We start from the raw sequence: 72089 nt of genomic DNA, 5'->3' as shown, positions 1-72089 counted from the left end.
CCGCCAGGATTTGCGACTGACCCGATAGCGCCTTCCTGAGCCGAGGAGTGTATTAGGTATATTCAATTTATTTGCGTTCTTATAAGCTTATTTTAAACCAATGTTTTATATTTCTGTTGGGGATACAAAGAATTATTCAGAGTCTTGACGATACAGCCCGGAGGGTGTTTTCGGGTCAACCAGATACCCTGGCTACGATGCTTTACGGCAACGCCGTTCTATTGAGGGCCCTGCTAGCGGTTGTGGTTAACTTACCCGTGGGACCCCCCACCACCGAAAAATAGACGCCCCCTCCCCCCACCAAATATCGATTATATAATAAAACCAAAAAAACTCTTGCAGACCTTTATCGTTTCTTTTCATAGTATAAGCTTATTATTTCTACTTTAGCCGCGGCCATGGACAGTCATGAATTCTTATGCATCTTTTATTTTGCTTTTAATACGGAAAATACATTTCCAGTATGAAAATAAAATACATTTCAGATATGTAAATAGGTAGAATAATACTATAAAATTTCCTTTTTCTACTTCAAAACACAACTCCGATACGCAAATATAGACATAAAATACTAAAAAACCTCTATACTCTACGTTCAGTACGTTAAAATACATTTCCAATACACAAATATAGATAAAGAAATACTACAAAATTTTAAAAGGTAGAAAAATACTACACATTAACCATTATTAATTTAAGCTAACAACATCCTTCCCGTAGAGTACAACATATAAGTTCAGAGTTAACTTGTTTCCTCGTTATCTTTATAGCGTATGGAATAAGTTAAGAATGTATTGAAATGGTGAATGTTAAAACGTCGTAGAATAAAGAGTAAAACATATGATCAGAGTCAGCTTGATTAATAAAGAGAATAACACAGACGTTTCCGGTGTAGTCACGTAGGAAGAAAAATACTACAACAATCTATATACTCTACATTCAATACGTTAAAATATATTTCCGAAATGCTAATATAGGTAGAAAAATACTACTAAATCTCAATATTATACCTTTAGTACGTTAAATGACGTTCCAATATGTAAATATAGGAGGAACAATATCACAAAAACCTCTTTTCTTGGCGTTCAATATGTTAAAATAGATTTCTGAAATGCAAATATAGGTAGTAAATACTACAAAACCCTCTTACTCTACGTTCAATACGTTAAAATAGATTTTCAATATGCAAATGTACCTAGAAAAATTTTAATTATTTAAATATTGAAGGAGTAGCTTATACGGTTACTAATATCGTCATACGTTACTGTAGAATGTAAATATTTTTTAACTCCATTTAAGTATCATTAAGTGTATAATTTCTAAAGTCGCTGTAAAAGCAGTTGACGTAGAATGGAAATATTTTTATCATTAAGTGCGTAAGTAGTACTTGAAGGAGCACCCATAACTGGACCGCAAGTTTAATTTTTATTTTTAGGGGAAATATCTATGGGAGTTTAACATTACAATAAAGATAATAGGTCCAGTTTATGTTTTTTGTCGTATTTTTATACCTATATTTACATATTGGAATTTTATTTGACCATATTAAAAGTAGAAAAAGAGATTTTTTGCAATATGTTTCCACCTATTTACATATCGGAAGTAGATTTGATTGGATTTAAAGCAGAGTAAAGATGTTTCTTGTGTGTTGGCTTAGGTTATTCTTGTTTGCACTTCAAAAAATATTTATGAATAAATTATATTAAAATAAACTTTGTTGCCCGGGTTAGAAAATATTAATCGTGAAAACTTCTACTTATACGTACTATGCGTAACGTGAATGACAGAAAGTAGTAGTTTAAATGAGAGAACGCTCTATGAGGCACCTAATGAGGCACCGGGTAACCGGGCACCGTGCCTCATAGAATTAACATGGGGTACTATTTGACGGTGTCTAGACAAAAAGTACCGGCTCAACATCGATGCGTTCGCCGACCGTAAATTGACCCCGAGAAAGTTCTATGGGGCCCCAGACACCGTGCCTCCTAGCGTTATTGTACTGCGAGAGAGCTGTGAGCTCACCGGTCGTATTTGTACTGCGAGAGAGTTGTGAGCACCGTTTTATATTGACGGTATTTGATACATCCACCAGTCGTTATTGTACTGCGAGAGAGCTATGAGCACCGTATCTCAGAAAATACATGGAGACAGGGATTTGAATATTGACCGTTAATTGTTTAAACGCGTATTGCGCCGATATACCCTTAAATTCAAAAGCGTGCGTATTATTTCGACGGCATCTAGGAAAAAGTACCGGCTCAACATCGAAGCGTTCGCCGACCGTAAATGTACCGCACCCCACAGAATTTACATTGGGTATTATTTTGACGGTATCTCACGGGCACCATTCCGCATAGAATTAACATGGGGAGTTATATGGACGGTATTTGATGCGTTCACCGGTCGTATTATAATTGTACTGCGAGAGATCAGTGAGTACCGTATCTCATAGAAAATACATGGAGACGAGGATTTGAATATTGACCGTGAATTGTTTTACGCCGATATACCCTTAATTTCCAAAGCCTGCTTAATCTGCTGTTTCGAACGTAGTGGCATAATCCTAATTGTTTAGGGCATGATACAAAGTACAATAAAGTTTACCATAAAATACGGAATTTTTCCTTTAAAATATCATTCTGAATAAGGATGCCCAGAGTCCCATGCAACTTGGAATTTGAATTCTTATACGATGTATGTATGGATGTAGCTACTTATATAAACGGTTTCTAAAATTTTAAAATGTTTGAGGGAATCGTTTCTTATATTTGATAAATTAAAGGTCGGAAGGAAACTCATGCATTATTGAAGTCAACTTTATGAGGTCCAACGATGAGTACGTCGTTAAAGAACTAGCGGTTTTGGTTGTGGAAACTGGGGATAATGGGGTTTACTCATTTAAACCACCTTTTCCTTAGTACGAGTTAAACGTGAAAGACAGAAGACTGTGCGGTTGGAGCGAGGGGTTGGTCACTCCGCGAACTCGGTGTACACTGTCGTACCTCTGACTGTGCTAATAAGAGTCCGTGAACTCTTTAAAATCAGTACCTTTAACAGTACTAAGTACGCGAACTCGGTGTACAGGTCATAAGAGAGTGACTTACCCCTCGGGTTGGAGAGGATCGGAGCAGTATCGCAGGATAAGAATTTGAGGGGTTACAGCATCATAAACGCGCTTTCTTTGTTTTATGAATATAATGGGACGTTAAGTTTTGTAAAACTGAAGCATGATATGATAAAATAACATGTAAGATAATAAAATGTACAAGGTACAGATACCCCATGGTAATTCACGGAAAACCTACGTGGTATCGGGTTTTAATATATGAACGGGCTTACGTAGCTTGTGAAATTAGGAGGGTTTTGTATGAAATCTTGAGAGTGATAATAAATGACACGTGCAAAGTTCGATATATACGTAAAAAAAAGAACGTGTTCCAAGCAACTAAGCCATCAGTGGATTTTAGCCATCAACTTGTTACTTTCAATTCATTACGGCTTCGAGATAATCTAAGTATGACTTGTTTTTGCGTATTCTTTAGCTTTCATCGATGTAGAGGCATTAAAATGTTTAATAAAGTTTCAAGATTTTCAAAAAAATCTAATGTTAATGATAAAATGATTAGGGAATTTATGTACTCAAAGTATTCAATAAACAGTGATAATTCAACGATATTTTTTATTTGTTTATCCATCATAACTCTTGGAAATTATTTCAACTGTTATCAAATTTCATTGAACTACAGACCTCGAAAACAACCCTATCAAGGGATCTCGTTTAACAGAAATCTGTTAAAACTGTTATTTTAAATTATATACAGTTATGTTATGCATCACAAATTTATTATTTAATATATTTTTATTCACCTCGATCCACTTTTGGAATCTGAAATATGAACTGACGCTCTCTGCTCCAAGTCAATTAAATGGTCGAGGTCCGCTTCATAAATAAGTCCTCTATTTTTTGGTTTTAGTTGCTACGGTCTCCGTAACCGCTTCGAGCGAACGTTTTTTTAAATGTTTTCCTTTTTTTGAACGGGTAGCACTTGGGGTCGGTTCGGACGGCACGGTAGTTGATACAAATTTCGGAAGCCCAGAAGAGGCTTGAGACGTTCCCGACGATGTGGATGGCGGCCATATCCCCATTAATGAATTGGCCAGGTCATCGTCATTCTGGGATACAAATACAACTTTCAAATAAATTTTATCTATATGTAAAAGATAAAATTATATATTATTTTATTAAAATAGTCAATCATTAACCAAAACCAAATACGCAATGCAAATATGGATCCGAAATTAAAAACCGAAGACTTGAAAATACCTGTATATATGAAGACGCCAGATCCAATTTGCCATTACAGCGTTAGATGGGACATGGACATCGATCAGGTGTGCCGCCTCGTTCGTTACGTATTCCTTGTAAAATTTGTTGGCGTGGACTCTTTTGACGACGGCATTTAAAACCTCGAAGCTCACCCTTTTTCCAGAATTTCCAACCATTAAATTGGGCTTCACGGTATATCGTAGAATGCATACCGCGATATTTTTGTCTACGTTTTGGTAGTTCATATTTTTTAATAACAGGACTGTCTGAATGGCGTAGAAAACTGGTATGATTTCCTTCTGTTGAGGGATAACCTTTATATAGCTTAGTAAAGTTAAGTGCAAATGATATGTAAAGATAAAATGAAATAAGCAAAAATCTTGAATACTTTTAATTTTAAGAATGTGGAGTATTTTGACAAAGTGTTACAATATGATAATTGACAAATTTGATATGATTATTAGTAGGTGGTTTCGCGTATACCCCATCAATACCTTATGATAATTTTTTTTAAACTAAATAACTTTAATACTTTAAATTATACGGTACAATAATAATAATAATAAAAAAACACCCACACGAACACTTAGGGCAGGGAGTACAAACAATCACCTAGGGAGGCGCCCGGAGGGAAAGTGTTTAGTACTGAGGCCACATTGCCTCTCTGCACCGCGATGGCGATCCGTTGCAAGAGGAAAGTCAACGACCGATGCTCGCCTGTGACCTCCTTGATCCGACGGCCTATCGAATGGATCAAGGCCAGACCATCCCGCCCGAAGGAGCCCAGGGTTTCAACCACGGCCCAGGGTTTATGAGAAATCGTATCTGAATATAAACGAAAAAAGTTTCAAATGTAGCATTTTATTTATCAAAAATTTATTATAAAACATAAACGACCAGCTCATATACCAAATAAACTCCCCGTTCCAGGGACGGGTCCATAATACGGAGGAAGATTTAGTTGCCAGAATTCACGCCGCCGCGGAACACATCCGTGCCACACCTGGAATTTTTCACGACGAACGTGCATCCCTTCTACGCCACTGTCGTCTCTGTTTAAGAGTTGGAGATCGTCATTTTGAACAGCTAATGTTTCGCACACGATTATTTTTCATATTTTGGTAAGGTAAAATTGTATTGTTTTTTGGCGAAGACATCCCCTCTCTTTACAATTCGCGCTCCTTTGAACGAAAATACGCAAGACAATTTTGTCTCCTCTTGAACGTATTTTTGAACGATGCGTGTCCACACTTTCGGTTAAATTCTAAGTATTGACGATGTTTTCGCAATTTGGATTTCTCTCGGCATCTCTAGGTAGCCTCCTTCGGTGACATTTTCCAATAGTCTTCTGGGCTGATATCCAAATTGAGACGAAGTGTATTGGGATCGTCACCCGAAGAGTTTGTAGATGTTCCTTCTGAAGTCTCGCTTTCTTCAGTATTACTGCTCGTTGTCGAACTAACGCCATCGTCATCACTTTTTAAAGAAATTCCAAGAGTTTTACAAAACTCCTCGTCGTTTTCTTTCAGCTTCTTCATAACGAAGGTGTACAATGCCCCTTCCGTCGTGAACCCACCTAATTCCGCACTGAGGTCTTTCCATACTTCCAAGTTTTTGCCCGTAACACTGTTGTGATGGTCTATTTCTTCCTTTGACTTCGCTTTGGGACCCATAACTATATTTACGTATTGCTATTAAGTTTAAAAATTTAAAATCTAACGTCGAACTAGCTAAAGACCTTCTCAGAAATATTATCCTCGAAATAACTTTTTTGTTGTGTTGAGATTTCTCCACACCATGTATGCGTCACGCTGTTGAGAAGACACTATACGCTTTTAATTTCAGTTACAACTGTTAAAATACCCGCTTGTTTTTGACACTAATTTAGCTTTTTATTTATAGTTAATCTAAAGCCTAATGTATCAAATGTCTTAGAATTCAAAGATCTATTATATAAAAACTAATCTGTTCTTAAATATAATTACAATTAATGTTAAACAAAAAACTTCGTAACTTTTGAATTCCACCTACAAATTTAATAGTTTATACATATCATGGAATTCGATTTATTCTATCCATAAAATATAAAATTAAATTAATTAATTAAAACGTTATCAATTAAATCCCTGGCTAAGTGTTAATCAAAGTGTTTTCTCTCTGACACAAGACCATAGTGCAATACATCCTCCAAACCTTCCCAACATAGGTTTTTCCGAAGTATCAGTTAGACAGAAGACTAGACCAGCAATATTCCCCATGGAACCATTTTCATAAGCACGGGCCTCAGGCCTAACACCAGATGCGCGATTTTGCCAAGGCTGCAGCCACAAGGTCGAAGGGGCGCCCGGATTCTTCCGCTTGGAGACGAAATTAAAAATAGCCCCAAGATTCTCTAGCATCCCGCAACCACGAGCGACGCAATACTGACTACTACTTTTACAATAACTTCTCGTCGCGATCGGGCCGACGATATTTTACGTTCGTTGTCCACAATATATTTTCATAAATCGAAAATTTGTAACGGTGTAAAACCCACTAGTCAAAGTGTGGTCGGCCCAACGTCGGCGATAGGGCATAGCGCTCAGACGGATTCACGACATTATTCTTTAAAACCAGTTTAGTCGGAAAAATCATTGTTTGGCTAGAATATAAATAATTTTCCACTTTTTCTCAATTCCAAGTGTTCGTTTACAAAATTGAAACGACCTTCAATGTTTGCAGGCGATAGCTTATCTTTCTTAACAGCTTTTCTACCGTGCAAGTTATCTTGCACTAAAGAACGGCGAACCGATCGTACTAAAACATCGAGATCAAGCTTCAATTGACTAGCAGTCAGAAATGGGTTGTCTCTCGACGTTCTTGCCAGGCATTGCCGATCATTTGGTGAAAGCTCTGATAGTCTTATATCTCTCGGGTTATCGACGCCATTATTGAATTCGCCATTTCGTTGCCGATTCACCCACAAAGCCACGGTGGTTGGAGATATATTTAAACGTCGACCAATATACCCATTTAAAAACCTTCATTTTGCAACTGCCCTATTTGATGTCGAACAATAGAAAACAAGGTAGAATAAATAGATTGAAATCCGCCTTCCAGGCCCGACCGTTTCGCGGGACAGTATTTGTTGAGTTGGAGAGTTAGGCCTAGTAAATGAACTTATTAGAAAAATAACCTTAATATTTTTTGCAAAAATGTCTGCTTATTGTATTATTTTGAGGGTAAAACATAAAAACGTTTGAAAAACTTGGAATATTATATTTAGTTAAATTTTAAATAAACTTCTAGTAAATATACAAATATTATAATTATATATTTTTACGATATAAATAAAAAATACTACCATTTTGAAGTCATAATTGGCCTTGGAACAAAATCAGTTTGGTGAGTTTCTCTCTAATATTTTCTCTTTTCATCATTCGTATATCTGCATAGACTTGAATAATCCTTGAAACCAAGATGTTAAGATGAAATATATCTTCTAACCAAAGATTTTATTTTTAGAGTAATATTTCTTCATGAAGTGCCTTGCTTTTCCAGATTTTGGCTTCTGATACATTTCTTATGGATTTGGATAATTTTACCTCCATGATCATGAAGAATAATAAAAACTCTGGGAACTACAATCATGAAAACTATTATTACTATCAATTTTTTTCTTCTAGAACAGCCTTGCATTGATTATCACAACAAATCCCTCTACATAGTGTATGATATTATCTCTTAAGTGATAAGATCCATCAAAATAAAAGTCAAGCTCTGACTCATAATCCAAATCTTCTTTAGAAAATGTTGGTATGTCAGAATTTATAACATTGGCAAAATTATTTGACATCTTGCTAAGGTTTGGAACTGCTGTTTCATCACAAGCAAGAACATTAGCAGATCCTGAAGCTTCGAGCTTTGCCATGAATGTACTCTTATAAGCAGATTTAAACTGTTGAACAGTTGGATTATTGTTCATTCCACCTTTTAAGCGTATCGTACAAAAAAAGAGTTCCAGGTAATCCTGTGAAAGCTTATACATAAAATTTAAAAAATATTACTTTAGTGGTTCAGCCAGATAAAAAAACACTAGTAATAGCGACTGCAAAACCTAGAGGGCATGTTTTTGTATTTAATTCACAAATAAAATTACCATCATTGTCAGTTAAGTTTAACATTAGCGCTTTGACTTGCCGTAAACTTGCAAGTTTTGTTTAATTATTGTTGTTCATAGGTTAATTTAAGCCTTTACCGTGCGGATTTCTAGAATTGAGAATATCAAATGCCCTAAAAAGGAATATACAAGTAAGCAACTGTTGCTAATGCCATTCGATTTTTCTTTATATACATATCAGTGGTCTTAATTAAATTAACGGTTCCATCGCACTTTAGAAACTCTTTAACCTTCAAGCTTTTAAGAAGCATCAATGCAGAGGCCACCTATGCACTTATGGTTTGCACGGCAGGTTTTACTTTCATTTTCTGAGTGTGGAATCTGATATGAAATCGGCTTTAGCTTATTGGCTAGAGTTAGACCTTTTTCTTGGACAAGCCCCAGTAAAACCGCCAAAAACCGAAATATATCCTAAATATTTATTTGGTTTTTACAATTTTTAGGTCATTTTCCTTAAAAAAGTCATTAATCCTTACTTCAACATTTAGCTGATTTATGAGCAAATTAAAATTCTCCCAAAAGTTTCGAATAAGTTTTATCATGTATAAAACATCCAACACAAATGCTACACTTTCAACTGGGTTTGCAATACATAATGTAATATTCATTACTATTTACATTTTGCGAACGATTTACTAAAAAGTAATTTGTTTTTAAAAAGATTTTGGAAAATATATTTTATTTCATTGGCTACACATTTGACACCCGTGAACTGCAGGTTTTCCATGTACAAAAAATACCCTATTGGTAACTTCCAGCATCCATTAATAGCATAAAAACTAAAGAAGAGGTAGCTATTTGGCTGTTATCACTGTTGTTCTCCATGCTGGTTCCGCAATCAACATATCCATTCCATCGAACCTTTTTACGTATGTTCATTTCATCAAACATTAATGAACAAGAGATTAGATAATTTCAATTTTCCACTTCTTTTTTCAGAAATTCGAAGCTCTGGCTCCTGAAATAAGGTTATCCATTTATTTTAGACGCCCAGTATTTGGGTGTGGTAAGCAAAAGAAGCGACGTAAATATCTGTATGCTTTTGGACTATAAAAATGCAGTCACCGCGAATTCTTTTAAAGTGCTGCTATAAATTTTGTTTGCTTTGTTTGGCAAACCAGCCACTTTCATTTGTTTGAAAATTTCTTGCGCTGTTGGTGTAAAAATGTTTGTCCTTAAATACTTCTGTGAATTAGTATTTCTAAATCCCCAAAGTTTCAAATAATTTAACACCTTTTTCATAGGACAAACTGTAATTCTGAAACTAATACTAAATGAAATGCATTCTTAAAAAATTGCCTGTTCATATTCGGTTAAAGGAATTTGCTTTCTGGGATATTTTTCTTCATTAATTTATATCTCTTCAGTCACCTCATTTTGTCTTTCCTAATTTTAAAATATTTTAATACTATGCTAATAATGTTTTGCATATTATATAATTTACATTTTCAAGTCCTAAACATATATCTGTACCTTCAATTTCCATAAATTCGATCTGTTGTTGGTTTTCTTTGTAAGTCTGAATTGTTTACTTATGTTTTTCGTACCCAAGGAAAGAGGTAGATTGTTCATTTTCCTGTTGTTTTAAGTCAACGCGACTGTAGGTTTTCTTAAATTAAAATTTAAACAGCTTATTTTAATTTTATTAAGTCAATTTGTTAAATAAAATTCCTCTTTTAATGTGTTGCTCTGGTAAAAGCAGGGTTGGAACCGCGGTTGTAGATAGTAGTCTTAATTTCACGTTATTACGATAAAACGATTCCAAAAAATGGGCACCACAAATCACATCATTTGGATCAAGCGTCCAGTTGAAATTACCAATAGCTTCAAGCCATTCATTTAACAAATCCGATTGATTAATAAGAAATCTTTAAAACATAACATTTAATAACAGAAACCTCTATGATCTTATCAATTTTTGAGTTTCTTGCTTATGCCAAGAAACCTTTTTATTTTTCCCATTATTTACACAACTTTGGACAGAGCATTTTCTACCCATTGCAAAAGTTATTTTATTTTTAAAACCACAAATATTAAACGTCTACCAGTTTTTTAAAAATTTCCGCCAAGATCAATAAAGCAGACGACAGTTATCTTTCCTACGACTAGAAACAGATAGCGCCAACCAATGAGGTAGAATAAATAAATAGAGATTCAAACAAATCTGGGATTTTCGGGACAAGTTTTATTTGAGTTTGAGAATTAGGCTTAAGTTTAAACTTTATCCAAAAGTGTTGGCGCCTTCTGTTTCTATAAGCAGACACTCTTGCTAAATATGTTAAGGTTTAGTTTTCCAATAACACGATAGATGGCGCTAACACGATTTGATTAAGTTTAATTCCTAGGCCTTACTCTCCAACTCAACAAATGCTGTCCCGCGAAACGGTAGGTCCTGGAAGGGATATTTGGATCTCAATTTATTCTACATCATTGAAGCCAACACGATTGCATACAGTAGAAACTTAAGCCTAATTCACCTACTCAAATAAAACGTGCCCCGCGAATTACAGATTGGTTTGTATCTCTAGTTAATATTCTACTTCATTGACAATAACTCAATTTTGATAGGAAGCGGCAAATTAGGATTATTAATTGATGTTTGATAAAATATGAAATAACGTTCTAGTGCAAGCTCTTCTTTTAAAACACGATTACAGCACGCGCTAATTTCAGCGAAAAGACTAAGACTAGACTTAAGAAAACGCGTTCCAGAGAGAATTTAACCAGACTACATAAACTCCCGCTCTCGTATTTTTGGTCTTTTTTTTTAATAAACTCCGCCCCCGATGGAGCCAATAGAAACGCCGGAAAATACCGGCGGGAAGCGGGTCACTTCAATCGCTCAGTTAAGCCTTAGCGTTATGTAAACAGTGGCAATGTTACACTTTGGACTGGGTAATATATTTACATTTAAAATTAATAAACGCGAAATTGTTTTAAAAATGGGGAAAGCGGAGAAGTAGAGCAAAGGGCAAAGAAGTTTAACTAAGGTTGAACGAAAGGGAAAATGAAGCCCTTGTTGCTGGGCTTCAAGCTAGAACTGGTTTGTTCAACAGAGTCATGGGAAAAGTGAAAGCCTATGAAAACGTAGAAAAAGCGTGGAATGAGATTGCAAAAGGAAGTGTCAGCCGTCGGTATAGGGACAAATCGAACTGGCCCATAAATTAGAACAAAATAGTCTGACTACAAAAGCATAGAAAATTGACCCAAGCCAGAAAAAGTGGTGTTTTTATTGGTACGCCAAGTGCGGGATGTTTTCACATTACTCCTATGACAACTCCACCGAGCGTGGGTGTTAGTGCTCCCTTTAATTTGGCTTCAAAGAGACGTAAAATATCAATGGCAAAAGATAGTATTCCCAAAACGGCTTTCATCACCTCGGGACGAAAATATGAGATCCTAGTGGATGCCCTTCGGCCCCCGCTTCATTTTCTTATTTAATGGACCAAGTCTTCCCCCCTGAACAACTTAAACAGTACAAAACAAGTTTATATCGCGCCGATATTAACAAGGCGCCCCCAATTGGCCTCGCCACGTTCTCTCGCACCTACAGGTCAATGGTCTAACCTTCCACCTAGATAAATGTACCGAAGTTAAATTGTTGGGTCATGTCATCGGAAGCTGCGGTATTATACTCTATCTGGAAAAGATAGCAGTTTGGCTTTCCTACCCTCCCCCGCGAAATACGGACGAGCTCAGTCGATTCCTAGGCTTAGCCGGTTGGTTTCGCCCTTTTATCCCCGGGTTTCCGCAGATCGCGGCTCCTCTAAATTCCCTCAGAAAAAAATTATAGAAAATGGGATTTTGGAATCGCGCAAACGACTGCTTTCGAGGAATTAAGAAACATATTAATGAACCCTCCCATTAAAGCAGTTTCCACGCGAGATGGCGCTTTCATAATCCATTGCGATGCCAGCGGTACCGACGTCGGTTGCGTTCTTCTTTAAGAACAAAACGGGATACCCCACGTGATATTTTACGAGGGTCGAGGCCTTAGAAAGAAATTATTCCATTACAGAGTTAGGGTGTTGAAGGCACCCCATTTACCGTCGTCAAAGACCCTCACGGTCGATTTGCTAGATATATTCTACCGTGCCGGAAGAGTAGATAAGCTAGCCGACCCTCTTTCTCGTCTACCATACGCCAGTATTCTGTCGCCTCTCCCCGTGGCGCCCCCTCTCGAGGAAATTAACCTCCCGCGGAAGAATTCGGGGTTTTGAAATCGCGGAATTTCCTTTTTTGCGATTCAGGTTTATCACCTCCCCCTCGAGGCCCAAATTATTGTCTTGGATCATTGGGAGTGGGATAAATCGCAATAAGACGATAATGAATTAGGCGACTTACATAAGGACCCTATTCTAACCGTTATAGCGTTCTGGGAACGTATAAAGGAGTTGATCATAAGAATTGGGATCGATATCTACCCCTTTTTCGAATAGCAATTAACAGCGCCCCAATGATGGAACCGGGTATTCCCCGTTTTGCCTAAATTTCGATCGAGAAATCAGACACCCAGGTGACCCGATCCTAAGCCTATTGGTGATTTCCCACCCGCTCAAGACCAGTTCATCGAAGAACTGAAATGTGCGTATGATAAAGTTAAAATTAACTTACAAAATGCCCACGTCCATAATAAAAATTATTACGATGCGAAAGGCCGCAAGTTGGATTTATCGATAGGCTCCTTTATATGGGTTCGTACTCACGCTCAATCGCGGGCAAGCTCTCAGACCTCTCAAAAATTGTTTCCCAAATATGAAGGACCCTTCCGCGTAAAAACTAAATTGAATTACTTAACCGGATCCAGGGTCTTCTAGTATGTAAGTTGAGTGATTGGAACCTATCATATCGAACAATTAAAAGTGTATCACGAACGAAGTTAGCCCCAGAGTCAAACGACGACACCCGCCATTAATGATTCCAAAGGTGAATCCCCGCTCAAGAGCAGTGGTCTTTCGACACCGATCGTGACGCTCCCCACGCCAAATCCAACAGCCGTAACCTCTCACGCTAGAGTACGCCGTCTCCGAACCCGCCGAAAGAGATTATTAATTCCTAAAGAACAGGATGAACCGTGTTAAGCCCCGAAGTGCTGTATACAGCAGAGCACCGCCAAGAACCTTCCCTGGGTCCCTTCAATGTGACAATTGCGAAGATTGGTTCCATAACTATTGTCTCGGATTGACCCTTAAGGCCATCAAAACACTAACCGCTTATTACTGCTCGAAGTGTGAACTCCAACTAACTATAAATCTTATAATTCTAGCCGATTTCCCCCCGCTAATCAATAGCAACATACAAACACAAGACTAAACGAACAACGATGTTCCTCACCACCCTCAACGACTTATTAAAAATGTTTTTTTTTGTTTTATAGCAAGAACAGATAGAAGAACCATTAACTATGAACGAATGAATGAAAGCATAGTCCCCTGCTACTATACTTATCTACAGAATGGAAGTCTTTAAAATTAATATATCACAAAAAATTGCAATGTGTAACTTCATGTTGCCAGCATTAAATATTTTCATAGTACTTCTATCTGTTCTTGGTTATAGTAGTTTAATATAAGATCAGAGTCTATCTAGAGAGATTCTGATAAGATTCTAAAACAGCTTTAGAAGGCAAGCTCTCTCATCCAAAATCCATATATATATCTTTAACTTTTAAGGGTCGATCAAACAAATATTCGGGGAAGTTTGTAAAACTTCCGTTTCTTACAGACTTAGCTATGTATAGTCTTAATTCATTTTTTTAAATCTAATGGAACTTGGGTTTAATCCAGAAGCTTTTACAAAAGCCATTCATAGTGAAAAAGGTCAACAGTTAAAACCGTCAACCTGGTTCTAAACATTTATAAATTATATTTTCAACTTTTTACCACTCTACTTCAAAATGTTACACACTTGATAGTATATTTCTGGTGAAAAACAGCTTAGCAGTTGTAGTGTATTATAAATATGTTAAAAGACGGTTAATTAAATCAAAACATAATATTTAATATTTACTCTAGTTACAAGCATTCGCCATGCGGTTACGGGCGTACCATACTTTGGTCATTAAACAATTAATCGTCTGCTCTCCTCTGGGAACAGATTATCATATCGAAGGATAGATCATTCAAAGAACAGGATATAAAGTAAAGGACATAACATTACATCCCTCTTTTCTTTAAGAAAAAATAGAAAAACTTGGTTAATTAAATCTCCTCTATCAGTCTCTTTGGTTTAATATGTTGAGATCGCAGATTGTAACGAACTGGCGTTTGAACCACTTGAGGCGTTTCCGCTGGTGGAACATCTTGGGTCACGTCTTGAAGTTCTCGTTCTTTAGCAATTGAATTCTGAGCTTGTGCGGTGATCTGAGACTTCGAGGAATCTGGTATTTGAGGAATGCGTTTATAAAATGACGAGTTGCGAGTAACTTCATGTCCATTCCGTTCAGCTGTGACAGCTGATCCATTGATTGAAGTGATACTGTACGGTTGTGGGATAAATGAGGAGATAGTTTGTGGGTACGTGACATCTTTACCAGTACTTTATCTCCGACATGAAGATCACAATGTTTGACATTTTTATTTTTATCGTGGTACTCTCGCATCTTGGCTTTAGCGGCAATGTCTCTCTCTTTCAATGAGGCGGCTGAAGGCGCAGTCAATGGTTCCTTGTTGTTGAACGAAGGCAGTTTCCCTCTGATTGGTCGACCAAACAGGAGTTCGGATGGCGGTACACCTGTGGTACTATGAGGTGTGAGGCGATAAGTCGAGAGAAAGATTTTAAGTTGATTTTGCCAACGCGTTCCATTGACTTCGGATAGTTGATAAATATTCCGCAAACCCATGCGAATTGAATGGCGGACCATTATCAGATTTCAAAACTTTCGGTAGACCAAATAGCGAAAAAATATGGTCAAAAGCTTTGACATTAACGTCGAGCGAGGTTGAGGATACCACTTCGGCTACCGGAAATCTGGAGAACTCATCCATTATGACCAACAGGTAATGACCATTTTTGAATGGGCCCAAATGATCTACTGCCAGGTTAGTCCAAGGACCTTCAGGTAGAGGCGTCATTTGGAGTGGTTCCTTAGTGAATTGTGGTGTGACCGCTAAACAAGGAAGACAAGATTGCACAACTTGAGCAACCATGGAGTCCATTTTAGGGAACCAAACTTTGGTGCGGAGCAGTTGTTTGGTTTTAACCAAACCTAAACGACCTTCGTGGGCGATGGAGATAACCCGTTGTTGAAGCGTCTTGGGTACATAAATACTGTGACCTTTTAGGATTACATTGTCTAAACGGTTAATTCATTTCGAACGTGCTTGAAAAGTTTAATAGTTTCCCAGTCAATTTCTTCGTGTGAAGGGTTTGTGTTCCAGCGGTTTTCGATCAAGCATTTGATTGCGTATTGAGTTGTGGGGTCTTCTTTTGACTCTTTCACTACTTCGTCATAGGTGATAGCTCGAGGAATAGCATGGTGAAGAATCATGTTGACTTGGTTTTCAGTCGCTCTTGACAAACATTCACTTCGTTTCGATTTTATCGGATGTCGCGACAGGTAGTCAGCAGGATTCTGTTTTCCCGGCTGGTACTCGAGAGTAATGGCATAAGGCGCTAGTCTTAGGTTCCAACGTTCAATTCTAGCCGATGTTTTGGCTTCTGGATTACCAAGAAGGGTTAACAGGGGTTGATGATCAGTGATAACCTTGAACGGCGCTCCATATAAGTATAAGTGATAATGTTCGCACGACCATACAACTGCCAAGGCTTCTCGCTCAGTTTGAGAATACCTAGATTCCACATTGGTCAGGGCTTTAGTAGAAGGGAAGTGAGGGCGAGGCTCCGATCCTAGGATCGAGGATTTTAGGGCTGAAATGGGGGTAAAATCGTCGAAAAGTCAATGTATTTATGATATTTCTCGCGACGATTTGTTTTCCCGTATATCAACATATTGTGTCCAGGCCAACTTGTTCATTTATCTACGCTTATCTCGAAAGATACTTGAACGTATATCTTATCGCGTTTTATGGTACGGAATAAGTTAAAATGATGTAATGATAACCTAGGCGGCGCGCGTGCGCGGATTACCCGGGGGACGCGGTTAATTTGAATTTAAGAGTGTTTTGACGTCATGGAATATTCGTTGTTAAAGTGACGTAGAATGGAAATATTTTTAAACTTCATTTTAATAGCATTGTAGTACTTAAATATGCTTAACACTTGAACCTATATCACGAGTATTACTTAAAACGAATATCTAAAGTTTAAGTATGAGAAACTTTCGTTCTCAAATGATACTTGAACATGCTACAAAAGGGGTTGTATAGGGTTGTGGGATGTCATTCCACGGTTAACTGCGGTAGCTATATTCAATATGCCTAAAGCTCAGTATACATGTCCTACGTGCGCGAAACGTTTTTCCATCAAATCAAATTTAAATCGGCATGTTAGAGAAGTATACGGCGATAGACATAAGTTTGTCTGTGAAGTATGTGGTAAGACTGTTGCTAGATTGGAATATTTTAAGAAACATCAGCGAACTCATGACTTGAACGCACCCGGCCCTTCTGAACCCATGGACCTGTCTCGCACACCGTCACCAGCATCTTCCCGTACACCATCACCTAGTCTGCTTCAAGACATTCAACTGCAATCTATCCAACCATCTGCATCAGCTTTTCCCAACAGCCCAACACCATCACCTGTTCCTGCCTCACCAATACTTGATGAAACGCCGCCAGCATCCCCAAGTATGGTCCAGGCCCTAAATGATACGCTAGCGTCTATCCGTTACAATGCCGAGGACTATGATATTGATGCGGCTATGTTTATTGGACGTTATCGAGCTGCTTTTAGTAAATTTCTAAACGTGGAATTAAGTGGTTCTTACTCGTAAGATCGATTTATATGAGACCTTTGGGAGGTGAAGAGCAAAGTGCGGAAGTGAGAATCTATTTCCGGAGCACTATACAAACAACATTAACGCTCGATGTAATTGAAGACCAGCTGAATGACTGTATTGAAACAATACAGTCAGCAGCGGAAAACTTTGAAGCGACAGGTATGTACTAAAATTTATATTTAAGTTATATTTTGAACTAAAACATTATATTTTTGATAGGATCGGGTTGGGTAATTGACCGTGTTCTGTATGTAGAATTAAATGTAGCATCTTACCAACCGTTGCGGGGGTCATCGTATATGGAACTACCTGAAAAACTATCTCGACGTCACGCGATTCTTAATATTAGAAACGAAAATTATGAGAAATGTTTTCTCTGGTCAATTCTAGCTAAACTTCACCCAGTTTCTAAGTTTCATCACCCTAACAGTGTTTCCAAATATACACCTTATGAAAACGAACTTGATACCAGTGATATATCTTTTCCTTTCAAATTAAACGCTACGGAACTTAAAAAATTTGAATTAATGAATAATTTATCAATATCTGTGTTCGGCTTTTCGGGAGACATATTCCCCCTTTACGTAAGCGCCAACAAGTGTTGTAATGAAAGGGAGGTTGATTTGCTATACATCACCGACGAAACTAAAGATATTGACGATGGGAATAGACATTACTGTCTTATACGAGACCTAGGAAAACTGCTACAGCATCTAACAAAACACAGAAATACAAGTTATTATTGCAGGTAATTTAGTTTCCAATATATTAGTTTGCAATCTACTAATTATTTTCTGCATTAGAATGTGTCTTCACCGATTCAGCGGAAACAACGCTGAACAGGGACGTGATGCGCATATCGAAGAATGCGTCACCCACGGCGTCCAAAAAACAGTTTTCCCTACCAAGAAGAAGACGCTTTATTTTGATAAATATGAGTGGACGGAAAAAGTAAAAATAAAAATTATTTAATCTAACTCTTAATGAAATGAAATTATTAGGTGCAGTATGTATTTTACGCCGATTTTGAAGCAATCCTACCGAGAGTTCAAGGATGTGATCTAGATCCCGATTTAAATACCAGCAAAGTAAACATGCACATCAGCTGCGCGTATTCGTGGGTGCTTGTTGGACCTAACGGTAAGTTATTTGGCAAAATTCCCTTTTAGATATATTATAAGAGAAGACTTATAGGTGTACCTGTTCGAACCGATTGCTATCGAGGCCAAGATGCAACTCGAAGATTTCTGGAGTCTATTCTAGAATTAGAGAAGGAGTTGATGGAACTCATTGAGACCAATGTACCAATGATTATTACCCTGGAGGAGGAGGAACAGTTTCAAGCTGCTACGCATTGCTACATTTGTCAGAAACAGCTAAATCAGGGAAATATGCCCGCTGTTCGAGATCATTGTCATTTCAGCGGTAAATATAGGGGGCCAGCGCATAACCTCTGTAATCTTCAAAAGAAAGTTCCAGAATTTATCCCTATTTTCCTTCATAACCTTAGCAGGTGAATTTATTAAGTTAATTATCCAGGAAATAAACCTAATAATAATAATAATAAATCTTCATAGATACGATTTACATCTTATATGTCAGGAGATTGGTCATTTTAAGGAACAGACACTTGACTGTATTCCTTCCACTAGCGAAAATTATATTTCACTCAAACTAGGTAAATATATTTTATTGTGAATTTAACCTTAACATTAAAAACCGAAATCTCCCTAAAAACAATAAAATTAGACTCTTATCGATTTCTAAGCGATAGCCTCGATGCTCTAGTATCTAATCTCGTTTTGGAAGGAGCCAGTAAATTTCAGATTGTTAAGAAATATTTTGAAAGTGAGAAAGTTCAACTGCTTTTGCGGAAGGGAGTCTACCCGTACGAGTATATGGACGATGAAAAGAAATTTGACGAGACGATGCTGCCACCTAGAGAAGCGTTTTTCAGTTCATTGAAAAATCAAAATATTTTAGAATCGGATTATTTACACGCCCAAAATGTTTGGACAGCGTTTAATATTCAAACATTAGGTAAAATTACTAAAGTATAAATATTTCAAATCTCTTAAACTCGGTTTTCGTAGGAGAATACACCGACCTCTATGTGAAAAGCGATGCGTTGCTCTTAGCCGACGTTTTTGAAAATTTTAGAACATTATCTATAACTCATTATAAACTAGATCCCGCTCACGCTTACACCGCACCAGGTTTAGCCTGGCAAGCAGCTTTGAAGATGACCGATGTTCGCCTCGATCTCATACTTGATATAGATCAACACTTATTTATTGAAAAGGGTAACGCTTTTGTGATATTTTAAATATTATTGTAATTACATTGAATTTTTAGGGATTCGAGGCGGTGTTTCAATGATCTCAACTCGTTGTTCTGAAGCGAATAACAAATATATGGCCGACACATATTCGTCTAAAGAGAGCAGTTATATATGCTATTTAGGTAATTTACATTTTTAAAAAAATAAATAATTTTTTTTTTAATTATTTTAATTTTAACTTAATTTAACTTAATTGAAGATGCTAATAATTTGTACGGTGCTGTTATGTGTGAACCACTACCGCTAGGCGACTTCCAGTGGGTTCAGGAGGATGATTTGCAAACACTCTGTGAAAATATTCTGAGTATTCCCAATAACGTTGAAAACGGATACATTTTAGAGGTAAATAACAAGTGTTATAATTATTGAATTATATTTTTAAAGAATTGTTTCCTTTGCAGGTGGATCTTGAATATCCTCCAGAGTTGCATGACTTACATAACGATCTCCCAGTAGCGGCGGAATCTAAAGTTATTACACATGATATGCTATCTCCATACTCCAAAGATCTCTTAGGAAAATTAAATATTAAGGAGAATCAAAGTCTACCAAAACTTCTTCCTAATTTAAATAATAAAGAGAAATACATAGTACATTACCGCAATTTTAAATATTATGTAGAATTAAGTTTGAAAATAACCAAGGTTCATCGAGCTCTAACCTTCACTCAAGGAAAATGGTTAGAAAAATATGTTAGATTCAACACTGAACAGAGGAAATTATCCAAGAGTTCATTTGAAAAGAATTTCTGGAAACTAATGGTTAACTCTGTTTTCGGGTAAATCAATTTAAATAATTTATTGCTGTTTTTTTCCCTTACTTCATTTAATTCTTTAGAAAAACAATGGAAAATTTACGGAAGCATATAAATTTCGAGTTGATTCATAAACCAGAAAGAATGTTAAAAGTTACAAGTTCCCCGCAGTTTGAACACTTTACCATCTTTAATGAAGAGTTAGCCGGCGCTCATAAGAAGAGAGCTAAAATTGTTCTTAACCGGCCTATATTTACCGGATTCACCATTCTAGATTTATCCAAGGAGCTCATGTATCGGTTCCATTATGGATTCATAAAAAATACGTACGGGGACAAAGCATCACTATTATTTACAGACACTGGTAATTTAATTTAATATGCATTTTTTATTTAAATAGTACTAATATATAAAATATTTACAGACAGTTTAACGTACAACATTAAGACGGATGATGTTTATAAAGACTTTGAAGTTCATAAAAACCGCTTTGACTTCTCTGATTATCCACCTTCGCATTTCCTTCATTCTAATCAGAATAAAAAAGCTCTCGGTTATTTTAAAGACGAGACAAATTCGCAGTTAATTCAAAGCTTTGTAGGACTTCGTCCAAAGCTTTATTCTATTAAATTGTACGGGGAGTCTAAGACCGCTGAAGAGATAGAAAAGGAGTTGCGATTGGGGAAATCTTTAGAGTCAATTTTAAACCATAAAAAGGTTTGTAAGGGCGTTGCCATGATTGTTATTAGAAACGTCATCCGCCACGAAGACTATGAACGTTGTCTTTTTAATCAAGAAACCATGTCAGCCGAGATGATGCGTATAGCTAGTTTCAAGCATGAACTATTTACTTTAAATACTAGAAAACTTTGTTTATCACCAAATGATGATAAGAGATACATTCTACCCTGCGGGGTTCGTACATTAGCGCACGGTCATAAAGATATTGAAAAATTATAATGAATGCTTGTATTTATGTATATATAAAAAAAAACTGCTATTGCTATAAATTGTAAAAAATTATTTTATTGGATACATTTTACACATAAACTCTTTAATCATTTTATCGTTTACATATTTATCTTTCTTAAACCTAGACACAATGTTATACATTTCTATTCCTTTACACCTGTTTATAGCAAAATAGATACAGAATGCTCCACACGTATTACTAGAATTACTCTGTAATTGATTAGAATTAAAAGTTACAGTTTTACTGTTTCGTTCAATAAAGTCATTAAATTTAAAATAATCTGGTGGGTTTCCAAAGGAATCCATGAATTCACAATTTTTATGTTTAGAAAAATATATTAGAACCCAGTGTTCTCCAGGTTCAGCACTCGTATCGGTATTTACAATAAATAGAGAAGGGAATATTTTTACGTATTTAGGTAGCTTGTCAGCCGCGAACACGCCTTGAAATATACTTTTAGTACTCAAATCTTTTTCAAGAATTTTAGTTATCTGTAGCGAATCCATTAATTACTGTAATTGAAAATCACGGTTCGATTTTTATCAATTTCAATCAAATTTTGAAACTCAGCGTAAATTAGAATGGAAATCGTCTCCGGTAACGGTTTTGCAAATTTTAATTCTAATCTCAGGTTACTGTTTTTTACAAGATGCAAGTGATTAGCGTTGTTATTAAGATCCGAGGTTAAATTGTACGCGAATAAACAATTTCCGTTAGGGTAATCTTCCCGACTTATCTGATTCCCTTCATCTACGTTCCACTGATTAGTTTGAATGAAAAGATTGCAATACGCTTGAATATATAGATTTTCCTCAAAGTTTAGAGATAACGCCTTATGAGGGACGCTGCTACCGTCAATGTACAATCCAATGCTTGATAAATCGAAATGTTGAAAGTTGTACGGGGATTTTTTCAAATCTCCTAGAAACGCTTTTTGTTCCACAAACCCGATAACAACTTTCTTAGGTGCTTGTCCGGTAAATAAATGATCTTGCACACTAGCCATAAGACCAGCGGGTATAGAAAATGAAGTGCACTCCGAACGAGTTACAGGATATTTAGCGGTTCCATATTGTAACGCCTTGGCTTGAGCGAGCGATAGTTCCGGTATCACTTTAACTTTCCTCAGATAAAGGGAAGCTGATAAAATCTCCACTTTACATCGGAATGAACGCAAAAAGCTGCTCTATTTTTATCGAATTTAAATTTCAAATCAACCATATTTAATAAAAAGCGTGGTTGTTGACATAAATCAGTATGGACTACGCCTAACAAGTCAATCGCCCCTTTTTGCGCTAAACTCGCTCGTTTAGAGAAACCATCGTTATCGAAAAATGAATCGAACTTTCCAGGCGTATCCCGATAGAAAAGTGAACTCGTTAAATAACTTTTTTTCGCAGAATCTCCGAACGTTAATAAAGTTTGTATCATACTTTTATAAGCGTAATTTTGACTGGAAGGTGTTACTGATCTTTCATTAAGAAATACGTGGACGTCGCTAAAAAGCGAATGAAGAAACAAATTCTCGGGGGCGATATTGTCGGCTGGAGTTCCGGCGGCCCCACCCGCAACACCTGGAACCGCGGGTTGCGGTAGTTGACCATTATCTTTAGTTACCTTAACTCGAACGTGCAGCAAAGTTTTTGAAAGGTCTATATACGTTTCAGAGTTACCGTTGATAGAAAATGTAATTGATGCGTTATCAACTATATTTGATATTGGATTATACTCAACCCATTCTCCACCAATAATCCAAGATTGTGTCATAGGTACTTGAAACAAATCTAGCTCGGAATTTATACACTCAACTGAGTGCGGGTGTAAAAGGGACATTATGAGAATATATCGGAACGTTTAGGGAACCGTCCTTTCGCTATCCTGCCTGCTGTTGAAATGCCGCTTTTCGACTGAGTACGTTTCCTTTTATTTCCGGAACCCGTCATTCTTTTAATATGATCCGTAGCTGAAGATGTTAGTCTCATGGCTTCATCAGCTGCTGAAGCTAAAGTTTCCCTTCCAGCGTTAATAGAATGCGATTTAAGCGCTGTTTTAATTGGGACTCCGCTAACAACATCGGTCGCTACTTTCGCTCCGGTACTTAAAAGTTTTTTCCCCAAGTAGGAAGCGCCTTTCTTCAGTAAAGGTACCGCGAATCTAAACGCTGAAGATAATATATTTCCTAGTCCATGTCCTCTTTGCACGGCTAAACCTCTATATACAGGTATTCCACCGAAACCAACCTGGTTTAAATAGTAACTTTCATAATCAGTTCTTGAAGGTGAATATTCAGACCTCATGATGTTAACTGTTCGCTCTCTTAAGCTAGAATGAGGGTGTGTCCTGAATGATTAAAGGTTTATAGTGAAGTCCACATTTTACGGGGTTTAAAATGTAATACAACGTGAGCTTTTCCACTATGAAACTGTATTGGCTCACCTAAATCATCTGTTATATTAATCTCTATAGTCTTAATATTATTACACACGACTGGTAGGTAATGAGGTTGTGAAAATATTTTTGTAGTTGTTTTCCCATTAGACTCGGCTTTCTCTTCGACGCTTATGATTCTTAATAGAGGTGCTAAACTTTCCCCAACAACGCTATTTTCAACCAGATCAGAATAAACGAATAAGGAATGTAACCCAGCGTTCATATCAACTGGGTAGGGGGTTATCATTGAATTTAAAATGGTGAAATCATTATCTCTTCTATCCTTAAAACCTAGTAAAATCGATAGATCGGGGCCAATTACAGCTCTGATTTTCGGTTGCAATTTAACTTTAATTCGATTAGAATAATTTAAATAAGCGAATGTAACTTGTTCTTCTTGGTTGTGGACGTTCATAACATGTAATAGTTCTTCCGGAGTTTTATATAAACCCGCGGGAACTTCAATTATTTTATCATATTCGAGAGGGTCTTTAACTAGAGGGTTATCAGTCATTTTATCATATTCGAGAGGGTCTTTAATAACCAATAGATTAGGTTTTCGAACGTTATGCCATGTCCGAGGATAGCTTATTTCCGCTAACCCAACTTCGTACTGTTCCTCAAATCTTAACGGTTCAGCTAAATACGTTCGAAATTTACCAACGCTATTATCTTGGTAATATAATGATGAGGAATCTGAAGGTAGCGTTACGTAAAAACTCATTTTAAATCCACTTCTTCTATCCAAGAATTAAATGTAGGGTCGTAATCTTGCCACTTGACATACAGTTCTACGCGGCCGTCCGATTTTTTCCTCTTTTTTATTACTTTTTCGATTATGAAGTAACAGTCTTTTAAATCTCGACCAACAATCTGAACCTCCTCTCGATAGAATACTCCTAAAATGGGGTTAGAATTTAAATCCATCAGCTTATATACAGGTGGGTCACGTGGCAGTCTCTCAGCTATTTTAAACAATTCTGCAGTAAAATTCGGGTTATATTTCTTATCGAAAATTGATAAATTTCTACTTATTCTACAAATATCTCCAATTTCAAACGCGTATGTTAACGGAGGAGAAAAATTTACCGAACCGTAAAGATTTTTCCATATTTTAGCAGAGTTATCTAGAGTAACTTCCGCGGGTTTACATTTAATTGATCTGTGATAACTATTGTTATAAGCGTTTATAATATCATCTAAAACGTCGATATATTTAAGGGTGTTATTCTGCGTGAAATAGCGATATAAACCAGATTTAAAACTTCTAATGAATCTTTCAATAATGGACGCTTTCATTTCCGATCGGGTAGCGAAAAATTTAATGTTCCTTCTTTCTAATTCACTCTGCACTTCTTGACAGACAAATTCGTTTCCATGATCACTTTGAATTCTTTTCGGTTGACGGCCTTTTTCAAAAACGTTACGTAACGTTTCTAAAATTGTTACACCTTTCTTATTTTTAACCGCTACAGCCATAGCGTATTTGCTAAATATGTTGATAATACATTATACGTAGCGAGATCCTGAATTATATTTAGACAGCTTCTGAAAATCTGCCAAGTCCGCTTGCCACTGTTCGTCAATTCCATAAACAATAGTTCGATTTCGTTTGAATCGTCTTCTAGCAGGTTTATGCATCCTGCTTTATTAGAAATTGTTTTACTTTTTCCAATGAAACCTTTAAACCTTTATGTCGAGCTGAATTATAGAACGCTCGAACTCCAGCGATAGATCTCCTCAAGTTCTTTCTCCATATTGGGTAATATTTTGATGTAATGGCATGTAACGCCAAAAAAGGAAATTAAATAATTCTAATATTATAATAACTATGATAATTAATACAGCTGTGATAATTTTCGGTGATTTTGAAAATGATTGTGATAAATAGGCTAAAAGTCCTAAAGAGACCGTTTCTGTACAACCTTCCATTGTAGGCTTATACTATGAAATGAGAACAAAATTATCAGGTTAATATATTTTATTTAGTATGTATCCAAGATCTTAGAGGACTAGGTGAAGATGATGATAACATTGAACTACTTGGTGGTGTATGAAATACAGCGAATGTTTTTAACACTGTCAATCTTACAGGATTTTTAATTAAACGTTTTGAAATATTTGACTTATGAATGCCCTCGTAAAACTCTATAACTCCTATAGGATCAATCGCTGTTCCAGGCGTTTTTCTCACAGCGTCATACAAAAGATCGATTATATTAGATCCTCCAATCACTTGTCCTCGAATAGAAAGCTCTCCTGAGTTAGCCCATCTAATATATCTCGGATCTTCCGTAGTCGCTCGGTATAATGAAATCGCATCACTAACATAAGTTGCAGGTAGAGAATAAGATATTTGCGCGAACCAGGTTTTAGGCCGTTCAGAGTTTTCAATAACGGGAGAGATTTGCTCTTTACGTACGTAAGTTAACCGTCGTTGGAGAGTTTGATTGTATAATGCTAATTTCTCTGATTCGTTTAAATCTGTATTATCTAGAATAGATTTCATTTCATCATCGAGTGTCTTCTCTTTTTGAAGTTCAGGTGTTTCTTCTGTTTTGGAAGGTGGAGTGTTTTTTAATCTCTCCATTACATCTTCAGGTACTAGAAGCATTTTTCGAGCCATCATCGGTTTATAGCTCGGCTAATTGCACTTCCGGCGACTGAGCTAACGATAGATAGCAGTGGCGCTAATAAAAATGGAAGAAAACCACCTTTTTGTACCAGTATCTTTCGTCGTTTTGATATAGGGTTCTTCTTCGACACGTTTCGTATAACCGCGCTATGTTTCTTTAACCGCTTACGATGACGTTCTGAAAGTTCAATTGTTCCGTGTAATACATTTATACAACATTCAACGAGAGCCAGTATAGCTTCCTTGCTAGCGTATTTAATAGCTGTCTTTCTTTGATTTAGATTACAGGATGTCAGGAAACGTAGAAAGTCTAGGTTTTCCTTTACTCGTTTTGAGACATCCATTTAGAGATTTTCTTAGCCTTTCTTAAAGCGCAATGAACAGTTTCGGAATGAAAAGGGCAGTTTAATTCAACGTCTTCTAGTTCTGATAATTTAGGACAGCCGGTATCTTCGATGTTAGTTACTGGAACACCGAGGAGTGTCGATAATACTGCAGCTTTTTCTAAACCTTTGGTGAAAAACGAAGTAGCTTTTTCCGCTATCTGATTGCAAATGTCACGTCTCGTTCTGTAAGGACGTTCGCCGTCATCCCATCGAAGATGACAAATGTTATGAGATATCCATCTGCATTGTCTTTTATTTTCGTTTGAAAGCTCTTTGAAAGGGCATGGAGATTTGAAAGTAAACACTTCCGATTTTTCAGTTTCTAATACTACGTAAGCTAATTCTTTAATAATCCACTCTCGATTAACCCTAAAAAAATTCCCTTCTATAATACACTTCATTTTGGAATAAAGACAGCCGATTCTTCACCCGGTATTAAACCTGTTCGTAGTAAATACTGATATGGGGTGTGAGGTTTCAAGTCAACTAATAAATACCCAAATTTCCGTGACGTAGCTTGTTGAAACGCATCAATAACGTATTTGTTATTGGTTGGAGATATCTGCCTCGCGAGATGATAAATTGTTGATTTATCTCGTGGTGATTTAAAAATAAATAGATAATGAGCATTTAAATTTAAAGTTCTTATTTCTTTTCCGGGGTAATAAAGGTTTTGCATTAAAATTAGTACGGAGGTGTTTCTGTGATGAGATCCACGAATAAATAAATTAGTTACATCTTTATTATTAGATATCTCGCATAACAAATCGTCTAAAATAACTAAATTCCTAATTTGCGGGTTTAACATCGAGTAACCCTTCGTGAAACTCGACTGAAGGTGTGTGTTCTAATATTGATTGAAATAGTTTCGGCTGATACTCGGTATAACACCATATTATCCTCTCCGGAGGAGGGGATATGCAGGTCTTCTTATGTTGAATCAACCGTCCCACCAGGAATGACTTTCCGCATTGGGTGGACCCGGCTACAAGCCCATTCATTGGATGCTGTAAGCTTAAATCCATAATGGTTAATGAGAATCGGAACATTAGTGCAAACAAGTTTTTAGCATTGCATATTATTAGTGACATTATATTATTTAAAATTTCTTTCGACAATTCACAGCGAACAGTAAACATTTCAATAATATTTTCACAATCTACCGACATAATTATTTCATAAAAATGCAAATCTACACGCTTAGAATAATCCGTCATGATACAATCATGCTGGAGTTGAGATGGATGATCAATTTGGCAGCCATTGCACGCTTTCTTAAGAGCTCCGTGTAATTGTTTAATTACAACGTTAGTCATCGCCTCCTTTATTTCCTTGATTTGCTTTAAACACTTCTGAATAGACTCGTACTGGTCGAGGAAATTCAACCAAGAAGATTGAGCGAAAGCTACCCCCTCTTTAGTCGGTAACAGTTTACCCCATAACCATGGTACATTTGTCTAACATCTAAAACCTTTTGTTCGGCAAATCTATGAACCGAAAACCGTTTGGTTTCAGAACCTGTGAAAACCCATGAAGTTTCAGCTTCGTTATTGAAATAATCTTCAATGGCATCTTTCTTTGTCCATAGCTCTTGCAGTTCCGCTTCTGTTAGTTTAATGCCCTTTGTTAAATCTAATAGACCGCAGTAGATGGTTTCATCTGCATAAACGATTAACCCTTTATCACCAGACACAGGAAATGAACAATTCCTATAAAATAAATACATTAAGACAAGTTAAGAATTATCACTGAGTATTCTTACTTACATTTTAAGGTTCCTCGGAGTCACTTCCAATACAATTCAGATGGTGAACTTTCTAAATATGGTCTTACTATTATACGGTTTTCCCTTTTTATACTCTGAAATTATTTATCTTCGATATCTTATTTATTAAAATGGAGTTTAAAATTAATTCCATTCTACGTATACGCATTTTGAAGTGTATCGCGTTACGTATATAGGAATTTACCCGGTCCTCATACGGAATCACGTGTACAATTACAATACTTGAGAACGATACGTTTCTCATACTTAAACTTTAGATATTCGTTTGAAATACTCGTGAGAAAGGTTCAAGTGTCAAGCATATTTAAGTACTACAATGATATTAAAATGAAGTTTAAAAATATTTCCATTCTACGTCATTTTAACAAATATTTCATGACGTCAAAACACTCAAATCCATGTTTTAAATTCAAATTAACCGCGCCCCAATCCGCGCGCGTTAACCGCGTCCCATATTCCATGACGTCAAAAAACTCTTAAATTCAAATTAACCGCGTCCCCCGGGTAATCCGCGCACGCGCGCCGCCTAGGTTATCATTACATCATTTTAACTTATTCCGTACCATAAAACGCGATAAGATATACGTTCAAGTATCTTTCGAGATAAGCGTAGATAAATGAACAAGTTGGCCTGGACACAATATGTTGGTATACGGGAAAACAAATCGTCGCGAGAAATATCATAAATACATTGACTTTTCGACGATTTTACCCCCATTTCAGCCCTAAAATCCTGGATCCTCGATCCTAGGATCGGAGCCTCGCCCTCACTTTCCTTCTACTGGCTTTACTACCTATGGATATTACTGAATGCTGATCGTTCCTGTCAATTTGAGACAAAATACAGCCCAGTCCCGTTGGGCTGGCATCAACATAAAGCACAGTTTCCTTTTGCGGGTCAAAATATGACAAAACTGTCTCCTGAGCAAGGTGTTTCTTTAGTGAGGCAATTGCGTCGTCTTGAGCCTTAGTCCACAGCCATGATGCTTTCTTTTTGGTCAGAGCCCTCAACGGCTCTGTGACATCTGAAAAGTGGGGTATAAATCTTGCACAGTACGTGGCGAGACCAATTATGCTTCTTATCTCATCAGCTGTTTTCGGTGTTTCAATAGATTGTAAAGCTTCGATCTTTGAGGGATGTACTCTTACACCTGCGCTAGAAAATATATGTCCATAGAATTCTAATTCGGTTTGACTGAATTCACACTTCGAGATGTTTAGGGTTATGTTATTTTCTTCAAGGCGGCGTAACACCTTTTCCAAAGCCACATCATGTTCAGTCTGAGTCTTTCCAAAGACTAGCAAGTCGTCAGATACATTTAAGGACTGATCAATGTCTTGTATCAAACATCGAATAATGTGTTGAAAAATCTCAGCTGCAGAGCTTATTCCGAAGCTCAGTCGCTTATACCGGTATAAACCTTTGTAGGTACTAAAGGTTGTGATAGGTCTTGAGGCTTCGTCTAATTCTATTTGATGGTAGCCCTTGGTTAAGTCCAACTTAGAAAATACCGTAGATCCATTTAGTTGGTGAATGATGTCATCTATGGTCGGTGTTACTTGTCGTTCACGTATTATAGCAGTGTTAGGTTGCCGCATGTCAATACAAAGCCGAACCTTTTTCTTGCGGTGGGTTGTTGGTGCGTTGGTGGATCCTTCGTCTTTAACAACAAGAACAACTGGGGAGACCCAAGGTGTGGGACCCGTTACTGGTTCGATGATATCATCTTTAGCCAGCTGATCAAGTTCCTCTTCCAAAGATTCACGTAGATGAAACGGTATTCGCCTGTGTGATTGAGCTACTGGTCGAACTGTTTCGTCAATGGACAACTTAACTGTAACGTTCTTAAGTTTACCGATGCCCTGGAACAACTTTGGGTATTTAGTGATAACATCGTTACGCGTTACAAGATTAACAGTTGCAGGCGGTCTTGAAATCAGTTTCAGTTCACGTGACGCACTGTAGCCAAGGATAGATGGCGACACTTCCTTCTGGGCCTTGACAATGTAGAAAATGGCAAAGGTTTTGTTGTTATCAGTTGAAATTTCTGTTCGAATTTGACCCATGAGTTGTAAAGGTGAGTTAGAGCCATATGGATAGATTTTCAGGTTCGTTGGTTCCAGTTTCGGTTTCGTGGCAAGCAACTTGTAGGTTTCGTGATTCAGGATGTTTACACTTGCCCCCGTATCCAAAACTAGGGTAACAGGAGTGGTTCCTATTTTGATATTCAGATGAGGCAATGAGCATGGATTAGACACAAGTTCGTCTGAGTCACCTTGGTTCAATAGAGTAAAAATAAATTCGGATTCTTCTGATGGTTTCTTATCTTTCGACTGATTAGTGTTTCGATCTGATTGAAGCGAGTGTACTCTGTTGGAGGGCTTCGTAGATTTGGCCGGTTTATTGTTATTACCAGATGCGGGAGATGAACGGCATACACTTATGAAATGATTAGCTTTACCACAGTTATGGCAGGTCTTGCCTTTAGCTTGGCACACCTGATTCGAAGGGTGTGGGTAGAAACCTCCACAAAGTCCACATTTGTTACTGTGGTTTTTTGTCTGTTGATTCTGAGCAGTTGGTGAGTGATAAGTGTTAAAATTACGTGACGACTTGTTTGCCTTACGAACGAAGAATGCAGATTCCGTAGTCTTAGAGATTGGTGATTTACTAGACTTTTCGATAGAGACGGCTTGAGACTCCGACATTTCCATAAGGCGCGCTTTCTGTAATAGCATTTCAAGGTCAAGTGTAGGATCTTGCAATGCTTTTCTTCTCAAGTGCTTAGATGTACAGGTTTGTACAATATGACGCTTTATTTCGAGATCAACGTCAATAAAATCACAGTAAGTTGACAGAGATCGTAATCGGATGTGATACTCATCAATCGATTCACCCTGATTCTGTGTTGCCTCGCGAAATTTAAAAATTTCATAGTCCACATTTTGTTTAGGAGTAAAATAGGTCGAGAGAAGAGTTTTCGCGTCTGCGTAATCCTTGGCTTCGTCGTTTCCTGGTAATGCGTAAAAAATATCTTGTACGGACTCACCAACACAATGAAGTAATAATGCTTTTTGGCGGATTGAGTCTTTAACTCCAGACGCGATGAGATAGTTTTCAAATTTATTGCACCACTTCTTCCAAGCAGCATTCAAATTATCTGGGTCAGATCGTATATCAAAAGGAACAACGGCAGGCAATGACAGCGAAGGTGATGTACAGATTTGCACGGTAAACGTTTAACGAATGATAAGCCTCGGTCTATTTCCTTGACTAGAGCGACTAGAGATTGATAAATAGAAAACGAAATGCACTGAATAGTTACGCTGTCTTCCTCCCGTGAGTCGAAAACCGGTCCGTCGCCATTGTAGTGTATTATAAATATGTTAAAAGACAAGCATTCGCCATGCGGTTACGGGCGTACCATACTTTGGTCATTAAACAATTATTCGTCTGCTCTCCTCTGGGAACAGATTATCATATCGAAGGATAGATCATTCAAAGAACAGGATATAAAGTAAAGGACAGAACATTACAGCAGTGTATTATATACTCTAACTGTACCAGTTTGAGAACCAACAGTAGATGTTAAATCTGTATCATGTCCTTTTCAACAGTTTCAAACTCAAATTTATGCGCCTTAATTAATGGTTGAAAGCCTCTTATTTTGGGAATCTCATAGCGAGTAATTTTGAAAAGGTATCAATTATAAAACAACAGTAAAATGCATCTTTGCTATCTAACCTTCTGTGAATTTTTTCAAAAATGGATTTAGTCGCTATCTTAAGAAAAGGAAAAAGAGGGGAGATGGATTTTCCAGTTTCAGAGCGGAAGGTGGATTTGCAAGTTTTGTTTTTTTTTACACTGTTTGGTTCTTCGACATCAACTTTTCTTTTCTTTAAACCAGTTTTACCCTTGCTAGAGAACTGACACCAACCTTCAGGGGCGTAGGAACTTTCTAGAAGTTGGAGGGGGCAAAGATAAACGAAAAGGGATCTGCAGAATGGGTTTGAATTTTTAATGAAAAGTAGCTTCTCCGAATGCCTGTGTTCTTTTTACTAATATTTAAATTGAAGGGAAAAGACTGAAATTTAAACACAGTTGAGGTTCTATAAGCTTAATAAGCTTTTAAAATGAGAAGTTGAACCTTTTGAAGATTTCAACTGACCAAAAAGTTGGAGGGGGCAATAACAATAGTTGCCCCTCCCAGCAAAATTCGAGGGAGGGGCGTTGCCCCCCTGCGCCCCCCACCTAGTTCCTACGCCCCTGCCAACCTTTAACCCTTATCTTAGGTCTACCCCTACGAGCACGTACTACAGGAACTTTAAATTTTTCGCAAAGTAGAGTTAATCCCTTTTTATCGGGTTCTACCTCAGAAGGTATATTTATTAGCTGATCAGTCAATACAGGAACAGGTGAAGCTTCATTAGTAGTTACCTTGCGAATAGCACTTTCTAAGCAGATTACTGGCTTAGGAGTGCTCAGTGCTACAGGTTGTGGACTTGTGGTAGAGTATATTTTCGTTAAAAGTATGAGCCAATTTCAGTTGTATTAGCTATAAATGAAGTAAAAGTGCCATTTTCAAAAATCATTCCACTACATTGCTTGCATGTTAAAAACTTAATATATTAGGGGTGCTATATCTTTATTTTGTTGTTCTCAGCGTCCTTAATCACTGTGACTTAGTTAACGACAATAATTACGAGCAGCTTTGACACATATCTACTTTATTGTTTCTCCCTCTTCGCCCTGCTGGTCATGCCTATGACTCAGCTTCAAAACTACAAACGTTGTATTAAATATAGAGATAGTATCGCCATCTATGTAATAAACCATAGTGGTGCGTAATACAAATTGCATTATCGATACAGGTGCTAGCAGAAGAATCTAAATAAGAGGCCTTTATAGTGCTTAAAATGTTATTAGGATTTACCTTTTTGGTGATTAAGGGCTCAAAAAATGAAGATTGCTGTGCTGAATTACTACTAATCGAGGAACTATCATAGTACACTAAACATTTTGGTTGTGTATTGATACTCTTTTGCATGGGCTGATCTGGGGTCACAAATACCGGTACCTCCGTAGACTTTGAAATTATCCTTTTAATGTTACTCCCTAAAGAATCTGCCTGATTACTTTCAATGCTATTCCACTATTAGACTTCTCATTAATACCAATTAAAGGCTTCCCAGTAAAACCATTGCTGACCTGAACGTCATTTAAAGGATCCTCGCTAACCACAATACTATTATCCTTATTAGAACTTTTAGAGTTGTCACTAATACCTTAACCATTACCATTTAAAGGCTCCCCAGAAAACCCATTGTTGAGCTGAATGTCATTTAAAGGCTCCTCACTAACTGAAATACTATTATCCTTATTAGAACTTTTGGATTTGTCATTAATGCCTAAACCATTACCATTTAAAGGCTCCCCAGAAAACCCATTGTTGACCGGAATGTCATTTAAAGGCTCCTCACTAACTGAAATACTATTATCCTTATTAGAACTTTTGGATTTGTCACTCATACCTAAACCATTACCATTTAAAGGCTCCCCAGAAAACCCAGTGTCGCCCTGAACATAATTTTGAAATTCTCCCCCAACCGCAATGTCCTCCCTACTACAAGATGGTTCCCTATTAGAGTTCTCGGTTCCAATGACATCTAAATCAGTTTTTGATTTTCCTACAGACAAAGAAACCTTTTTGTTTAATTCCCAAGCTCGCTTTAGTTCTAATAAAAATGCATACTTTTCATTATACTCCAGGGTGCCATCACTCGAAGTCAAATCGCACAACTATTTTGCCAAGGGTAAAAGCTTATTAAACTTTTGTTCCAGGTTAAAACGTGTTGTGCCACGTGTGATTTGGTAACGCAAATCGGTACTGGTTCGCATGTACTTGCATGTTGAAAAACATTACTTTTCTTCCATTTATCATTCACTAAACCCTCATGAAAAAGATCAATATTTGAGGCGTTCCTTGCAAAAATATATGAGAACATGGCAAACCATAATTAATGTGAAACTTGCAAGAACACTCTATTAAACACTCTGATAAAGTATAAAACTAAAATCACCCTTATTTTTCAGAACCTTCACCACCGATTTAAATTTATCTAATTCGTATTGGCTACCCAAGTCTTCATAATTTAAATAACCACAATTTAAATTAGAATTTCGCGGGTTTTATCATTTTTATATTTCTGAATGTGAACTGATGGCACCTTCTAGTAACAAGTAGATTATGAAAAATTAACACCCAATGGACGTACCCCTGTAAAAGGGTCTTCTCCTTTCTTATATGCGTATTGGTATGAATCCTATAACATTTGATGAACTTAATGCCACCATAAATTCTCTTCCGCTTGGCAAAGCCGCGGGCGAAGACAAAATTTGTAACGAACTTTTACGTGCCCTGCCACAGTTTTCTCGGACGAGCCGTCTTGACCTCTTCAATCAAATTCTCGATACCAATTCTATCCCTGATGCCTGGTCGACTACTGAAATCCGATTGATTTATAAAGGAGGAGACAAAGACCCGGAAGAACTTAGCGCACATAGACCGATAGCTATCTCTCAGTGTCTCTCCAAACTGTATATCTCGATTTTGACGAATCGCCTTGTTCGGGAAGTGGAGGGAAAGCGCATATTGGGTGAACTGCAAAATGGATTTCGCAAGGATCGTAGAGGGTCGGATAACCTTTTCACGCTCACGCAGCTAATTGAAATTGCTCGTACCGAACACCGATCTTTATTCGTCGCTTTCCTTGATCTTAAGAAAGCCTACGATTGCGTTAATCGAGATATTTTATGAAGCACCCTCCTGCATCTTGGCCTTCCTTTGAATTTCGTTGACCATCTACGTGCCATTTATGCTTCAACAGCTTACCGATACTGGTTTGGATCTATTTCAACAGCATTTATTCGGTCTACGGTGGGTCTGAAGCAGGGATCTCCTGTCCTTTTTGCTCTGTATCTGGAGCCTCTCAACCGTGCCCTCTCCAAGTCAAATCTCGGCTTACGCCTAAAGCACCCGTCTCGTACCGACATCTCCTATACTATTCCAGGTCAATTCATTGCTGACGACTCGAACGCCATTTCAGAGACTTTTGCAGAGCTTCAAATCCTCTTGAACATCTTTGGGGAGTACGCTACAAACTATGGGCTCACGTTTGGCAAAGAGAAATGCAAAGTCCTTCAGTTCTCGGGCCATCAGAGAACGGATAATCAACAGCTGACCCTCCAAGGATCACCGATCGAGTTCACTACTCAGATAACATACCTTGGCATTTCGCTCTGTTCCGACATGGCCTACCTGGCTCCTCATGAAGATAATCTTCGACCAAAATCTGGAAGACTACAGGGGGCTATCAAGCACAAGGGTTCGCATTCTTATAACCCGTACACAGTCACTCGTACGCTTTGGAAATCGGTCGCGGTACCCTGCCTCACTTACGCGAATGAAGTCCTATGTTTTAAGGAATCGACCATCAGGCAGCTTGAGCAAGCGCAATTCTCCGTCGGCAAGGCAGCTGTTGGGGGAAACTTTATGACCGCGAAGGCGGCGATCAAGGTCCACATGCATCGAACGTGAGGCACGTAGTAAGCTGGTCTATTTGGGTCGATTAATCTTCATGTATTTGGATCGTACCGCGGCCAAGGTGTACAGGTACTTGAGAGCCATGGGTCACCCGACTTGTTGGATAAAACGGGTTGAAGCTCTGGATCGCACCTACGGATATGGCCACCCGCGCGGTGGTGCGAAAACGGCTTCGGAGTGGACCAAAATTATCGAGAAGGCGGTCAAGGAGAACAGCTCGAAGAAATGGCGTCAGGAGCTGGAGAAGCACGACAGTCTCGCCCATTACAGGAGAAAGGAAGACCTCGGTATGGAGGCCTTCTATAATAACGATCGTCCCAGTCACCTTCTCTTTCTCGCTCGTTCGGGGGCCCTCCCAACCGCAGCAAGATTCACCGATATCTTCGGAGAAGTTCCCGAATGCCCCCTCTGTGGCGCCTCAGTCGAAGATATCGCGCATATTTTAGTTGAGTGTCCGACTTTTGAGAGTGTTCGCAAGGATTACCTATACGCCGAAGAACTGGAAAGATCCGAAGAGTGCGTTGCCTTTTTGCTGGGTTTTGGATTGAACTGCGCAACCTCGCCTGATTTAATAGTTACTAAAAGAATTCTCGGTCGCTGGGGTGGCCTGCGCTTAAAGCGCTCAACTAGTTAGTATGTTCTTCGAATACTGGTTTATGCATGTAAATAGTATTTGTTGTAAATATATGTAATTTAAAATTGTGTAAATTGTAAATAGTTATACATTCTTCGGTTTTTACTACGCTTGTACTATTTTATTGTGTATATCGAGAAGTATATCAGTGTATAACGTGTTATTTTAATCTTGATCTCTGCTTGTGAATCCTTTTTTAAATTAGATTCCTCCCTGTTATAAAAAGGAACTTTTGTAAAAGAAGCAAATAAATATTCATTCATTCATTGGTGTAATGCTTCAGATAATTTCATTCGAGAATTAAGATGGTGTTTAATTTTACTATTATGACTTTCTAAATAATTATTTGTATTATTTCCCAATGTTTTTCACCCACTTCTAAACATCATAACTCATTTTTCCTTACAATTTTCCCAATTAGACTCGAAATAAGCTAAGAACTCAGAACCAGCAAGTAATCTAAAACTTTCTTCATGCTTCTCATAACTTTCATTATCATATGAATAAACCATTCCCATTAAATAACGCATTAATTCCCCTTTACTATCGCGTTTCTTAGCATTCACTCTACGCCTAAAGCAATTCAAGACATGAAAAGTACAAAGTAGAACTTGGGCAGAAGCAATGTGTTTGTTTACCATATTCATTTCTTTAAAATTTTTATCCACCATTACAACATTTGTTTGAGTGACAAATCAATTTACATGAACAAATTTAGAAATACACTTATCAATCGTATCGGCATCTTCTCTTCTAATAAAAAAATTGCTAATTGGTCTACCATTAAGATTTGAATCTTCGCAAAGAATAACATAATGGGGAAAGCCCTCAATATTGTTGAGCTTGTAAGTTCCATCCATGAAAAGAATTTGAACTTTTCAGACAGTTCCCTCATCCCTGGGGTCTGAAATAATACATATTCTAATTCATTTTTCTCATCCATGCCAATATCGATAACTAAATCCTTGGGTTACAGATTTTAAAGCTGATCTATTAAAATTTGACCTTGGGATCTACCTCCCTCCTGATTAGCCCTACAATTTGCTCTTAGATTTTGTATATCTTTAGATGTTGCAAATTTACCAAAATTATCTGATACAAACTCTTTAACTTGTAAAGTTGGAACTTTTAATTTAAGAATTGTTTCTACTTCCTTTTTCTGGTTAACATCTAACCTTCTATTAGTGGGATATTTTGTAAAAATTGAGGGTTGAACAGGATGAGTGTGTATTAACTTACAGCAGCTAATCTGATATTTCTCATCACATTTATAGTTACCCTAAATGAGAATGGGCAACGACGAGCATTGTGCTGTTGGTTTTCCCTAATTTCCTTACTTCTACAACGAATATCACCATGATCCAGTGACCCCATTAAGGACAGTTCAGATAGAGACAGGGGGAATGACTATTCTCTACAGTGGCGTAGTGAGGTTGTTTGGCGCCCAGGGCCCAACTAAAAATTGCGCCCCTCCCCCCTCCCCACCTATGCCGGCCCCAATTTCCGCCATAAAATTCCTTGTTTTTAAACGAAACCTAATTATTATAAATAACAAAATAAATATTAATCTATTAGAATTTAATTGATATATTAAAAAGATTAGTCTATTCATACAAAACAATATTGTTTGAAAAAAAACATCAAAATAATTGTCATATGGAGAATGCAAGAAGTGTTTAATATTTCAAGTTGTGTATTGTAAAAGATTTATTTTCCTGGCCTTCACTGCTGAAAACTGGTCGATAACATCATCAAAGTTAATTTTTTCTAATGCTTCTCTCTCTACACTTAGCAGTGCTAGATTGCACAAACGGTCTTGCCCCATCGACGCGCGCAAATATGACATGATCAGTTTCAACTTACTGAAAGACCATTCGCAGCTTGCAATTGATACGGAAATTGTTAGGAAGATTTGCAAGGCAATGCGTAAATTTGGAAAAACATCGTCACCATATGACACAATAAAAGAAAGAAGATCCAAAGGAGACGATGGAGAGGTATCTCTATTAGCATCAAGCAGCATCTTACAATCGCAAATCTCGGTGTACAGTTCTCTCCCGTCAACATCAGTGTCATAAAAATTTCCAAAATCTAAACAGTTTTGACGAAGTACATCCAAATCTTCATTCCTCAAAAGAGTTAGTGTGTCGAGCAGAAATCCAAATTTGGAGTTCAGATCGTTCAACCTGGTGAATCTGGTTGTTGTTGGAAGCGATCTAGAACAGATTTCATGACACGTACAACCTCTTCTTCTTCAACTTCGATCCCCCATTCTGAACACCTCATCTTGGCAGTCTCAATAGCATCTCTGCACAAGTCTTCGCGATTTTTTTTTATTTGTTTTCGAGGGATTCCTTGAAGTTCATGGTGGGATCCTGTAGCCGTTTCTGAACACGATCAATTCTTCCAAGGAAGTAATGCCAAAAGTAGAGTAAAGCTAAAAAGTTAAAGCTTATTATGTTTTGTAGTAAATTTTCCGCATCATTTGGCGCATCGTTGGTCTGGCTCTTATCATCAGATAGCTTTTCAAGCAGCTTCACTAGTTCATTGAGTCCTTGATAAATGGCTTTAACAGCTTCTGATCGTGAACTACATCGAGTTTCGCATTCACGTTTAACTGTGATAGAATCTGCATTCTTTAGTTGTTCCCATCGAAGAGTTGAACGAGAGAAAAAATTATAAATAGTCTCGATCGTACCAAAAAATAGTAATGACTAGAGGATCATTTTTGTCTGAGTGAACTCCAGCTAAATATAAACTATGATTGTCACAATTAACGAACAATGCTCGATGATTTTTGGCATAAATCCTTTGTTGAAGGCCTGATATATGTCCAGTCATCACAGTGGCGTTATCATAGCATTGAGATCTACAATCGGTAAGAGGTAAGTTGTCAAATTCAAGCTGTTCCACAATGACTGTTTCAAGAGAGGCCGCATCTTTGGCATGTATTTCAATATAACCTAGAAATGACTCTTTGATGACTACTTTCTTCGTCATGAAATCAACATCAACAAACCGTATGACTTCAGATAACTGGTCACGATGTCCTAGATCAGGTGTTGAATCAAGTAGAATTATTTCTCTTGGTATCACTCAGTAACTTTTTTCTGAGAGTAGAAGCAAGAATACATATAAATTCATTTTGGATTTCCGGTGATAGATGTGTTAGTATCATTGAGATTTTCTTCATGACCGCGCAACGCTAAGTTTTGAGATGCTAAGAACTTAATGCAGGTAAGCACTCGTTTCAAGACATATCTCCATCTCTGTTTTTTAGATTGTAATTGATCCTCAATTTCTGCATCAATTCCTTTCCCATGAAGGATCCTTCTTTCATTCTCTTTCCATATTGTAAAAGATTTTCGGTGACTACTGCTATTTTCGTGATCCTTCACTCTTTGTATGTTTCCAGTTATTAAATCCGTTAGTTGATTCAAAAGAAGATTGACATTTAGAACTCGACGAAGTGAACAGCAGGCAGCAGAAGCAATAAGCTGATTCATTTAAAGGTGAATACAGTAACCATGAACGATTTACCTCATCCCCGCTGGCAAGTCGGCACTTGAACCATTGCTGAGTTATTGAACGTTCGCCAGATACAGCAAACTGGACGTCTTTGTTCTGAAATATGACTATGAGTGGTCCACGAGTTATCATTTCTGTGCGCAGCTGCTGGGATACTATTGATAACTTTGAAACATTATCAAATTCTAAGTATCCAACGTCGTGAAACGTAAGTACGGCTGGAATAGTTTGAGTCACCGTAGTCACGTCAGCATCATTAGCATTATCTTTATCTGAATTATATTCTGAGACTTCATCACTTATAGCTTCATATCCGTCATCATTGTGTTGGGTCGACTCCGAGTTTTTGTCAGCTTCTGTATGTGTTCCCATAGCAACATCTGATTGAATGTTGTCATTCATCTTCAACATACTAGCTGAGTGCTACCTTCTTTTAGCTTCATTGTTGTGTTTGCAATATGTCCAGCAACTTCAGCTTCAAATTTAGTTTTTTTGTAAAAATGTGTTCATTAATTGGCTCGACTTCCCTGTTTCTCTTCCGCCTTTGAGCACCACTTAGTTTACCTCCTGGCATGCTGGCAAAGGCAAAATTTGTAATGTATTATTTTCAAGCTTGAAATATGTTAAAATAGGATCGCTACTTGGGTCCCTGTAATTTTTAGCGACTTCCCCACTCGTTTTCAGTTATTATTAACTGAAAATTATTTTGTATTGACTATAGAAAACTGGCTAAGTCATGTACATGAACCTCTATTATATAATTGCTCAAACTGTACAATAGTGGTTTTTTCTTTAAAACCTTTTATATATTATTTATTCTAGTCTAATGCATATAATAATGAGTTGGAAATAGGAGGGGTCCTGGAGCCAATGGCCCTTAAAATGAATCAATCAAACGGGGGTTGACATGGCCCCCAAATTAAAAGAAAAATATTTTTTTAATGCAGGTAATTTCTGGAAAATAATTTTTTACGCCATTTCTGAAATGCTGTTTTCCAACCCTAGATGAGAGCGAATTCTAGCATGTTTTCGTACCCTATTTTTAAAATTTTCCCCCATTTCACCCGCCTCAGGGCCATTGGCCCTCAATAAAAATAAAGTAAATGAGGGTCCCTTTAAAAATTTAACTATATCCAAGTTTATATCATATCCATATAAACTTTCCTATCACTTTAAAAGTGATGATAGCAGAACTATTCAATGTGCCAAACTTATTAGTAATTAGAAATGTTATAAATACGAAACTTTACACGTTAATTTTGGTAAAATATAATTAACGTTAATCATGTTACAAAATGTAACCTTTTTAAGGAATCGTCATACAATTGATGGACGGAAATATTCCTAACCCTTAATCAAGGATATTAATTCACCAAGGCGGGGGGAAGATGGCGACAAAATGCGAGTCGTGGCCTTATCGTGGAGTGAATTAAATCTGAGAGAGGGGGTTACATACAGGGGAAAGAAAAAAAGGGGGGAGATTCGAATTCAGAATGGAAACCCTTTGTCGTTAATCAATCACAAAATCTTTATTTAGCACTTATAACAAAATACTACACAAAATAATAAAATTTGAGGGAAAACAGATATTACGGCTCTTTTGATTAGTAGGATGGTTAGGCCATCACTATTACTAATTATTATTTTAACTTTTAAGCCGGGGATAACATGCACAATAAATATAAAAATTAAAACACTCTAACTAACTGGTTAATTAAAAGTTTCTCTTACGGTTCTCAATAGGATCAGTTCCAACTTCCATTCTTTCTGCCATTCTGACTTATATCAGCGAGGGGAAAACAAATAAAACTATACACACTAATCCCTGATTACTACAATTATGGCTGACTACAATTAATTCTAAAAAAACTCTAAAAACTTTACAAAATACACTAAGCGAGGGGGAAAATACGATAGATAAAGATACGAACGGATATGAGCTCTCAAAATTTTGAGGGGTCTAATTTAACCCTTCCTTGGACAATAGCAAGGGGTTGCACCTTTCTTAGAAATTTTCTCTCTACGTTTAACAGTTATTTCAGACTTGACCCTGGGTATTCTACGAGGGGGGGGGGGAATGAAATTTGGTACTTATCACTAGATTTTCTTCGTGGCTGCTCTGCTCTTCGTTTACGGGATTCCAGGTTAAACTTCCGGATTACGCAAGACACACGCACACGCTCGATTGGGGACTTCTTGTTCGCGATGATAGTTCCAACTGTCTGTTCGTCTCGATTACGGTACGGGAGTCCGATTGACGACGACGAATTTCTGGCGAGTGGCGTAGATACTTCGGGTTTCCTTCTAAAACTTCTGGCTAGGCGAGGGGTCGGATCTCATGTCGTTGGATACTTGTTCTCGGGATTGGCGGTCAGCTGTGAATTGACTCGGTCGAGAGGCTCATGAAACGGCTCTGGTTGACTATCTGAATACTTATGATGAAAAAATACGCGAATACTTATCTGAATACTTAGTTTCATTGGTTATGGCCTTTAGGATATTGTGGGGTCTGATGGGCGAAGCCACGCATGAATTTGGCAGACGGTCATTCCGGACTTGGGCTCCGGAAGTTCATCTAATCTATCGAGAGAGTCCAAACTTCTTCTGTTTTGTCGATAATCCAAAATTCTGTCCTTTTGGGGTTCCGGGGCGTATCGGAAATAAAAAGTAATTGATGACCTCCCATTTTATTTGGGTCATTGGTGCACCTAGGACTCGTGTCCTGTCATGGGACGTATGACGTTGTCCGACTTACGAAAAGTTCCTTGGGGTTGGTTCCGCGTGATTGTGGGGATCTCAGAGTTTGTGGGGGAGGAAGTTAACAGGGATCATGAGGTTATATTTATTTTGTTGTCTAGGCACACTTTCGACCTATGACCTGGCCTTGGAAAATGTGCGCTTTTTGTTGGATTCGGGTTACCTGATAGTGGGCTAAAGGCCCGCTAACATGATAATAGTTCCATGGGAACGCTGTGAGTTGAGGGGACCTGACCTTATAAGTTTGGGTCGGACCGGCTCGGAATTTATTGCAGCATGGGCCGGGGACAGAAGGAAAATACGCCAATTAGCTCTATAATGTGAGGGCTCTGTATCTTGTCGAAGACTTCTTCTATGCGATTTTCCGGTACTATAGCTAAAGCTGGAATTAACGGTAGCTGTTCAGCTATAAGTACGTCATTGGTATAACTCTCTTGAAGTCCTACCGCTTGCGCTTTCCTGTATACACTTTGACTCAGGTGGAAGAAACAGCCTTTGACGATGGTCACAGTGAAAACTTCTTGAAACGCTTTAATTGAAGCCATTTCGAAATCCATCATCATTATTTGCGGAGTCGCTGAAGGAATTAAGTTGCGGATTTCACAAAAGACACGTTTATAAGTGTTTTTCTTCTTGTTCACCATAACAATAAAAGTACATGCCACAACTGAATCGATCACTTTACAATGTAAACTATACAGTTGGAAAAACAAAAGAGGAGACACTTTAAAAGTACCGTCACCAAACCAATGAGTTGAGTTTTTATGGACATTTAAAGTTGTCTCTCCCCCAAATATGAGGATTCGTTCTTTATCGCTGGCCCCGGAGTCGTGAACTCGTTCTTTTACGTACACAAGGTTTTCGTAAACTAACTTCTTTCCGCCACGTTCGTTACGAAGATACAACGCCATGATAAGAACTGAAAATTCACAGTCAGTGTAATACGTTTATATTGAATTATTTTTTATAGTTATTGACTTATTTTTATGTCTATTGGATTATTTTTTTATTTGATAAAAACTAACAAGTAAGTTGAGATAATTTTTGTTTAGCACCGAGTTTTCCGCTTTAACTGCCCCTAATATTTCGGCAGCGAGTATTCCTAACACTAAATTTTCCGGCAGCCAATTTTCCAGCACCGAACTTTCCTAGACCCCTAATTTTAGTATTGCTGAAGGCAGGAATTTAATTTTTAATTTATTATCCTAATTTTTATATTTAAGGGTAGGTTAGACCAGTTCCTATGAGCTATGTAAATTATACGGGATTCCTATGTACCAGTCATAAATTATTTAAGTTCTTAAGTTTAAGTTAATTTTAATTATTTCTAACTCGCGGGGGTAATTTTTATGTATTAGATCTTAAAATTATACGACGTTTGGTATATGGTACGTTACGAGGGGTCAAGAATATTCATTAAAATTGATTAAAGTAATACTAAACAATATGTTCAAGACCAGATTGGTCTGACTCGGGGGTTTTGAGAATCGGTAGTCAGAGTGCGGGGAAAATGTAATAACAAAAGTAAATAACACACAGAAAAATTAAAATATGTAAGTATGCGGGGGACAATGAACCTGAAGGGTTACCAAAATCACAAATATTATATACACTGTTACCCCTGTGGCGTCATATGGCGAGAGAAAATGTTAATATAATTAAGATTGTTGGTGGTAGAGCAATGACAGTGACACTTTTTATACATCAATCGACCACCCTGAATCCGAAAATGCCGGTTTCAGGGGCGTTACTCCATTATTTGAAAAGATGTCAAAAACGACATCTGGCGTTTCCGCCGTAACTATTATCGTTTGCAAAATACGACAACTCCACGTGAAAGGAAATAAAAAAATATTAAAAATTGCTTGTGGTTTAATTTTTCTATCATTTACACGTTTCGAGAAAATTAAAGAAAAATACAAAAACTCCCCTTTATCGAAGACTTTTGTAACAGACTGTACTGGTTAAATTCCCAACGAGATCGAAACGAAATAAGTCCGTTCTTTGTAATGTAACTAGTTTAGTAAAGCAAGGTACGCGAAAGGAAATAATATAGTTCGTACAGATGGACTTAACTAAATATAATATGTTTATAGGATATATTTTATTGATTTTGTTTACTTTTATATTTTTTAAGGGGCACCCATTATTTTTGAAGAGGCCATGCCCTCTGCAGTGGCTACGGGCCTGGTCGCATTTCAATAAGTATTTACTATTTTTAATACTTATCCTGCTAAAAAAGAACAACTCAGCGAAATCACCAGAGCTACCTATTGATTTGTGGCGCTGGATAATTTTAATATTAAATATTATATACGTCAAGTAAGCTCGGCAAAAACAGAGCGTCGTGTTCAAGTTATAAAATATAGAACTAACAAAGTTAACTTTAAACACGTTATAAAACTGTCAAAAAGATCACGTGACATTGAAAAATGTTTTCCTAGAAAACCTACTCTACCTCATATTTAACAAATTAAAATCAACCTTCTTCAAATCGGCTTACTAGAAAACCCGGAACAAGTATTGTAGTTTAAGATGTAAAAAACGATTTTTTAAAGCCCGTAAAACTGACTACCAATTGCGAGAAAATGCCACATTCACAATGTTCCAATATCCACTTAATACTTTAGGCGCCTCCTGAACGTCGGCGCCCGGGGCGTAGGCCCCCCTTCGCTACGCCTCTGATTTTCTATAGACCAAGAATCTATCACAGATGATTTCTTTTCCCAACTGTCAAAAAGGGCTCCATTGAAAATAGTATGCTTTGGTGTGGTTTTCTCCATTTCATCACCCTTGGAGTTGGCAGTATTATCAGAAATGTAAGTATCACCAACACCTACTAATACATCATATTCCATAATCTTCGTCCTCTTAATGTAATGAAATGGCAAAAAATTACGATAACGTGACGACTTACCTCGCTAGCCAAAGACAAGTAAAGTGATCGTGGTCTCGGCCCCACTACAATGACATTCGTAGCTCCGCCCCTTGTGTGCCGATAGACCAATGGCTATTGACACACAAATATAGCAATAGTCAATAGACTTGAGCTTATGGGCAATTTGGCACACACTTACAGTCATTCCGTACTACTGTGCCAACCGTTGGGACCTGATTCTCGTCGACCTTTCCGGCTATGTTTTTATCGTCTCGACGCTACTACGCCCACAACTTCCCCAGACATCCTCGACCGCGTCAAACAATATCTCGCCGCTAAGGCTGCTACTCGGGGCATTTTGGATTTTAACATCTCATTCTCTACCAGGTTCTCATCACCAGGACGTCTGCATCACAGCGTCAACAGTGGAGTCTACATATGCACTTGGATCGCCCGCTACCTGCAGGACTCTTCCGGTCTCGACACTCCTGTCGATGTTCAGGGTGCTCGGCGTCGCATTCTCAAGAACTGACAACCGGATCCATCCTTTCTCACTAGCGTCATTTTTTCAGTATCGCCGAGGCTTTATTTTTCGCGGACGTACAGCGCTCGGGAAAAGCATAGGACGGACTAACACCGCAAGCTCGGGGCTCCCCAAATTGCCCTGTTCGTTCCCCGCACCCTAAGTATAAAAGGCCCAGCTTCGACTGCCCAAAGGGATTTCATCGGTCTCGCTCTACAGCGGTAGCTTCTAGTTAGAACTAAAGACTGAAAAGTTCAGCTCGCTAGAGGTTTTGTATCGTGGGAGGTAAATCTGAAAAGCTCACCTCAGGTTACTAAGTTTACTCGTGGTGAAAAAGATATGATTAAAGGCGTTGTAGGCTCGCTCTGCACTGTCAAAGCCAGGGAAAATCTGCCAGTCCCGTCAGCTCTGTTACTTGGTACGATTTTACTTATAACTTTGTTACTAGTTACGATTTCAGATGACCTATCGGTGATTAAAGAGAACGATGGGGGGCCCGGTAGGGTTCATAGCCCCCGGATAGAAAGGGGGTACGGGAACAAATAAAACACGTTATTTCACTTTCAATTGGGTTTTCTCCTAACACATTCCTTCACTCTCATTTTGGCCGAAAAGGGGCCCCACCGAAAACAACCGTATTCTTTCACTTTCAGTTTGGGTTTACGTTTTCATTTCGGATCTAGTCGCCTGTTACTGCAGTGCTATTGCTATTTGCGAGATCATGTCGGATTCGAGTATTACTGCTTCTTCCATCGATACGATTGTTATTGTTCTATTAAAAAAGCTGAAGTTAGAATATGACTTAAAGAAAAGAAACTTATCTAACTCTCAAAACTAGGAAAATTTCGGTGAGGAAATGACATTTTCGGACTAGAGGTGAGCGGGCGCACCACTTTTAGCGGGCTCCAACGCCCGCAGGCAGAGTCCCTATTGGCACAATCCCTGTTAATGATGTTTGAAAAACCTGAAACACGTCATATTTGGCTTCGGGCTCTTGCCCGTTTACGATATCGGGCTTCCTCTCGAAAGGAAAGTGTTTTATCAAATGCAGGCCCCCAATGGCGCCCGTAAGAATACATTTTGCAGATTGGCGTTATTGTGTTTGAAATGTTTTTTAAGGGAAACAACGGGCTTATTATGGTGAATTTTTTTAAGTGCAGGCGGTTGTAAGGTCATACATGTATAACTTTGTATATCAAATCAAATTAAAAAATTGAGGGCTGACGCCTGTGTTTCGTAATGCAGCATGGTTTGTATCCGCGATAATAAAATCCTATTGCTGAAGCCCGCGATAATAAAATACATATTAGTGAGGCTCGCGATAGTAAATTACGCATTACCAAAAACCGTGATACTAAAATACTATTACCGAACATCTTTATAGTGAAATCGAAGTACTGAAGCCCCAGTCCTGTTACAAAAGCGCACAATACACAACTATAATTTGCAAAGCCCGTGATCTTACAAGATAATGGTAAGACAAGTATAAAATTTGAACAGGTAATATTGCAGATAAATCGAGGTGCAGGTTTGCAACGAAGCCCTCCTAAATGCGTATACGGTTGTAAACTGGTACGAAAGTCGATTTTGGCTCCTTGTCCGAATATTTTAGGAGCTGGATCTGCCAAGCACTAGTTTTTCAAAATTTCGAAGTCCCAATTTCGCCGCTAGTGGACACAGCTTCAGACTGGCGCACCCAGCCATTTTAAATGAAATAAATATGTAATTTTTAGTTTCATCCTACCATTATTTAATTTTAACATATTTTCAAGAACTTGAGAGTTCCATTTAGCACTGTCAAAGGTACGGCAGTGTACACCGAGTTCGCAGAGTGTCTTACCCCTCGGAACCAATAGGTCTTCGTGCTAAAAATAAATGCGCGAAACTCCGACGACATAGACCTTAATTGGAGTCAAAAATATATAAAAAAAACTTAAAATAGCCAGAAATTCCAACAGTATTTTTGACTCGAAGACCTATGTGGTCCGAGTTTTGCCCATTTTTTTGCTCAAAAACCTATCGGTCATTAACAAAGTTAATGAAACGTCCTTATTATATGTCAAACTGGGTTCAATACGCGCTACAATATGGTCGTCACCGTTACAATTACTTTTGGTCGGTTATGACATGAATATACCATTCACTCTAACAATTGAACTCACGAGGCTAGTGGGTTCAGATTGACAATAAAGTTCGCAAGAGACTAATCGGGGTTAAGAGATGTATTAATACTACGCCCATCAGTGGGATACCAAAGGAAGTATGACAATGCATGGCGTAAGTCGAGATTGCCGTCTACGCGGCGCTCGCTACCTGATAGCAAGAATCAAGCATGTCGAGATACGTTACTTTTGAAAGTATTTCGAAATAAGAATCCTCAAATTAGTTTACATAAGAATGACTCAATACGTCACTTTTAATATCAATTTAAACCATCTTTTTGTACCCATCCATTATAAGATTATCATTGTTATTATTCAAGATTTAAATTTTAAAACTCGTTTCTGTCAAATAAAGGTATTTAGATTCGCTTGGGTCTTGCTCTAAGGTAGCGCACTGCGTCTGCCTTTCCTATTACTATATTTTTCTCAACTGTAGATGACGGAACATCAACGTTAAAGTATATCGTCTAATAAAGGATATTTCTAAAATTGCGCCAAGCCAGACGAGTATATTTGGTCCCACGCCTGAAATATCCCGCGGGCGTAACACCGTATGCCATCTGGTGGTGTGGCGGAGTGATTAGCACTTTCGCCTCGCAGCAACAGGAGTCGGGTTCGATCCCAGCTTGTGGCACTGGGTGAAAACTCGGAACAACTCCTTCTGCGTTGAGTTTGCAAGTTCTCTCCCCACTGGTTTAAAAACTTGTTGAGGTTAACGGTAATAGTTAGTGTAGGGAGCTGTTGGCTCGAAAGCGTGGCATGCAGGGCTGGCCACCACCCTAATACGAATTGTAACTCGGCCACCTGAATTAATGGCTTCAAAAGTCGCTTGACGACTTAGGCCTAAGGTGGTGCCTTGGGTATTAGCCTAGCCTAGCTGACATACGCTTGTTTCAATGAATCAGTGAACCTGCCCGTGCCCGCTTTTATTTTGTCTGATAGGGAGTCCGCCCGCCCGTTTTTTTCAAAACGCAAGGTTTTTTAAATATCCGCCTGCATAAGCAACGGGTCGACCTTATTCGACCCGCGGGCTTTGACAGATTTCGGGCGGCCCGCTCATCTCTATTTCGGACCGTGATTATTCTATTGACAGTTTCGTTTTGCGTTGCCAAAAGAAAAGGATCGCTAAGAAGCAGAAAGCTAGGGTCTGCAATACGTCCAAGTCTGTCAGAGACAATTCATATTTTTCACGAGCCAAGCTTTTATTTCGCGAAATGCATTTGGTAGTTGATTACTACGTATTCAATATTTCAGCGCAATTATTTGGTTGATTGGCGAATGTTTTGCCGGGAAGTGGCATACAACGCCGTTATTACCAAGAGCCAAAGTATTGGTGAACCCGGAAAACTGTGGAAGTGGATGAATCCAAGTTTGGGAAACGAAAATACTACCGTGGTAAACGAATGGAAGGAAAGTGGATTTTAGGAAAAATTGAGAGAGAAAACATAAAAGTTTTCATGGTTCCTGTTGACAAAAGAGACGCGGCAACTCTCGTTCCTATCCTAAAATCATGGATCTTATCTGGTATCACGATTTTGAGGGACTTCTCTAAATAATATGACTGCCTTGATCAGGAAGAATTCCAGCACTTTAAAGTGAATAATTTCTTGCACTTAAGGGGTCGAGAAACCGGTGTGCATACTGTTGAATATTGATCATCTATGTTTAGTGCATATTGATTAATTGTGTTTCTAGTTTTGGATATCTCGGGTGGAGGGCGCAATAGTAGCAGTGTTTCATATTTCCGCCTTGTACCGACTCCTCCCCTACTCGCCCCGGCATTGGCCACTCGAGCATACCAACTCGTATGGAGAACTTACTAAATAAACTTGTAATATCTATCTATTCATATTCATTCCAAAACAATACACAATATGGTTTCAGAAGTTATGGATCTGCTGACCGTTTGTTAAAACCAGATTTATACTATAAGTGAGTGATTAATTTTACGGCGCAACGAAGCCAAAATCTGCTGATCCCTTAAGCCTTGGCAGACGGCGCTATGGAGTATGGCGACTTCGATTACCATAAAAGGCCCTTTTGAACCGTGAAAGGAATACCCTGCAGCATCCTGCGCCCAATAAAAGGCGGCTTATAAAGTGTATGCCACAGCGTCCAGCTTGGCTATAGAAACCCAGGCACGCCAGATCGCATTTTTCTTGCATATGATTGGCGAGGAGCCACGAGGTGGGACAGCGGATTTACAACACTTTCGCAATTCCTTTGGCAGAAGACGAACAATTAACTTTGGAGCATATATACAGTGAGTTTGATAGATATTATGCTCCATATACGAATTTTTTTGCATGCCGCTACCAATTTCTAAACATGCACCAACGCTCACAAAAACTAAAGCCAAAAATAGCGAATGAGGTGACCTCTCATCATCGATGATATGTATTCAGATAGTCAGTCAGTGGCACTGCCGATGATGATTTGCGACAAAACATTTTTGTTCAGAAAGATTTAACGTTGGAGCAAGCCGTTTGTTGACCGTGCAGAATTGAATTCTTCTCGCTCTGTTAATTTCTTATCCAGTCACATGGGGAACCGACGAGGCAGAGTGGATTTTCGGCCTTTATTCGAGTTGAATTTTTTTTATAAAGCGACCAGCCGGCCAATAGAACAGGATAAGGATTTATGGTTTGATAATATATTTTTAGTTATTTCCCGGTCAGAATGAAAATAGATACAGAAAGTTAATATTACAATTATTCGCATCTTTCAAAAGCTAACAGTGGAGCACCCCATCCACAAAGCTCCATATTTGGTACGGGCTTATTCCGGACATGGAATAGACGTCATCGGGGTAGTCGACCTGTCGGGCACTTCAGTGGTAACCTCAGGGCCGTAACCAGGGGGGGCGCCACACGGGCCGTGCCCTACCTGGAATTTGAAGTGCCCTACCTAGAATTTTGAGATGTAATTGAAATCTGAGGAAAGTGCCCTACCCAGATATTTTGGAGATCATTAAAGTTTTTCAGTTGTACGCATTTTTCTTTTTCTTTTTTTCTTTTATTTATTATTATAATTATTAATATAAACAAATAAAATTATAAAAAAATATAAACTAAAATTTTCCATAGTCTATATATCTCTCTTCGTCATTACACCTGATATACAAAGATATTTCTATCGTGTGAGTTAAACGGTGTGTACCTACCCCACTCGAAAAGTTAAGATTATGAACTTGCAGTAAATCTAATACAAACGGGGCGCCCGTCACTCGTTACAGGCATAGCTGCACACCAAGACTTGGTCTCGCGCTCAGTGTCACCAAACGTTTTGTTTGGCCTTAGTCTCGTCTCGGTCTCATAAGAATTTCCCCAAAAACACGAGAGCTCGTCTTGGGCTCATAAGTTTGTTTTCCGAAATACGAGAGCTCGTCTCGGGCCCATAGATATTTACCTAACTACAAGAGCTCGTCTCGGGCTCATAGTTTTTTTCCTAACTACGAGAACTCGTTTCGGGCTCATAGTTTTTTTCCCTAACTACGAGAGCTCGTCTCGGGATCATAGTTTTTTTCCTAACTACGAGAACTCGTTTCGGGCTCATAGTTTTTTTCCCTAACTACGAGAGCTCGTCTCGGGATCATAGTTTTTTTTCCTAACTACGAGAGCTCGTTTCGGGCTCATAGTTTTTTTTTTCCTAACTACGAGAGCTCGTTTCGGGCTCATAGTTTTTTTTTCCTAACTACGAGAGCTCGTTTCGGGCTCATAGTTTTTTTTTCCTAACTACGAGAGCTCGTCTCGGGATCATAGTTTTTTTTTCCTAACTACGAGAGCTCGTCTCGGGATCATAGTTTTTTTTTCCTAACTACGAGAGCTCGTCTCGGGATCATAGTTTTTTTTTCCTAACTACGAGAGCTCGTCTCGGGATCATAGTTTTTTTTTCCTAACTACGAGAGCTCGTCTCGGGATCATAGTTTTTTTTTCCTAACTACGAGAGCTCGTCTCGGGATCATAGTTTTTTTTTCCTAACTACGAGAGCTCGTTTCGGGCTCATAGTTTTTTTTTCCTAACTACGAGAGCTCGTCTCGGGATCATGGTTTTTTTTCCTAACTACGAGAGCTCGTTTCGAACTCTTGAATTTTTTAAAACACGAGAGCTCGTCTCGGTTTCATATTATTTTTTCCCAAACACAAGAGCTCGTCTCGAACTCATTCCTCTCCATAAATATTAGTGCTTTGTATCGGGCTCATACTTATTTCTGTTACTAACAAGGGCTCGTATCAGTCAAGTTAATAAGAATTTGCATAACTCGCGGTTCTCATTCCAGTCTCTTAATATCTCTTTTAATTCTTATGATTTATTTATCAATATGAAAAATAGGAAGTCAAACGAAACCGCCGGGCGACCAGGCTTGGTACTCTTTTCACTACAACAATCTTCGAAAATACCAGAAGGTATACTACTTTGGACCAATCGGAAAACGACTGGGCTAAGTCACGTTATCCGAAATAGCCAATAGGCGCTTAAATAAATCATCCTCCTAGGAAATCGCCAAGAAGATATATTTCCGAGAGCTAGGACCCGCAAGTTTTTTGTTTATATAGTTCTTGTGGAAATAATGGAAAGTTTTCACCTGTAAACAGAACGTCGTGTTTTTGCCAAGCCTTATTAAGTCGAGAAAGCTAACGGGTTAAAATATAACGCCATGGGGAACGCTTGTGGCTTGTAAAGGTAAAAAGTGTAATTTTTTTTTAACAAGCACTATATAAACAGTGACTTGCAGGTCCTGGCTCTCAGAAATATTCCGAAATATTCCTTCTAGGTGATTTCCTGGGAGGATGATTTATTGAAGCGTCTTTTACGTAAACTCCGAATTAACCCTGTAGGCCAGAGCTCTCTTCACACGGCCAACTGTGCTCACGCGCTGTTCGAGCTTTAGCTATACAATGTCACGCCAAACTATAGCGCAAACAGCACGTAATCAAAGTTGGTCGTATCGGAGAGAACAAAAGTGGTACGGTTACGGCACGTGTTGCTATGCGCCGCAGCACTCCCTAGTGGCCAAGGGAAACATAATCGTGGAAAAACGGCCACATAAGCGTCTCTTAAAAATTAGAAGGTCTCATATCGGGCTCGTTACAAAAATATGGTATCAGTTGGACTTCATAATATTACTCTGCTCAGGCTCACAGCAATTTACTATATTTGAATGGTCTCATCTCGATATCACAAAAATACGCTATATTAAATGGTCTCATCTCGGTCTCACATTAAATGAACAAAACGTTTTGGTCTCTTCTTGGGCTCAGTCTCAAATCGAGCTCGGGCTCTTAGTGTGAGACGAGCCCGTTCAGCTTTGGTTACAATCTCTGATTGACTGCCCATCGCACATTGGATGACAGTTAAAACATTATAATTTTCATCAATAGGCCTTTCCATCAATTTTTTCTACGTGCTTTCACTGTTTTTTCTACGTCACCCACCACCAATTTCGCTCAAACCAAACAAAAAGTTGGCTGTTCTTTTTGCATTTTCCGGTAAAAATTTCCCCAAACATTTTACGCGGAGCTCGGGTTAGGCTTAGTGACTTCGGAATTCAAACTGATTTTAATTTATTTTTGATACTAATTGAATGAATTATTATTGCAATACTTATATCAACTCTGTGAAAGTATTGTTAATATATTTATTAGCTAATATTTTATGATAAACAACAATTAATCTTAACCCGATACACTACTGTGGCTGTCAATGAAATATTAAGCCTTAGTTCACAAGACTATAAACGTAATTGTTAAACATCATCGAAACCATGTAAATTTTTTCGTTATTTTAAATATTTAAATCCCCTCCTATTATGACTAGTTAAGTAAACGAAATATTTTATACTTTAAACATTTGATAAAACAAATTTATTAAAATTACTGGGATTAATTTTAATCCGCCCTGTTTTGTAAATAATATATACATGTATAACGTTGATCTAAAATATCCCTGCAAAAACAGTTTTCCTTCCCCGTAACGAACATTAGGAAAGGTCTATTTAAAAATATGCATTGCGGAGCGCCTCGCTCGCTCATACTACGCCACTGAAAACAGTGCCCTACTCAAATTTTAAGGCTGGTTACGGCACTGGGTAACCTCGACGAGGCAACTGTTTTACATCAAACCGGGAGACGCCGTTCCCATACTTGGGGTCAAGGCTTTGGTGGAGTTAAAGTTAATAACTCGACATAAATGGCCACAACAGGAGGTTGATATCATAGTACAAATGCCACAGATCATCATTATAATCAGCTAGGCTAATACCCAAGGCACCACCTTAGGCCTAAGTCATCAAGCTACTCTAACAGCTATTAATTAAGGTGGTCGGGTAAAAGGCGTAGGAGAGTGGTGGGAAGCCCTTCATGCCACGTGAGCCAACAGCTCCCTACACTCACTATTACCGCCAACCTCAAACTAAAGAGCTCGAGAGAAAACCCCTTAAACCAGTGGAGAGAGATCTTGCAAACTCAACGAAGGAGTTGTTCCGTATTTTCACCCAGTGCCACCAGCTGGGATCGAACCAGGCTCCTCTTGCTGCGAGGTGAAAGTTACCGAACCGACAGATTGCGTACACACCATGTTATTGGTAACAAACCCGGGTGGATCTTTACGAGTGGTGTTGGATCCCCGGAAGCTAAATAAGTTGATTCAAACAGATCCATCACCCACTTCGCAGGAAATTTTTTCAAGGCTTCACGACCTGGATGTGTTTACTGCTTTATACGCCCAGAGTGCCTTTTGGATGGTGAAAGCTCACGACTTTGTACATTTGCCACGCCATAGGAACGTTTCGGGTTAATACAATTGGCACTAGGAGTATGTGTGTCATTATCAATTTTCCAACGGATTACACATTCCATATTCCCTCCGAAAGATGACTTCTTACTCTGGAGTTAAGGCATAAGCAGATTTTGGTAACCATCTTGGAAATAGCACGGCAAAACCAAAGAGTAACCTAGAGATATAATGACGGTCGAAAGCAGTAAAGAAAGTTGTAGCAACCGGGGGGAAGGCACTCAGGGAATTTGCACTTCAAATTTCGGTACCGCAGCGCCACTACGGCACTATTTAGTACAATAAATAATAAAACCGGAGAAAAAGGGCAGTTACGGTGTTGCGGAGGTGCTAAATTTGGCATTTTGGATATTTAATTGTCTAATATCTGTCAATTCAAAAAAGTAACAGTAATTGGTTACTGTTTCGTGATTTTTTTAGTTAGAATTTGTGGATTCGTTGTTTCGGTGTTTATTTTCAAAAAGTGAAGAATAAGGCGTTTGTTCTCTAACGTTGCCAAGTCCTAAAGGTAACCAATTCCTTAAGGAATTTTCAAGAATGTTGAACTAAATCAAAATGATTGCCACTTAAAACTGCCATAGTAGCGCTGCGGTACCGAAATTTGAAGTGCAAATTCACTGAGTGACTTCCCCCCCGGTTGCTACAACTTCCTTTACTGCTTTCGACCGTCAATATATCTCTAGGTTACGTAGTTTTTATACTCTTTGGCAAAACGACCTGAATTTTACCACAAAGAAGCTGCAGTTAGCGCAGCAGACGATCAAATATTTTAGACAAATATTTAGTGCGAAAGCTTTGAAAATTAGATTAAAAAAAGAGTCATCAAGCGACTTCTAAAGCCATTCATTCACCGGAGAAGGTGAAATCGATATCAGAAAGGCCGTCACCCGTGGACAAACCAATGATTCAAAGATTTCTGGGAATGGCCAAGTTCGTGGCGAAGTTTTTACCGCAATTCTCAACACTATCCGCACAATTAAGGGCCTCATTGGGAAAATAATCGTTTTTCCTATGCAATGGCAATCATGAGGATGATTTTATACAGATTTAGGACTTAATCTAGCGTTCTTCAGTATTGGCCCTTTACAATCCGCAACTGCCCTGCACTATATCCGTGGACAGTAGCCGATTGGGAGTAGGTGCGGTATTAGTGCAAAGCCAACGACCAGTGGAGTACACTTCAACCTATTTCACAGAGGCTCAACAGAACTACGATCCGATTGAAAGATAACTTATCAGCATAGTTTATGATTGTGAACGATTTCATTATTATGTGACGGGTACGACTTGCACATTCGAGACAGACCACCAAAAACTGATTTCAATAGTCCAAAAACCAATGCATCTTCGATCCCCTCGGCTAAAAAGAAATGTATTGCGTCTTTTAAGGTACCGGATCAATGTAGTATATGTACCGGAATCTAAGCTCTATGTGACTGATATTTTATCAAGGGCCGCGATTAAAAACAAGCATATAAACACTCCGGAATTAGAAGGGCTCTTTGTGGTTGTTCATTCACTCTCAGTTTCTCCGGAGTACAAAATAAGGGAGATGTGTGATGCTTTAGATAAGGATCGTACAAGTCAAATTTTGGTGAAATACATAAGCGAAGGCTTTCCTAGTTCCCGCAAGAAATGCCATACAAATATCCTTTGGGTACATTAAGGAGGAGCTATATAGCGAGATAGGAATTATATATCGAGGAGATTGCTTGTTTGTCCCGGCCAATTTGAAACAACAAGCACTTAGCAAAATTCACGCAGCACACCAAGGAATAGTTGAGTGTATAGCTAAAGCTATTCAGCAAGTCTATTGGCCAGGAATGATCAAAGATTACATAAGAACGGATTACATAAGACAATGTACGACTAGTAGATCATGAAATAGTGCCAATAACGATCCACCCCTTAATCCACTCCCAGTACCATCTCGGCCTTGGGAAATGGTAGGCTCTGATTTATTCCATCTAGACAATATGAACGTAATAATATTGATCGATTATTTCTCAAAATTCGTGGAGGCGACAGAACTATCATCCACAAGTGCCTTGGCTATAACCAAATTTTTGAACCCGCATTTATCTCGCTATGGCTCACCCCAAACGCTGATATCAGACAACGGACCACCATACAACTCCCACGCCTTTCAGTAATTCCTACACCAGTGGGGCGTAACCCACGTGGCTGCTTGTCCCCATCATCCCAAACCGAAGGGATTTGCCTAGCGAACAATACAAACAATAAAAAATTTGGGCTAAAAAGCAAAACCAGATGGAGTATAGGGCAACACCCATTGACGACCTAAACTACCCTACGACAGCAATATTTAATTCGCTAAAATGATCGAACAACAGAAATGGTGAAAACCCTTGGTTCTAGAGCTTATTACGCCTGTTTGGTACATCACAGGATCAACAACTTGGAATCAAGCAACGTTTTTCGCAAGGCCTAGAGAACCACATTCTTAAATGATCGAAACAAAAAATGGGTAAGTTTTCCGAAGATCGCGTGAACAGTTAAGAGTAGATTATACAGGTTCAAAATCAGCTGCAAGAAAAAGGACAGATACCAGAGTAAAAACCACCTGGTAGATTAAAAAGAGGCGGTAACGGCAGTGAAACGAAGTGGTACGACAACGGATTCAAAGTAGCGGTTGATCGTATATCCAATCCACAAGTGGTCCCTCAGAATATAGAAACTTTTGAAAATTAAGAAAGATACGCAACGCCACCTCAATTTATTAATTTATATAATAAGCTGCACATTTAGCCAGTGGCTTTTGTATATACATCGGTACAATTTATACAATACAGGAGTAAATAACAAATAATGAAAAATATTTATTATACGGAGGGTTAAATAAAGCCATGACAGATTTACGAAAAGTAGAACGACACTGAGCAAGAAGCAAGAGTTACCAGACATAGAAGAGGTTTCGGAGTAGAAGCAATCATTAAGGCAAAGTTCAGACGATATAGGTGAAAAGGAGGTCTTCCAGAAAAGACAGAAATACTTTGTTAGCAAGGGTGGAGATACCTTTAGGGTAGAGTGAACAATCCGAAACTCTAGATCAAGGAATAGTATATGAAAGTATCCAACCAGGAAGAACTAGAGGAGTTTGTAATGCACGCCTATCCATTCCAGACAAGGTAAAATAAGTAAATTATCCAGCACTGATCGACACCACATTGAATGGTTACGGCTTGATCTCGACAAAATATTCAACCGCGTAATCGTTATAAAGACCAAAAAAGCATTTTGTATACATGTATTGATGTTGTATATAGAACTTCTCTACCTTTTCGCCCAATTTAGTCATAAACCCAGTCAAGAAAGAAGCCTTGGAGGTCATATCTTTCGAGCTTTTTCGGGAGAAATCATGGGATACCCTATCAATATCCTTGGCTAGATCTAAAAAAATTACGACCATCTGTTGTTTATTCTCAATTTTCGGAGCTAAATCATTTAAAAAGATACAAAGTTGGTTTCTTTACTTTTCCTTTGCGTAAAGCCTTGTTCACTAGTAATTTCTAAAAAATGCTGAAATATTTCCAATATTTATAATACATTTCACAAATATTTCTCGTAAATTTCTAAAATATATTTCTCAAATATTTCCAATATTTATAATACGTTTCTCAAATATTTCTCATAAATTTCTAAAATATTTATAATACATTTCTCAAATATTATGAAATATTTGCCATATTTTAAATTATTTGCGATATTCTGAAAAATTTGCCATCATTTTAAATAGTCTAAAAATATTGTAAAAAAGATTGTGACTCGAAATATTATCAACGAAAGTAAATGTTCGAAATATTTTTCGCGAGAGAGATCCATTATTCGTATTTAAGGAAGTAAAGTATTAATATTGAGTTGATACATTTTCGTTTTGTGCTTATGGTGGAAAGTGGTCCATACCGACTTTAAAGAGATCAAAAACGTACTTACGCGGAATTATCTCAAAAACATTAAAAACATTGTCATCTGGCAGCCCAAAATATTGGACCCAGTCCGCCACTGGTGCTGCTGCCATCTACATCGTTTTTAGGAACCAATTCTGGATATTTATGTTTTTCTTTCGTCTGCTTCATTTCCTTTCTATGCTCTAAGATTAAACAAAGTTCGGAACATTTTGTAAACTAGTACAGTTATTATTTTGAAATGAGTGTTAAGCTTGGAGCTAAATGTGGGGTGGCGGAGTGGTTAGCACTTTCGCCTCGCAGCAAGAGGAGCCGGGTTCGATCCCAGCTTGTGGCACTGGGTGAAAACTCGGAACAACTCCTTCTGCGTTGAGTTTGCAAGTTCTCTCCCCACTGGTTTAAGGGGTTTTCCCCCGAGTTCTTCGGTTTCCCCTTCCATAAAAACTTGTCTAGGTTAACGGTAATAGTTAGTGTAGGGAGCTGTTGGCTCGATCTCGTGGCATGCAGGGCTTGCCACCACCCTCCTACGCATTGTAACCCGGCCACCTGAATTAAGGGCTTCAAAAGTCGCATGATGACTTAGGCCTAAGGTGGTGCCTTGGGTATTAGCCTAGCTGATTATTATTTATTATTATTATGTTGTGTAAACAACTGTTTAAGTTATTCCAAACTCACAGAGATTTAGTTATCAACAAAATAAGCTTCTATAAGTTCCCAAAAGAGCCAAGTCTTAAAAATGAATGGGTAGCTAGAGTTCAGCTTAGTTATAATGAAGTTGAAACTAGCCCAAGACAAAGAAGGAAATGGTACCCAAAAAACTCTTGTTTAACATGTGGACTTCATTTTCAAGCAAATGTAAAAAAGCTTATTGCAAAAGGTTCCAATTTACATATCAGGTCACGTACTTTCGCAAAGTGTTTTTATATCAAGCACTGTTGTACTCGAAGATGACAAATCTGGTATGCTATTAAGTATTGGATCGGAAATTGAGATATCTTTAGATGTTGAAGAAAGCTGTTCAATAAATTGTAACCCAGGCCTTCCTTTAACAAAAATATCAACTCACGTTGATTTTGGTAAGAGAATCTTTAAAATTGAATTAATTGGCGTGAAATATTAAAACTGTATTTTTACATAGATCATACATATTTCTCTAATGTCAAGGACATAATTAGAGACTTGCAAAACAAGTTGATATTATCCAAGCAAAAAGAAGAGATCACTAAAGTATTTTTATTATTAAATTATTTACGTGAATTATATACAATTATTAACAATGTGAATAAGCATTCCTCTAAGGAAGAACCCGGAGGAAACGTGCACAGAATGAAAGATGAAGTAAAGGAAATGAGGAGCCACGCTACAGTCTTGGAAATAGAAAATCAAAAGTTAAAGGAAGAAGTGAAACAGCTACAAGAACTACTACAACAGAAAGATAAAGAGAGTGCGAAGAAACTATTGCAAAATGTGGAGACAAGCTTAAATTTTACACCGGTTTTCCTACATATCAAGCTTACGACAGATAATTTTGATATGTGGAGTCAGATTTATCCAGTTTGTCACTTTATAAGAAAGACCAAGGTTATAAGAGAATACGAGAAAGAGAGGTCGGCCAATGGCGCTACCATTTAAGGAACAATTACTTTTAACTTTGAGTAAGTTACGTGTTGGATTGTTGATAAAGATCTAGCAAATCGTTTCCAAATATCAACGAAAACTGTCAGCAATTACTTCACAACTTGGTTGGATTTGTTTCATAGGAAATTAACTAAAATCGCAATTTGGCCTTCAAGGAATGTAATTAATACACATATGCCACAATAATTTTAAAGATAAATTTCCTTCAACTAGGACGGTGATCGATTGCACAGAGTTCTTTATTGAAACTCCTTCAGATTATAACACACAATGTGATACCTACTTAAATTACAAGCATCACAACACAGCAAAAGGATTAATTGGAAAAACTCCGAATGGGTTTATTTCATTTATCACTCCATTAGCTCCTGGTAGATAATCTGATGTTGAACTAACCGCTAAGAGTGGGTTATGAAATTTACTCGGGGACGGTGACAGTGCCATGGCAGATCGAGGTTTTTTTGATCCAGGATATAATAGTGGAAAAGGGAGTTTCGTTAAACATGCCACCTTTTCTCAATGGAAAAGAACAACTTTCCTTAGAAGAAGAAAAAAGCACAAGAGAGATTGCGGCAGTGCGAATACACGTCGAACGTGTAATTAAAGAACTTAGAAGTTATCGCATTTTAAAATACACATTTCCTAATTCAATGCATGGAAGCTTGGAGGAAATTTGGTTCATTTGCTGTTACTTAGTCAACTTTTCTAATGAGCCATTATTAGATAGAAATAAATCGAATGGATAAAATAAATATTTGCACTTAAGTTTTATTTTAACTAAAATGTCATAGTATTTTGTAACTAACCTGTTCAAAATAATTTCACCACTATCATACAATTAAAAGTCGATTATTGGCTACACTTTAGCGGTTTTGAGACGTCTAAAAAAAACTAAAGCGGTAGTGTTGTAAATAAACGAATTTTAATTGTACGATAGTGGTGAAATAATTTTTAACTAGTTTTAATTTGTATGTACAAGAAAGCCAGAAAAATTTTATTTAACAATATTTTGTACTTATAATGAATTTTTTCGTAAAAATCACAAGTTTTTCATTCAAGTTATATTTTAAATATCACATCACAATTCGCTCGTCACAAGTTTTTCATAAAAGTAGTATTTTCACTTAAATATCAGATTAACATTTGTACTAAAGATTTATTTGCACTTAAAGGCCGACTACATAAATCTTCGGTTTACTCTGTCTTTCACTGGAAGTAGGCTTACTGTAATACACGTGTGCCATGCAGTCAGCCTACTTCCAGTGAAAGACAGAGTAAACCGAAGATTTATGTAGTCGGCCTTTAAGTATCACATGAACCAGTTTAAATTAGGCTAGGAACTTGTTCTTTGAGAAATTTCATTGAAATATGAAAAATAATTTTATTACTAATTTAGTTTGGATTAAAAATTAAAATGATTAAAATAAAAATCTTCCAATTTTTGTAAAATTGTTTAAAAAAAATCCGGGTCAAAATTAATTATTTCACAAAAATAATCTACTCCTTTGTCTACGACAAAATCGCACCAGGGCACACCTGTAATACCCAATTGACCTTGCACCTGATAATAGTAATTGTGGGTACGTCTTAGCGATATTTGTCCCGATGATTCTTTTTTTAAACACATTTCATTTTAGGTCTTGTTCTTTAGCATTCGCTTAAGTTTTTATCTCAATGAGACTAAACGAATCAGTTTCCTTGTCGTAAATTAAACCGTCTGGTGAGGCTCCGATTTTAAAACACTCTAGAAAAGCTGAGGAAAATTAGAAATGAAAAAATCCCTCTAAAAAAAGAATTAATAAACTCCAGAGGAAAGTTGAAAAGCTGATGCGAAAACAAGAAGTTGACACATTAGGTGATGCATTTTTAGGAATCAGGGACGATGACCCTTTCTGCAGCAAGATAAACTTTTTAAAAATTCTAATGAAGCAGCAGATGCAATTAATGGAAAAAAATGTCAAAACCAAATCAACAGCAGCGTACGAAGCTTTCAGAGAAGTAATAACGCTTCCATGCCCGGAGAACCTTGCACACACATACTTCCATGATATCTTCTAAGAGTGGATTTAATAACGAAGCAATTGAAGAAATGAAACAAAAAATAGATATAAAAGCTGTTGAAGAACATCAAATTTTTTTTCCTCTGATAGCGGATGAAATGAAAATAAAAGAGGATCTAGTCACTGGGGAAATTGTTGGATTTACTCACTTAAACGAAGCAAGTGAAAAGCTAAAATCAGAAGAATTAAAGAAAACAGGTGAGCCATCAGCCCGATTTACCTGTGGCTTCTCACGTTATGACCATAATGGTACGTGGCCTTACAAATTTTAAATATATTTTGGCGTACTTTCATTGCCACGAAATGATAGCCGAGAAGTTATATTCGATTATGTAGGAAGCCATCGAAATTTGCGAAAACAGTGGATTTAAAATATTAACAATTGTTTGTGATAAATCGGCCATAAACCAAAAATTTATAAGGATGAGTACGGATATGGAAATCAAGAAAGTTGTCGCTCATAAATCTAGAAACCCTTACGCTCCAAGGAAAGACCCCCGTGACATTTTCTACATATCAGACCCACCTCACCTTATGAAAACTGTTCGAAATTGTTTCTACCATAATGATGATAACGGTACTCGTCTACTAAAAAAATGGGAAACATATCTTGTGGTCCCATATGAATTAGATGTTTAAACTGGATTCATCGACAAACATAAGATTGTGCCGTAAATTGACTTTAGATCATATTTTCCTGAACCACTTTTCTTCTATGAGGGTCAATCTAGCAACCCAAATTCTGAGTGATACAGTAGCATCTGCAATTGAGAAATTAGTTGGAACTGAAGTTTAAGAAACTGCCAAATTAATAAGAATGTTTAACAACTTTTTTCATATAATGAATACGATAAACCTCTATTCTAGGAAAGCAAAACGAAACAAGAATTTGGATGCTTTTACATCGACAACAGATGAGAGATTAAAGGTAGACAAACATGTTTATATTTACACATATATTATATTCATAAATTTTTATTCGTACAGTGGCTAGAAGAAGATTTCGCTATTTACTTAAAAGAATTTAAAGAAGAAGCAGAAAAGCAAGAAATTTCCGCGGAAGGAATTGCCAAAATGCAGTTCAGCCGCGAAACTTTAAAAGGCCTACATTTAACTGGTAATATTAATTATGAAGTGTTATATTTATCAATATTAATTTCAATTTCTTTTTAGTATTTTCTGTTATCGGAGCTGTAAAATTTATCCTTTCCAAAGGAGCCTCATTCGTCTTAACTGATAAATTTAACCAAGAGCCCCTAGAGAGACATTTTGGCAAACATCGACGTTCAACGGGTTGAACTAAATTATGGATTTAGCGAAAGGAAATTTAAAATAATGCGACTAAATTTGGGAACCCCACTAAACATAAGAAAAAATCAGAAATGTAGTAGAACATTTTTGCACAGTTGTTTATTTGTCAAACATAGCTTTTTGTTACAGTTAAAAAAGTCATTCGGCTGACTTCAGACGGACTTCAGATATCACAATAAAATTTGTACATTTAAATTGGATAATATTAATCAACCACAGTTTAATATCACAGTGAATTGGATAATATTGCGAAATTAGGAGCTATTGTTTTTATAGCCATTAATAGGAATTTACTTACCATAAAAAATATCACAATAATATTTCTTTAGACCATTTCAATTGGAGAATACTGCTAATTTAGGCTGTATCTAATATTATTTTTAGCGTTTTGGCTTGTATATTTTTAATTTGATGTTACACTTCTCGTTAAGTATTAAAATACAGAGTACCATAAGTAACATAATACTTATAAGTTTGACAATTAACGAGATTAAAAACGAAACTAATTTCAGTGTCGAAAAAAGGTTTGGTTAGAAAATTACCATTAAAGCAATAGGAAGTGTCATACTTATTGTTATTAGGTTACTTATGCTTCATTCATCTTAATCTTGGCAAAATTTTTAAGTGCCTTTCCTCGACAATTAATATACGTACACCCAAAATATTTCTAGCTGTAGCCCTACAGCCTAACTCATCTGGACCCCAAAGTTTATCAAATTTCTTACCAAAGATACTCTGTTAGTTTTTCTTCTCTGTTTACATTTTCTTGAAGTAATGAAACTTCAAAAAAAGGTTTTGCAATCTGATCTAAATATTTAAATAAATGAAATCCTTGATTTGTCAGCTGTAATAATTAAACCACCCCTACTGAGTACTTCGGTCCAATTTGAAAATGCCTCTCCCGATATAGCTTCATTAGCAATACAATTATTAGAAAGTACTCTTAAGTTTGATTCGGTGTAGCGTTTTGAATTTTTTTTTCAAAATGGAACCTCCAATGTGATGTATAACATTATTCTCTTTATCCTTAATTTCCTTTTCTGTTAAATATCCGGAATTGGCCAACGATGGTACTACACTCTCTCCGGGAGAAACATCGGGCTTTAGCGTAACCCACTTGTAAAGAGTTTCTTCAAAAAATGTTCTAAGCCAATTTGCAACTACTAACTCTAGCCTTTCCTCAGCCAAGTTTGAAAATATTTCTAGGTTTCTAAAAATATTAAATAACTCGTCAATAAGCTCTAAGTCATTCCCCAACATTCTAGCTTGCATCATGTACGTTGCTTTGTCTTTGATATTTTTGCCATTAAGAGAAGAAAATTTTTCAAATACATTTGGGCTGAACCGCACTGACGCTTCCTCAAATAAACTGCTCAATTCAGGGGCCAATGAAATAGAGTTTCGTAAGTTTTTTCGTACCTTTTCCACCAATTCAGTTTCGTTAACTTTGAAAAATTCTTCATCAAAATCTAGTAAATAATTAACATAAATTTTTTTCTTCAATACATAGACTGGAAGGCTCTATGGAGGCATATGCGACATTAATCCTAATGAGCCAACTTGTCTTCGAGGCGTGAAATATTGATCACAAGATGTCGCGGTCTGCGCGGACACACATCATATTTTCTCGAGGCCCCCCGTGAAAACGGGAGTTTTCTTTGACCCATCAACTAACACGTGGTCCATTTCGTGTACGTTAATTCAATTTTAAATGTTGTTTGTTTGGAAGTATGTTCTAAATTTAATTTGAAATAATTGAAAATTATATCACTGATCGATTAAGTTTTAAAATGGCAAAGCCGCCGTCTACAAAAAGTACGCATTATTGCGTATACAGAAATTGTGTAAAATGGTGTTTCATTTTTAAAATTTCCAAAAGATACTGAAAGGTAATTAAATTATCGCTGCTTCCTTAACTTTTCAAATTTAACTGTAGTCTGTAATACTTTTAGATGTAACCAGTGGACGAAAAATTGGCCGTACTGATCTGTTTGAAAAAACCACTGAACAACTAAAAAACTATTTCATATGCTCTGAACAATTTGATAATAGAAATTTCACGAATAGTGAGAGAAAGAGAATTAATTGGAACACAATTCCTATTGATATAGTATTTACCACACCTAACAAATGTAGCCCAAAAAGAATTTCTGATAATGAATCTGTACGCTCTCCCGTTAAGAGGCCAAGACTTAATAGTGGTATGTTCAACTATAATTTTTTAATTGATTTATTGTATAATGCTTCTGTTTTGGTCATTTTAGAAACCCTGGGTCGAGTTTTATTTAGACCGCCAATATCTGAACCATTTTTGGGTACGAATGTTTCCGAATGCACATAGTTTTCAATAATATAATGTTTTTGGTTTTTACCATGAACTAATTAATTAGTCCATGTTAGAGAGAAAGATGACCCCTGGGGGATTGAGATAATGAATCTGATATCTTATCACAATCCCCCAGCGGTAACAACATTTTCTCTCTCTGCTTTCCCCCTGGGGGATTGAGATAATGAATCTGGTATCTTATCACAATCCCCCAGCGGTAACAACAAGATTTTCTCTCTCTGCTTTCCCCCTTTCATTATCTCAATCCCCCAGGGGTAATCGCAAGATTTTCTCTCTGCTTCCCTCAGAGTTATCACAATCCCCCAGCGGTAACAACAAGATTTTCTCTCTCTGCTTTCCCCCTTTCATTATCTCAATCCCCCAGGGGTAATCGCAAGATTTTCTCTCTGCTTCCCTCAGAGTTATCACAATCCCCCAGCGGTAACAACAAGATTTTCTCTCTCTGCTTTCCCCCTTTCATTATCTCAATCCCCCAGGGGTAATCGCAAGATTTTCTCTCTGCTTCCCTCAGAGTTATCACAATCCCCCAGCGGTAACAACAAGATTTTCTCTCTCTGCTTTCCCCCTTTCATTATCTCAATCCCCCAGGGGTAATCGCAAGATTTTCTCTCTGCTTCCCTCAGAGTTATCACAATCCCCCAGCGGTAACAACAAGATTTTCTCTCTCTGCTTTCCCCCTTTCATTATCTCAATCCCCCAGGGGTAATCGCAAGATTTTCTCTCTGCTTCCCTCAGAGTTATCACAATCCCCCAGCGGTAACAACAAGATTTTCTCTCTCTGCTTTCCCCCTTTCATTATCTCAATCCCCCAGGGGTAATCGCAAGATTTTCTCTCTGCTTCCCTCAGAGTTATCACAATCCCCCAGCGGTAACAACAAGATTTTCTCTCTCTGCTTTCCCCCTTTCATTATCTCAATCCCCCAGGGGTAATCGCAAGATTTTCTCTCTGCTTCCCTCAGAGTTATCACAATCCCCCAGCGGTAACAACAAGATTTTCTCTCTCTGCTTTCCCCCTTTCATTATCTCAATCCCCCAGGGGTAATCGCAAGATTTTCTCTCTGCTTCCCTCAGAGTTATCACAATCCCCCAGCGGTAACAACAAGATTTTCTCTCTCTGCTTTCCCCCTTTCATTATCTCAATCCCCCAGGGGTAATCGCAAGATTTTCTCTCTGCTTCCCTCAGAGTTATCACAATCCCCCAGCGGTAACAACAAGATTTTCTCTCTCTGCTTTCCCCCTTTCATTATCTCAATCCCCCAGGGGTAATCGCAAGATTTTCTCTCTGCTTCCCTCAGAGTTATCACAATCCCCCAGCGGTAACAACAAGATTTTCTCTCTCTGCTTTCCCCCTTTCATTATCTCAATCCCCCAGGGGTAATCGCAAGATTTTCTCTCTGCTTCCCTCAGAGTTATCACAATCCCCCAGCGGTAACAACAAGATTTTCTCTCTCTGCTTTCCCCCTTTCATTATCTCAATCCCCCAGGGGTAATCGCAAGATTTTCTCTCTGCTTCCCTCAGAGTTATCACAATCCCCCAGCGGTAACAACAAGATTTTCTCTCTCTGCTTTCCCCCTTTCATTATCTCAATCCCCCAGGGGTAATCGCAAGATTTTCTCTCTGCTTCCCTCAGAGTTATCACAATCCCCCAGCGGTAACAACAAGATTTTCTCTCTCTGCTTTCCCCCTTTCATTATCTCAATCCCCCAGGGGTAATCGCAAGATTTTCTCTCTGCTTCCCTCAGAGTTATCACAATCCCCCAGCGGTAACAACAAGATTTTCTCTCTCTGCTTTCCCCCTTTCATTATCTCAATCCCCCAGGGGTAATCGCAAGATTTTCTCTCTGCTTCCCTCAGAGTTATCACAATCCCCCAGCGGTAACAACAAGATTTTCTCTCTCTGCTTTCCCCCTTTCATTATCTCAATCCCCCAGGGGTAATCGCAAGATTTTCTCTCTGCTTCCCTCAGAGTTATCACAATCCCCCAGCGGTAACAACAAGATTTTCTCTCTCTGCTTTCCCCCTTTCATTATCTCAATCCCCCAGGGGTAATCGCAAGATTTTCTCTCTGCTTCCCTCAGAGTTATCACAATCCCCCAGCGGTAACAACAAGATTTTCTCTCTCTGCTTTCCCCCTTTCATTATCTCAATCCCCCAGGGGTAATCGCAAGATTTTCTCTCTGCTTCCCTCAGAGTTATCACAATCCCCCAGCGGTAACAACAAGATTTTCTCTCTCTGCTTTCCCCCTTTCATTATCTCAATCCCCCAGGGGTAATCGCAAGATTTTCTCTCTGCTTCCCTCAGAGTTATCACAATCCCCCAGCGGTAACAACAAGATTTTCTCTCTCTGCTTTCCCCCTTTCATTATCTCAATCCCCCAGGGGTAATCGCAAGATTTTCTCTCTGCTTCCCTCAGAGTTATCACAATCCCCCAGCGGTAACAACAAGATTTTCTCTCTCTGCTTTCCCCCTTTCATTATCTCAATCCCCCAGGGGTAATCGCAAGATTTTCTCTCTGCTTCCCTCAGAGTTATCACAATCCCCCAGCGGTAACAACAAGATTTTCTCTCTCTGCTTTCCCCCTTTCATTATCTCAATCCCCCAGGGGTAATCGCAAGATTTTCTCTCTGCTTCCCTCAGAGTTATCACAATCCCCCAGCGGTAACAACAAGATTTTCTCTCTCTGCTTTCCCCCTTTCATTATCTCAATCCCCCAGGGGTAATCGCAAGATTTTCTCTCTGCTTCCCTCAGAGTTATCACAATCCCCCAGCGGTAACAACAAGATTTTCTCTCTCTGCTTTCCCCCTTTCATTATCTCAATCCCCCAGGGGTAATCGCAAGATTTTCTCTCTGCTTCCCTCAGAGTTATCACAATCCCCCAGCGGTAACAACAAGATTTTCTCTCTCTGCTTTCCCCCTTTCATTATCTCAATCCCCCAGGGGTAATCGCAAGATTTTCTCTCTGCTTCCCTCAGAGTTATCACAATCCCCCAGCGGTAACAACAAGATTTTCTCTCTCTGCTTTCCCCCTTTCATTATCTCAATCCCCCAGGGGTAATCGCAAGATTTTCTCTCTGCTTCCCTCAGAGTTATCACAATCCCCCAGCGGTAACAACAAGATTTTCTCTCTCTGCTTTCCCCCTTTCATTATCTCAATCCCCCAGGGGTAATCGCAAGATTTTCTCTCTGCTTCCCTCAGAGTTATCACAATCCCCCAGCGGTAACAACAAGATTTTCTCTCTCTGCTTTCCCCCTTTCATTATCTCAATCCCCCAGGGGTAATCGCAAGATTTTCTCTCTGCTTCCCTCAGAGTTATCACAATCCCCCAGCGGTAACAACAAGATTTTCTCTCTCTGCTTTCCCCCTTTCATTATCTCAATCCCCCAGGGGTAATCGCAAGATTTTCTCTCTGCTTCCCTCAGAGTTATCACAATCCCCCAGCGGTAACAACAAGATTTTCTCTCTCTGCTTTCCCCCTTTCATTATCTCAATCCCCCAGGGGTAATCGCAAGATTTTCTCTCTGCTTCCCTCAGAGTTATCACAATCCCCCAGCGGTAACAACAAGATTTTCTCTCTCTGCTTTCCCCCTTTCATTATCTCAATCCCCCAGGGGTAATCGCAAGATTTTCTCTCTGCTTCCCTCAGAGTTATCACAATCCCCCAGCGGTAACAACAAGATTTTCTCTCTCTGCTTTCCCCCTTTCATTATCTCAATCCCCCAGGGGTAATCGCAAGATTTTCTCTCTGCTTCCCTCAGAGTTATCACAATCCCCCAGCGGTAACAACAAGATTTTCTCTCTCTGCTTTCCCCCTTTCATTATCTCAATCCCCCAGGGGTAATCGCAAGATTTTCTCTCTGCTTCCCTCAGAGTTATCACAATCCCCCAGCGGTAACAACAAGATTTTCTCTCTCTGCTTTCCCCCTTTCATTATCTCAATCCCCCAGGGGTAATCGCAAGATTTTCTCTCTGCTTCCCTCAGAGTTATCACAATCCCCCAGCGGTAACAACAAGATTTTCTCTCTCTGCTTTCCCCCTTTCATTATCTCAATCCCCCAGGGGTAATCGCAAGATTTTCTCTCTGCTTCCCTCAGAGTTATCACAATCCCCCAGCGGTAACAACAAGATTTTCTCTCTCTGCTTTCCCCCTTTCATTATCTCAATCCCCCAGGGGTAATCGCAAGATTTTCTCTCTGCTTCCCTCAGAGTTATCACAATCCCCCAGCGGTAACAACAAGATTTTCTCTCTCTGCTTTCCCCCTTTCATTATCTCAATCCCCCAGGGGTAATCGCAAGATTTTCTCTCTGCTTCCCTCAGAGTTATCACAATCCCCCAGCGGTAACAACAAGATTTTCTCTCTCTGCTTTCCCCCTTTCATTATCTCAATCCCCCAGGGGTAATCGCAAGATTTTCTCTCTGCTTCCCTCAGAGTTATCACAATCCCCCAGCGGTAACAACAAGATTTTCTCTCTCTGCTTTCCCCCTTTCATTATCTCAATCCCCCAGGGGTAATCGCAAGATTTTCTCTCTGCTTCCCTCAGAGTTATCACAATCCCCCAGCGGTAACAACAAGATTTTCTCTCTCTGCTTTCCCCCTTTCATTATCTCAATCCCCCAGGGGTAATCGCAAGATTTTCTCTCTGCTTCCCTCAGAGTTATCACAATCCCCCAGCGGTAACAACAAGATTTTCTCTCTCTGCTTTCCCCCTTTCATTATCTCAATCCCCCAGGGGTAATCGCAAGATTTTCTCTCTGCTTCCCTCAGAGTTATCACAATCCCCCAGCGGTAACAACAAGATTTTCTCTCTCTGCTTTCCCCCTTTCATTATCTCAATCCCCCAGGGGTAATCGCAAGATTTTCTCTCTGCTTCCCTCAGAGTTATCACAATCCCCCAGCGGTAACAACAAGATTTTCTCTCTCTGCTTTCCCCCTTTCATTATCTCAATCCCCCAGGGGTAATCGCAAGATTTTCTCTCTGCTTCCCTCAGAGTTATCACAATCCCCCAGCGGTAACAACAAGATTTTCTCTCTCTGCTTTCCCCCTTTCATTATCTCAATCCCCCAGGGGTAATCGCAAGATTTTCTCTCTGCTTCCCTCAGAGTTATCACAATCCCCCAGCGGTAACAACAAGATTTTCTCTCTCTGCTTTCCCCCTTTCATTATCTCAATCCCCCAGGGGTAATCGCAAGATTTTCTCTCTGCTTCCCTCAGAGTTATCACAATCCCCCAGCGG

General features: G+C 38.2%; 5 protein-coding genes across 5 annotated transcripts; 1 reads left to right on the top strand and 4 right to left on the bottom strand.

Moving 5' to 3' along the window:
- Nucleotides 1–19802: 19802 nt before the first annotated feature.
- On the top strand, nucleotides 19803–29664 carry LOC149937594 (uncharacterized). Its single transcript, XM_090153855.1, has 4 exons — nucleotides 19803–19851; nucleotides 19929–20071; nucleotides 20131–20408; nucleotides 29541–29664. Exons 1-4 carry the CDS (start codon nucleotides 19803–19805, stop codon nucleotides 29662–29664), a joined length of 594 nt encoding a protein of 197 aa, XP_090009981.1.
- LOC149937593 (uncharacterized) lies at nucleotides 29661–34453 on the bottom strand. Its single transcript, XM_090153854.1, has 4 exons — nucleotides 34447–34453; nucleotides 33992–34381; nucleotides 29901–31854; nucleotides 29661–29718 (listed from the first exon to the last, which is right to left on the bottom strand). The coding sequence occupies exons 1-4, from the start codon at nucleotides 34451–34453 to the stop codon at nucleotides 29661–29663; spliced, it is 2409 nt and encodes an 802-aa protein (XP_090009980.1).
- Nucleotides 34454–38615: 4162 nt separating this feature from the next.
- LOC149937592 (uncharacterized) lies at nucleotides 38616–39217 on the bottom strand. The gene is made up of 2 exons (XM_090153853.1): nucleotides 39213–39217; nucleotides 38616–39147 (listed from the first exon to the last, which is right to left on the bottom strand). Exons 1-2 carry the CDS (start codon nucleotides 39215–39217, stop codon nucleotides 38616–38618), a joined length of 537 nt encoding a protein of 178 aa, XP_090009979.1.
- Nucleotides 39218–40071: 854 nt separating this feature from the next.
- LOC149937591 (uncharacterized) lies at nucleotides 40072–40861 on the bottom strand. The gene is made up of 2 exons (XM_090153852.1): nucleotides 40472–40861; nucleotides 40072–40428 (listed from the first exon to the last, which is right to left on the bottom strand). Exons 1-2 carry the CDS (start codon nucleotides 40859–40861, stop codon nucleotides 40072–40074), a joined length of 747 nt encoding a protein of 248 aa, XP_090009978.1.
- Nucleotides 40862–43482: 2621 nt separating this feature from the next.
- Nucleotides 43483–44127, bottom strand: LOC149937590 (uncharacterized). Its single transcript, XM_090153851.1, has one exon. It carries the CDS (start codon nucleotides 44125–44127, stop codon nucleotides 43483–43485), a length of 645 nt encoding a protein of 214 aa, XP_090009977.1.
- Nucleotides 44128–72089: the final 27962 nt, after the last annotated feature.

This window comes from Leiobunum rupestre, chromosome 7 (assembly GCF_980474605.1).
Source record: "Leiobunum rupestre chromosome 7, qqLeiRupe1.1.hap1, whole genome shotgun sequence".
NCBI classification, from domain to species: Eukaryota; Metazoa; Arthropoda; class Arachnida; order Opiliones; family Sclerosomatidae; genus Leiobunum; species Leiobunum rupestre.
The sequence above is the reverse complement of the archived record's forward strand: the minus strand, read 5'-3'. Positions and strand labels throughout refer to the sequence as shown.

Coding starts and splice junctions, on each gene's coding strand:
- LOC149937593 (XM_090153854.1), bottom strand. Junction 31,855..33,991: donor TTCTGGGGAGCCTTTAAATG/GTAATGGTTAAG, acceptor GATCTGACCCAG/ATAATTTGAATGCTGCTTGG. Junction 29,719..29,900: donor ATAACCCTAAACATCTCGAA/GTGTGAATTCAG, acceptor CCCACTTTTCAG/ATGTCACAGAGCCGTTGAGG.
- LOC149937591 (XM_090153852.1), bottom strand. CDS start 40,861: ATGAATGACAACATTCAATCAGATGTTGCTATGGGAACACATACAGAA. Junction 40,429..40,471: donor GACTTGCCAGCGGGGATGAG/GTAAATCGTTCA, acceptor TAAATGAATCAG/CTTATTGCTTCTGCTGCCTG.
- LOC149937590 (XM_090153851.1), bottom strand. CDS start 44,127: ATGGCGTTGTATCTTCGTAACGAACGTGGCGGAAAGAAGTTAGTTTAC.
- LOC149937594 (XM_090153855.1), top strand. CDS start 19,803: ATGGCCGACACATATTCGTCTAAAGAGAGCAGTTATATATGCTATTTA. Junction 19,852..19,928: donor CAGTTATATATGCTATTTAG/GTAATTTACATT, acceptor ACTTAATTGAAG/ATGCTAATAATTTGTACGGT. Junction 20,072..20,130: donor AAAACGGATACATTTTAGAG/GTAAATAACAAG, acceptor TTTCCTTTGCAG/GTGGATCTTGAATATCCTCC.